Below are 72,089 nucleotides of genomic sequence, written 5' to 3' on the forward strand. Positions count from 1 at the left end.
TAATTTGATGGCCTTTTTAAAATTCTATTTTAAGCTAATTAAGTATGATTATTTAATGAAGTTCGTCATTACTTATTCTATAAATGGAAATTACTTCAGCACACATGTAGATCTTAATTGATAAGTATAAAGTGTCGATTTTTTTAAAAAATTTTAATATATCTTATGCATATAAATTGTTAAAGTTTTTATATTTATTCCGTTTCTTTGTTAAACGGAAATAAAATAAATATTTTCCTTAATATACCCATGTTTTAGTAATCTTGGAAAATTATAGTTTCTCATTTCAGATGAGTATGTGCAAGAATAGGAAAAAAATAGAGTAGTAGTACTATAATTTTAAGATGAAAATGTGTACTAATATACTAGAATATTTTTGTGCCGTTAATTACGAAACAAAGTAACATATCCTCTCTGTTCAAACTATTCGGCGGAGTTTTTTTCTTGTTTTTTATTTTTATTTCTAAAAAATCAATAGTAATTTCTGAGTTTAACTTTCAACCTGTTGAATTTGCATCTTATCAATTATATTTCACTTAATCATCCTTTATATTACTACTCCATATTTAGTGATGAGATGTCATCAGCAAATGGTAATGCGCTTTATCATGAATGATCCAGCTTTTATGACCGATCTCTCCATACAAATGTCTGCCTACTTTATTGACAGGTGGCACCATGGATCTTTGATTTTGTACGGCCTCCTCCTAAATCAACCTACTTCGTTTTCCCTTTCCTTTTACTGCCATTGGACAATAATTGAGAGAGACATTTTCTATCTCATAACAAATTAAAGATTCCAATTATGTAACGTGTGTACATTGTAACTTAAAATAAAATAACTTCCTATTTAATCTTACATTGATTTGTCTATAATATACATTCATTTTTGTAGATGTAGTTTTTTGTCGGGAGCGGATGCAGGAAAAAAAATTAGTACTAATAGTTAAGCTTTTTACACTTTATTCGAAAACATATATTTTAGGGTAGTTCAACCACTAATACGGACTTTTACGTAACAATTTATATAAAATTTGGTATATTAAAAAGTTATATAAAGGAAAAAAATTGAAAATATGAACTTTGGTACGGGTTTAAGCCCCCGAACCCACCGCATGTGCCTGCCCATGCACGTCAAATTTAAAAATGGATTCGGTATGGGCTTAAGAGCACCCACAACCGTGCTCTTGTCAACGATCACGGTTGTGGGCCCGACCCTATTTTTTCTGCATGCTCTTAGCCAAGAGCACAACACCCACAGTCGTGCTCTTCCGCAAGGACGAGCACAAGGGTCCCACCATTCTATTATTCAATTTAAATAAAAACATTTCCATAATATTAAAATTCATTAAAAAAACTGAAATAATATTACAAATTATAAATAAAATAAAAATTACATAATTAAAATTCTAAAAATTAAAAATTACATAATTAAATTCATAAGTGACCGAATTTCGTCCAAATGGATGATGAATGTGTGTATTTATAGATGGTTTTGGGATTAATTTTTTTTAAAAAAAATTCAAAAAAATGGTAATAAAATGGCTATATTTTTGGAAATCCGAAAATATATTTTTTTAATTTTTGGTATTATTTTCAATTTTATTTTTTTTTAAAAAAAAATACCAACGGCCAATAGAAACACGCCACGTCGCCCTGCTCGCTGGCACGGACGTGCTCTATGCATAGAGCACGTCCGTGCCAGCAGCAAGGCGTAGCGGAGGACAAGCGTGTCCTTGCCAGCGGCAAAGACGGACGGTGTGCTCACCGTTGTGGGTGCTCTAAGCCCCTTTCAAACAGGTTGAACCCAACTTTGTTCTTGAAATTATGGTACTCCGTCACCAGAGCTTTCCTGACTCAAAATAAAGTCATAAAGGTGCAACCATCAACCTTACTTAATCATAAAACCTAAGCCTAATCATATTAATCTAAAAGTTAAAATCGAACTTAGTCATTTTCGTGTAATTAGAATTTCATAATTTATACTAATAATAATTAACTAGATCAGTTATATCAAGTTCAATTTGGATGGGATTGGCGCCTAGCACAAACTTAGAAATTATTAAAAGCAATCTCCATCATGACATCTTGTCTATTTATTACACTACAAAAAAAGGCATATATCCTAGCAAAACTCAAATTTTTCCGAGCACTTAACTTGGTCAACTCCTCTATGAGATGTCCGAGCACCAGAAGTGCTAGGAATTTCCAAGCACGATACCTGACAGCTCTTCCTAGCACTTGCGTGTGCTCGGAAATAATGCGATTCGATTATCCTAGCACAACCAAGTTGTGCTAGGAAGGGACATTTCAGCCATGTAATATTCCAAGCACTTATGTGCTCAGAGTTCTTCGATTTTTTCATATTTTATTATTATTATTATTATTATTATTATTTCAGCTTCATTTTAAATTGTTAATTCAATGAAATTAAAATGGCATTAAACTAAAAGTAGGAATAAAATATACAAATTAAAATACCCAATGGATTGCTAGAATAAAATTGTTTCACAAAGTCATTTCAAAATGCTAGTCTATATCTATATCTAAATTGTTCACTCAAATTTTTCACTAAATAGGTTCTTAACTTGTTCCTATTGCAGGTTTTGAGTGGCAACACAATGCAAGCGTGCAATGCGCACACATGGTGTGCCCGCATTCTTGAACTTGGATGGTGCACGCTTCCTCAAAGCATATGCCACATACCTCCGTTTCGTTTGCCTCTGATAAACTTTCGGTCGCACAATCTGACGCGCTTTCCTTCTCCCTGTTTGCCTTTGCCTCACTGGTCAGCTCGCTCATGAATTTCAAGTACGACGGCCACACCAGAGGCTCCGCGGATGATGGATTTAGCAGAGCTGCACACCCTCCATGCTGTTTCCTTAATGCTACTACATATGGAATTTTCCTATATCACAGTAATCATATTAGACCTTCCAACCAATAAATGATACTCCACTGTTAGACCTCCCTTTCATATTCTTCTACTTAAGTCTTATAGTTCATTCATATTTAATTAACTTCCAATGGCCTATTTAGCAAAATCAAAGAATGAAGAGGAGGCACCCTGAGGCGTCTCTTTGAAGGCGATCAGCGCCCCAAGCGAGCAACTCTCGTATGCAATCAAGAGAACCACTTCGTGCAGCCAAATGAAGAGTACTTCCAGGGAAGCTGTGCAACAACAAATGCTAGAAATCAGAGAAAGTAGTCATATCATCAAAGGGAAGACCGAGAAAAGATATATTACCCGTATCCAAAAGTTGAAGCGCAAACAAGAGCTTCATTTTGCAACAGTACGTGAACACATTCAGAGCTAAGTGCAGCGGTGTCGCTCCTTTGTGGTCTCTAACATTCACAAAACGAGAGTATCCCCTGCAGTAGTACTTGCGTTCAATTTCAAGACTAATCCAATAAGTTTACTAGTATCAAACATCACAAAATTAATCTAGACGGTTGCCTACCATGAAGCCGCCACCTGAGAGCTACGGGCTGCAGACAGAATAACTTCAACACAATCTGAGTGACCATAGTATGCAGCATGGTTCAAACAGGTTCTTCCGTTCACTGAATCAAACATCAGAATCTGACCCCAAATATTCAATATTAGCCATATTTTCATAAATATATAACTACTACTATAAGATATGTAGATTGGACGTACATAAGCTCCTGCTTCAATAAGCTTGGTCACGCATGAGATCTTGCCATGCATTGCAGGCTTTGCAGCCAACATCAAAGGAGTCTACATACATCATAATCATCAAAACAGATTCAATAATGGAGAACTAATTAAGATTGAACATTTCTACTAAAGAATTCCTTCTACAAACACAAAACATAAGGTTAATCAGAGGAAATGATATCAGAAAATGAAAATCCAACACATGTTCAATTGGCATATAAACATAATAAACAGATTGAATTAAACTAAAATCAGATCATGTTCACTAACCCTAGATAAACCAAACAGAGAACTGGGACATTCACTAACCTGCAGGTGTGAGAAATGGAAGTGTGCGCCGATGATTGGAGGTATCTCGGAGAGAGATCGGCAGCGAATTGGAGAGAGAGCGGCGGCGAATCGGAGAGAGAGCGGCGGCGAATCAGAGATAGAGCGGCGGCGAAGCGGAGAGATCGACAGCGAATCGGAGATAGATCGGCGGCGGAGGGGGGGGGGGGAGAGCAGAATAGCGACGATGCTGAAGTGTGTTGGTTTAGTAGCCCTAATCAAGGTAATTAATGAGAAATAATTATCACATAATAATTGGAATGGAAATATTTCTGAGCACCTTGCAAGTGCTCAGAAAGATTTCCGAGCAAAGTCAATTTGTGCTAGGAATTTTTCTGAGCACAGTCATTGTACTATGAATTTTTCCGAGCACAGTCAATTTGTGCTAGCAAAATTCTCGAAATTTTTCGAGCACTTATATTGTGCTCGGAAACACTGGTGGAACATATTCATCATATAAATTTATTTAGAAATATATTGTCTGATTTCGAGCACGTAGTAGGTGCTCGGAAAATTCCTTGCACATTCCTACGGTGCTTGAAAACTTGATCGCAATTGCCAAGAGTCATTCCTAGCCCGTTCACTGTGCTCGGAAAGTGTATAATTTCTTTTAAATTCCGACTACTTGGCTCATGTGCTCGGAAGGTGCTCGGAATTTTCCGAGCACATATTGGTGCTAGGTAAATAGTGTTGTTTTTTATAGCGTTGTTTGTTCATTCCGCATGATGTTACCTAAGCACCAATTGCTGATAAATGTATCAAAAGTCACATATTTATATGATTGTAACATTTGGGAATCAATGCCACCGTGCCTTCTGTCGTTCAACAAAGCTATGCTCAAGAAGGTAGGCACAAAGTTGTATGTATGATAAGTACTTAATTAGAGGATAAGATGTCCTTTGAGTGTAATCTCTAATCACTTATTAATCTCATCATATCTAATCACTAAATCATCTTTATTCTCTAGTTAATAGTAAGTGCATGTTAATTAAAGTATACAAATTGTTTGAGATCGGCATGCCAATTGCAATGGCTTATGTGAAAAAAAAGTGCCATTTTATAAATATAGATAAATGTTTTAATTAATGTGACATGGTACACGGTAGATTAGTTTTCTTTTTTGAGTAAATACAAGGTAGGTTTGATAGTGAATGTTGTTTTTATTATTTTCATGATTGCTGGTCTTCAGATATTTTTTAGTGGTCTTCTTATAAATTTAATGAATTGAAAAGTGACTATCTTAATTTCTCCTTTTTTAGTGTCGTGAACTATTTTTCAAATATTTTCCTTTGTGCAGATTCAATTACTCCCTCCGTCCCGGATAATTTGTCCCATTTTTCCATTTCGGTCCGTCCCATATAATTAATCATGTTTCACTTTTTATCAATTTTGGTAGTAACCCACTAACTCATTTCTACTCACATTTTATTATAAAACTAATATATAAAAGTAGGACTCACATTTCATTAATTTTTTCAACTCATTTTTTATTACATTTCTTAAAACCCGTGCCCGGTCAAAGCGAGACGAATTACGGAGGGAGGGAGTAATATGTTAAGCTCTAGCCCTCTCATGAATTGGAGTTGGGATCTTTCTAGCTTTGTTATTTTTTTGGTCAGATTTATTTGTGTTCATTTATTATATCTTTGGCAGATTCAATTAATAATGTTGTCTTGATTCTTCATAAGTATTAAGAGTTTGTTGCTATTTTTTTGGTACAAAGTTTGTTGCTATTTTAATGATACTGTTTTATCGAGGTCTCTTTTAGAGTGAGCATTTCTGCTTATATAAAAGAATCAGTAGTAAATGGCATTAGTTACAATCAAATCCCCTCTTTACGGTGACCTACTATTTGGTGGCGAAATTGTGTGATTACAAATTTAAAAATCCAAGTTTGATGGATATTATCTAAAGTGCATGCATATAGTAGTATAGACTGGTACTAAATCATGATATGCTAGTTATCATTTTTGTGTCATAAAATATATCGGAATTTGTTTTTATATGCCTGACAATTTTAAATGCATCAGAAGCTGAAGGATCAAAGTTTATCCACTTATATTTTAACAAAGAGTATAAATTTTAAGCTTGTGAAAAATATCAAATTTTGATAAAGATTTGTGAGTTATGGACCATTTTACCCCTTTAAATAAAAAGTGAACTACGTGAATAATTCCTGATCTTGAAGAGTTAGACCTTTCTAGTTACTGAACTTTAAAAATATCACGAGAAATCTATGAATTTAGAGGTTAATCACATATTTGATCTTTTTTTCCACTTTTTTGACATATTTTAAGACCGAAATGCCTCTCAAGACATGGAAGGCATTTGTATACTCCACTAATTTTTTCTCTCACACTTTCTTCTCTATTTTATTATCTCTTCACTTTAACTTTATAATAGTAATATTAATTTTGTAAAACATATGCGAAAAAAAGAACTAACACAACTAACTTGGGACGGATGTAATAGTAATTATTCTTATGAATAAAAAATAAATATTTTAATGAAATTTATACTATAATAAATAAAATATACTTAGCATAATCTAATTTATTTTGATCATATCATAAATGAATCAAACTCAAATTCGGACCCTACTTGAATAAACAACTCAGACTACCAAGCTCAAAACACTTCATCTCATAAATTGGATCCGAGTCCGACCCATTACATTATTCCAGATTAAAAATATACTTCAGCCCATAAAATAATCTAGCCCAATAAATTGTTCTAATTGGGAGTAACTTTGATTATTAACAATTAAATGCAATTTCTTATCAATAGTAGTACTCCCTCCGTCCGCCATTAGGAGTCCCATTTAAGGACGGCACGAGTTTTAAGAAATGTTAAGAAAAGTGCGTGGAAAAAAGTGAGTGAAATAGATGTCTCAGTTGTATATATTAATTTTAAATGAAATGTGAGTGGAATGAGTTAGTGGAAGGTGAGACCATATTACCATTTATTGTAAAAAGTGAACCGGGACTTCTATTTGCGGACGAACTAAAATGGAAAAACGGGACTCCTATTCGTGGAAAGAGAGAATATGAGTTAATTATACACCTATTTGGGGACATCTCTCCCACGATTCCGCCTCTCTCTCTCTCTCTCTCTCTCTCTCTTCTCCACTCCTCTCTGCCCTACCGACCGCCACCTAAGGTCGAGTTCGACGCAACGACCGGACCCGAACAACAGTCTCCTATCTCCCTCAACCCCACAGTGAGTCATATTTTACTCGCTATTGATTCCTCTTAGCAATATCATTGTTAGTTTTAGTTTTTAGATATTTAGCAGATGATTTTAGCTTGAGTTGAAAACTTGGAATTGAAATTGGGTTTTGATATAGTAGTATTATGATTATATCAGAAGTATAACAAAACTACAAGCTGTATTAATCGAGTTGAAAACTTGGAATTTAAATTGTGGTTTGATATAACATAGTATTATGAGACTGTGGGAATTGAAATTAGGTTTTTAAATGAGCTTTATCATGGTTGGATACCCGATTGGGTAATTTTTCACCCAATTTGACACCCCTAATCGTTTGTTAGAAACGCTGCCTCTGTGCGAGCTACTTTTTGAATAAAACTAGGGAAAAGGGTTTAATTTAAGTATCGTTGCTTATACCTAATTTAATTGTTAGTTGCTTGATTGGTGTTGTAAATTTTTCCAGAGGCTACCAAATTTTACTAGAAGATGGATGAGTATCAGGAGAGGGAAAGGTTCGGCATGGATAATGATTATGATGATGGCCAGTGGATTGGTGGCGAGTTTTATGGCAAGCGCAGACAGAAACGTGTGCAGACCAAAGACGATGTTCTTTACGGTGTGTTTGCTTCTGGTGATAGTGACTCTGACGAGGGGTTTGGGTCGAAGAACAAGCGCAGGAAGGATTCGTCGAAGAAGACTGACTACTCTAAGCCAGTCAGTTTTGTTTCGACTGGCACAGTTATGCCCAGTCAGGAGATTGAACATAATTCCAAGGAGGATAATGATGTAATGGAGGAGGAGGATGTCAAACCTGCTGGTTTAGGCCTCGGATTTGGTTCTGCTGATTCGAAAAGGGCAAATGAAGACAAGGAAGAAGATGATGACTTCTTGCCTACTGCCTTTGGGAAGATTATCAGGGAAGGTGCGAAGTTGCGGGAAGAGAAGGAAAAGGAGAAGGCTAGGGCAGCCAAAAAATCATCTCAAGCTAGCAAAAGGGACTTGGACCCAAATGGTGTTGGTGAATTTGAGAAGCATACCAAGGGTATTGGAATGAAGTTGCTTGAGAAGATGGGCTACAAGGGTGGCGGTCTTGGTAAAAATGAGCAGGGAATCACAGCTCCTATTGAGGCCAAGCTTCGGCCTAAGAATATGGGAATGGGTTTTAATGACTACAAAGAAGCCGTTCGTCCAGCAATACAGGAAGTAGATGAAAAATCTGTTCCACGTCCAAGCCATTCTCTAGACGGTCGCAATAATGAAAATCTTTGGTCGAAGAAAGTTTCAAAGAAGAAGGCTTATATAACAGCTGCAGAACTGTTGGCCCAGAAGGAAGAGAAAGGTTTTGAAGTTGTTCAGAAGGTTTTTGACATGAGAGGGCCACAAGTTCGGGTTTTGACAAATTTGGAAAACTTGAATGCAGAAGAAATGGCCAGGGAAAATGATGTCCCGATGCCAGAACTTCAGCATAATATCAAATTGATAGTTGATATAATTGAGCATGACATTCAGAGACTTGATGGTAATCTGAGAAACGAAAGGGAGACTGTGGTTGCTTTACAGAAGGAAAAGGAGAAGCTGCAAAAGGAGGCTGATGACCAGAAACAACGGCTTGGAAACATGGAGGAGATAATAGCTGTATTGGACCAATTGGGCGAGAAGAGCTCTTCAGGATTGTTAACTTTAGAATCACTTGCTAAATCATTTGTAGATTTACAGACAAGATTTCCGGATGAGTACACATTATGCAACTTATCTTGCATTGCGTGTTCGCATGCTCTGCCTCTATTTATTAGAATATTTCAGGGATGGGACCCACTACAGAATCCAACTCATGGAACTGAGGTTGTATCATTGTGGAAGACACTGTTGCAAGGAAAAGATTCTTTGAATTTCTCAAGTACAGCTTCTCCATACGTGCAGCTGCTTATGGAAGTCGTATTTCCTGCTGTAAGAATATCTGGGACCAACTCTTGGCAGGCAAGGGACGCAGAGCCCATGCTTAGGTATTTGGATTCTTGGGAAGAGCTTTTGCCTCCTCCTATCCTACAGGCCATACTCGACAGCGTTGTTATGCCAAAAATATCAGCTGCTGTAGACTCTTGGGATCCGCATAGAGAAACTATTCCCATCCATGAGTGGATCCACCCTTGGTTACCATTGTTGGGTCACAAGTTTGAGAATTGCTATCACACGATTCGCAATAGATTGGCCAGTGTTCTTCATGCTTGGCACCCAAGTGATGGATCAGCTTTTGCCATATTGTCTCCTTGGAAGACTGTCTTTGATCCTGCCAGTTGGGAGCACTTAATGGTTCGGTACATCATTCCAAAACTATTGACTGTCATGCATGAATTCCAGATAAATCCAGCCAATCAGAGTCTCGAACAATTTAATTGTGTCGTGAAATGGGTGTCTGCTATTCCTACTCATCACATGCTGCAGTTAATGGATGTTTTCTTTAATAAGTGGCAAGAAGTGCTTTATCATTGGTTGTGTTCGAAACCAAATTTTGATGAAGTGACCCAGTGGTATCTCAACTGGAAAGAGCTCCTTCCTCAAGAACTTCAGGCAAATGAGCATATCCGGTATAGGCTTAATCTTGGTTTGGCCATGATGAACCAGGCGGTTGAAGGCATGGAGGTGGCTACACCTGGATTGAAAGAGAATATTAGCTATCTCAGGGTGCGCGAGCAAAGGCAGTTTGAAACTCAGAAAAAAGCTGCTGCACAAGCTCAACATAGGACCATGCCAAGTTCGGATAATGAAATTCCAGCAGAGGGCATTAGTGGTGGAAACGAGATGAGCTTGAAAGAAGTTATCGAAATCCATGCTCAGCAAAATGGTTTGCTGTTCAAGCCCAAACCTGGTAGATTGCAAGATGGGCATCAAATATATGCATTTGGTAATATAAGCATAATTATAGACTCCCTCAACCAAAAGGTGTTTACCCAGACCGAGGGCAGATGGTCCCTCGTATCACTTGAGCAGCTGCTGGAATTGCAAAGTCGTTCGAAGATGAGGCGATAATGAGCTTCAGAAACTCCTTAAAAGTACATCCGTGAGAAACATAGCCATAATTGCATGTGACATTTTATATCCACTTTATTTCCTGATTCAGAAATCTAATTTTGCCTCAGTTTTTACTCTGCAGATACGTACCTTATTATTAAGATACATACAATGATGAATTGTTCCCGTGACTTCTTTTTAACTTGTGAAATTAGTAGATAGTTTTAGTTCCTAGTTGGCTAGTTTCATAGGGTTTTACTTTTACTGTCCTTATAAGAGTTGGCTACTGTGAAAAAAGAATATTATTGCTCATGTTTGAATGTTAGCAAATGGTCTTTATTTAGGCCTTATCCTCATGGCTAAGTCTTCTCTATAAGTTTGGTGCTTGATCTATTTACGTTCGTGTGGAAATGCTAACTCGTAGTCACTGCTTAGGCGTTAAACTGCACAATTCTCTTTGCAATTCTGTTGTTCTGTCTGGTGAAGCTTGGCCTCTAGATCTTACTATTACCATTTGCGTAAAACACTAAAACGGTAATCATCAGGTGAAGTTGCAAGATGCTACTACTCTTTAGTTTGCTAATTAAGATAGATTTTGTGGAAACTGAATGTTGAAGATAATAGTCGTATGCTCTCTTATCGCTGTACGCATCCGTGTTAATTTGGTTATCTGGAAGACATGTGAGATGTGTAGCTCTTTCTTTAGCTTACTTTCAGAGAAATTATGACACAGGTGGTTAATTTGAACAAACCTGTGGCGTAGCTATTATGTGTTTCTCTCAAGGTGTACCTAGGTATATTGATTTGAGTATAATCGAACCAGTTTATATTTATTTACTGCTGTGAGCGGATGATAGTTAACTAGTACTATTTGATTATATGCTTTATCGTTATTCATGTACATTATCAATGATTTTTATCTAGGAGTAAGTAGGTGCAATTTTATTGTTTATAGATGAGAGTTGTTTGCTGATTTTTTGGAGTTCTTGCTGAAAAATGTCTGCTCTTTTAGTCATTGATAAGAAAGAGGACTATTTAGTTATTTGATGCATTCTGTTTTCTTAGTTTGTACTGGAGATATTAATTTCCTTTTTAAGGAATTGATTTGAAGAATTAATTTTCTTCTGCCGTGAGTTTCGAGCTTGGGCAGTTTCATGACTTTTTTTTGATGAAATTCATATTTACCCTGCTTTTGTGCATTGAGATTATGGGCATTGTTTTAGATTTGTTTAGCTGTCATATGCAGCTTCCTTCTTGACAACGGTTTTTCAAATAATGTCTGTATTATTCTTACCCCATGATTTTAGGGTGTTTCCTGAAGTATTAAAAATTATACTCTCATTTGGTGCTTTATTACTTCCGACACTAATATTTTTTCTTAGTACTATAACTTATGACAATAAACACACAACTAGGTTATGCAGTGAGCCAGTGACTGTTTGGATGTGAAATTAATTGAAGAAGATTTCATTTTTATTCTGCCCCTTGATTTGAAGTTAAATATGAAAACGATAAATGAAGTTGAGTGAGCTACATTGTTAGGCTCTATACTTTCAACGACGAACATTTGTGGTCCCTATAATTGTAAAGTATCATTTGCGGTCTCCAGATTATTCCACTTGCTCGTTTCAGGTGTTTTTTTTCACTTTTTGACTAAATTTTCAAACAAAAACTCCCCCAAAAGCCTAATGGGCATTCTTGTACACTAACTCCTCTTCAAAAGTAGGCACCCATTTTCAGAATTAAATTATGTGTGTGTCATTTACATTGCTTCAACTTGATTTGTGAAACAAAGGTAAAATTTGGTGTGGAAGGCAATGGATGTGGTGGTGGAAACTGAAACTAGGGTTTGCACAAATGAGAATTATTGTGATTATCTCTATGTTAGAAGAAGAATAAACCTGACGAAAACATAATTTAATACTTCTCCACTCTTTCACGTCAAATAACATACACAATATACACGTGACGAAAACATAATGCAATATCTTAGGAAATCAAGAGTCGGAAAAGGCGCCCACTTTTGGAGAGTGAGTGTATAAAAATTCCATTTAGGCTTTTGGGAGTGTTTTTGTCTGAAAATTTGGTCAAAAAGTGAAAAAGCACCAGAGACGAGCAATTGGTTTAATCTGAGGACAACAAATGATATTTTGAGTGATTCATAGAGTTATTATTAATTTTTATGTTATGGCAAAGCAAGAGGTTCTATGGTATAGTGGTTAGCAATCTGAGCTTTGAATACAGCGACCTGGGTTCGACTCCCTGTAGGACCTATTTTTTACAGTATTAAGTTTCTTTTTTGGGTGGGCCTCAATTTGGAGACAAGCCCAAAACAATGTTCAAAGTGCAATGCATTTTTTTGTCATACCACCGACATAAACTTGATATAAGTTTGGCACTACTTTATTAGTTTGCTAGCCTCAATTCATACACCTCTTAACTTTTTCATCATATTGATTCAAGTACCGTTTGCTAGGTTTGTTTATTGAAAGTATATTATATTATAAAAAACTTTATTTTTTGTTGAACGAGAATGAAATTATATTTGTTAGATAATCTTTCATTTTGTCAATAGTATATTTAAACCCATATCTTGCAAAAGTTTATATTTTTCAGAGACAGAATGAAGTACTACAATTGCAGTATTGGAAGATGATATGTTGCATACTTTATCTGAGCACCATCCCCGTTCGATGCACTTTTAGCGTTTGTTTTATTTTGAATATTTAGTTTGATTATAATATAATAAAAAATGTTATTAAAATTTTAAATTTTATAAAATTCATTAAAATCAAAGCTCGATTTTTAGTTTATTAGGTCCTTATACCAATGCATTCTGTTTCATTAGGTCCTTTTACAATTTTATTTTACTTAAGTCCTTATATTTTATTAGGTGATTTAGTTCATTAAGTCCTTATACAAATGCATTTTGATTTAAAAGGTTCTTATACTTTTATTTTTAATTAAGTTGGATCTTTATTTATTGGACTTCATAATTTAGTTAACTTTTTTTGTTAATTAAATTAATTTATTTTTCTTATTTTATTGTACATTTGTTCAGTTGCAATATCGACTCATGAATCATCGGGAAAATGAAAAATTATTGATATTGCTCGTTATCAACTTATAAATTTACCATATTTGTAACTGAAATTAATTTTAAAATATTTAAGAGAAAAATTTTTAATTAACAAAATAAAATTTAATTAAATTATAAAATTTGTTAAATAACAACTAAAAAACTTCTAAAATCAAAATGTTATAGTATAAGAATCTAATAATTTTTTTAAAAAAAGATTTGATAAAATAAAATGCATTATAAATAAAAAATTTATAGAAGAAAGTACAAAGTCCAGCTGTTTTTCCTATCATCATTTGTTAGATTAAAATTTGAAAACTGTATTTACTCACGTCAAAAAGAAATACACGTTTCGTTTGGGTGGGAAAACGAATAACTTTTTTATTCCTTATTTTGAGGCTTATTATCCGGCAATTTCTAAACGGATTCTCTTATCAAATTTTTCATACCTGAAAACGAAATAAAATGTCTCAAAGAAGTTTCTATAATCTTGAATGTGATTTATTCATCTAATGGATCTCATTTGGTCACACAATGGAAGCCTGTAGGGGTGGCGAAACGGGTTACCCGTGGGTACCTGCACCCTACAAGTCGGGTACTCGTACCCGATTTTAGCCAAATTTGTTGTCCCAATACCCGCCCCACGACATACCGGGATTACCCGATATCCGTATCGGGTATCCCGTACCCGATATTGCGGATACCCGTACCCGACTCGAAATCCTAATAAAATTTTTGAAACCCATAATAGCCGTAATATTTCCTAATTTACTTTATTAATATCGATGGTAAGCTTTGAATATATTTAGGATAAAAGTAAGGGGACACTCTATAGCTAGTTCCAGTGAGTTTTCAATTGTATGTTCGTTGGAATATAAAAATATTTCAAAAGAACTCTTAGATTATATAAAGTACTACTCCCACTATTCTGCCTTAATAGAGGTATTTCATTTTCTACACTCATTTTGAAAAAATAATACTCCCTCCGTCCCAGTTTAAGAGTCACATTTTGCCATTTAAATTCATCTCAGTTTAAGAGTCACATTTAGAATTTACCATATTTAGACATAAAATTTAACCTCATTATTTTCTTCTATTTACACTCAAATGCCATTAAATCAATAAAAATAAACCAAAAAAAAACTTAACCACCCCCCATACGCCGACCCCTCATTTGACTTTCTCACTCCCTCTTCACTCCTGTCTCTCCTCACTCTGGTCTCATCCCTTCCGATCGAAACCCTAATCTGCGCCGCCTATTATCTCGTCTCTATCTCCGCCTACATCCATCACTGTTCGATTCTCATGAACAACAAATGGGATGCAAAGCCGGATTTTGAATCATTGCCATCTTTGGATATCGTCGTCCCTGATACACCACCGGAGGTCATTGACAGTTGGGAAATCGAACGAGCGGTCGATTGGTACCACCGATCGGAAAATCCACGAACGTTTGGGGGCGATGACGGGTCTGAAACTCTTCCACCGTCTGAGGTCTTCGACGGATCTGAAACTCTTCCACCGTCTGAGGTCTTTGACGGATCTGAAACTCAACCACCGTCTGAGGGCTTTGACGGATCTGAATGTGTTCCACCATGTGAGGGCTTTGACGGATCTGAAAGTCAGCCACCGTTCCGGCCCTATGACGACTCTGAAACGCAGGCACCGTCCCAGCCCTATGACGACTCTGAAACGCATGCACCGTCCTTGCCCTTTCCCGACTCTGAAACTTAGCCACCGTCCCACCCCTTTGATGACTCTGAAACTCAACCACCGTCTTCATCAAAGGTGGAGTACACCGAGAATGAAAAAAAATGTTGTTGATCTTGTTGCCTAGTCTCAAGGATCTCATCTAATCTGTGAGTATTTTTTCAATTCTAAGCCACCCCTGTGTAGGGTTTGGAGGCTGTTTTTAGTGAATTGATTGAGTATGATTGCTGCCTTGGCTATGTTGGCTTGTATTCTCCTTTATGATAAAGTTTTTCTAAGAGTAAAGCATGCTAATCTATATATTCTCTACATTGGTTGGATTATTGTGAATTTAGCCACCCAGGTGGTGGTTTGGAGGCTCTGATTTGCAATTTTTGTGGCCTTTGAATGATTTATTGGCTCCGATTTTGTGTTATTGCTCCTCTATGATGAAGTTTTTCTGAGAGTAAAACATGTTAATTGATGCGATATTTTAGAGTTCTTAATCAATGTATAAAGATTATCAAGTTCAATTATTTTAACTCTAATAATACTACACTACTGCAAGAATACAGTATCGTAGTAGTATTTCAAGTGTCGATCCACAGGGAGGCGAGATTGCTTACGCTTAAAAAGACTACACAAAGCATATAAAGATATTGTTTTGATTTTTGAATGGTTAACTAACTTAAACTACTGAAATGAGATTTTTAACAAGAAAGACAAGTCACTTCAAGTTGCTCACTAGGCTTGCGTTATTTTACACCATTTACAACGAAACATACGACGGGATTAAAATTATCAACCTAATCGCGTGCACTGAACATGTCTACGACGTATAGTTCACAGTCAGCTGAACACTTGTTCCATGAACCAACTTTCAACGACATTTAATTCCTGCGGATGCGCGGGAACGAACGTTGTCTACTATAATTACTTACCTAATCCACTATCAATTTATCCCCTGAACAGTTCTAATTCGATAGCACACCAACAATCAATCAATCCTAAACTATGTTAAAGAGACAATAGTTAAGGAATTAACAACACTACATCTTTAGCAAGAAAACGTAGAGTTTAATCATAGCAATTATTGTTGGTATCAAAACACATGATTCGATGGTGTGAAAACATCCATACAAGCCTAGATTACAACTTGGAGCAACATAGAGAGCTTAGCCTAAAAACATGGTGAAATATGCAATAAAAACCGTAGGAAGCTTGCTCTCGTTGAGTGGAATTGGGATTCTGAAACGGAGCGGCGGAATGATGGCCTTTCTTCAATATTTGTTGAATAATCAATCCCTCTCTCCTGACACCTTTTTCTTTTCCTTTTCCCAAGCCGTCAACTCCCCGTCACATCACCCTTTTCCTTCTTTTTCTTTTTCTACCAAACTCCCCAGCCGTCCACCACCTTCCTCAATTTCTTTTTATGAATCAATAAATGCACCCCTCACGTCACACATCCATTCCCAAAACTGCAATATTGCAGTTAAAAAAAAACTACCCGGCCGGGTTGTATTTTTGGGCTGAAAAATAACCCGGCCGGGTGACATAAAATCGACCCCTCCTGGACTTTCCATGCCTCGCGAAAATCACCCGGCCGGGTTGTATTTTTGGGCATGAAATTAACCCGGCCGGGTGGCCACTTTTGAGAGCTTTCTGCACAGCTTTTCACCCTCCGAGCTTCCTTCTTTGTTTCACCATTTACTCCTCTTCCTACACCATAAAACACACTTTTGCAAGCATCAAACTATAAAAATCATGTAAAGTTATGGGAATAAAAATGTAAATTTGATTCACATCAAATACCCCCAAACTTATTTACTTGCTCGTCCTCGGGCAAGATCATATAAAACACAACACTTTGAAGCTCAACTCACAAAAGTTTTTTCCAAGAGTTTTCAAAAGAATGAATCACGTAGAGACATGAATGACAAAGTCTAAACCCCCAACAATTTCAATCAAGATCTCCCACTCTCATGAACCATCACTTATCAACTTAGAACTTCAAGTCAAGGTGCTTTTCAAAATAAGTCCAAGCATGTGATCATACAACTCAAACCGTCATCATTGACTCGTCAAGCATTACTTACCACATAGACTCGCGGATTTCAAATCAAACTTCATTAACTCTACCAAGTTATTTACAAAGCATCCACAAGCATCAACAATAAGGTCCAAGGTCTTAATTCAAGGTTGTAATGGGGCTAGGGATGAGGTAGGATAAATATGGATAGTGAGCTCAAAGGCTACACATTTGAGTGCCAAATTCTTCCCTCCTACAACTTCCTTCCAAATATCAAACAACAAAATATTACAACCATATTCTCACTCCCCCAAACTTGAGATCAAATCTAGACAAGATTACATATTACACAAATAGAAGCTCTTACTTTATTTCACAACTTTTTTTCTTCTTTTTTTCATTTTTTTTGATAAAGACCTCGACTTTTGCAAATTTGGAGGTCGTCTTTTTCTTCTTCTTTTTTTTTCTCTTCTCTAAGAACTTCATTCTTTTCACTTATACATTACATCAAGTCTAAAAATGTCTACACTTTTCCAATACACCACCCTACACTCAACATTCAACCACCAAGCTCAAACTAGTATTTAGCACCCAAATAGTAGCAAGGTCTTTCGATGAGACTAAAATGAGGCTTATTTAATTGGCTAAGTGATAGGCTAAGTGTTTACACAATAAATAGGAAATTAAGCTCAAAGTGGCTTCTAGGGGATCATGTGTAGGACTAGACATGTGATCATTTGGCCATGGAGTTCATCCTAGTGCCTTATCCTCCCAAATCGTTGACACAAATGAATACAAGCACGCAACTCGATAAAACAAATCAATCCAAAATAATTTCCACAAGACAAGCGATTTTCATACTCACCTCAACTCAAGAAATCGGATGTAATCACAACATGCTCTTTCAAATAAATCATGCACAAATTCCATTCATCCTAGGCTTCAAAGATCAAGTAAGATCAAACAAGATTTCCCAACCAGAAAGCCGAAGATCTAGCATGCACCCGTCAATTACATGATTCACAACACTTTAGCATGCAATACACCCAAAAAACATGCCTAATGCATAAAAATCATTCACAATCCCCCCACACTTGAATGCTACATTCTCCTCAATGTAAGCAAAGAAGAACATATAAAGTAAAGGGAAAGAACACTCCCCCAAACTTGGCGTGATATCTATAGTGCATTCGGGTGGGTGGGTGGGTGTAAGATCCTTTGTGGGTGTGGTTCCTCCTAAGCTCCAATGCAAGCCCTTTCTCCATGTTGCTCCTACACAAACAACAAACCAAAACAAAACACACAAAAAGAACACTCAATTCAAAATAAATGTTGGAGGAAAGAATTGAGCAAACAAAACCTCCAACATATGAAACCAAAAGATAAAAGAAAGATAAAAACTTGGGTTGCCTCCCAATCAGCGCCTTTGTTTATAGTCGTTGGCTCGACCTTCTTCATCCTTGGTCTACACTTTCGGATTCTCTAGTGTGACCACCTCTTCTGTCTCCGTGCCACTTTCAACTCCAACATAGACCTTCAAGCATTGGCCATTCACCTTCCAAATGCTACCATTCTTCTGATCCCGAACATCCACAGCACCATAGGGGTATACCTTGTGCACCACATAGGGACCCCACCATCTTGACTTGAGCTTGCCCGGAAACAGTCTAAGCCGAGAGTTGTACAAAAGGACCAGTTGTCCCTCATGGAATTGACGAGGCTTAATGGCTGCATCATGTACCCTCTTAGCACGCTCTTTGTAGAGATCAACGCTCTCATATGCATGAAGCCTAAACTCATCCATCTCATTCATATCGCACATCCTCTTCTCGGCTGCAGCATCATAATCCAAATTAAGCTTTTGCAAAGCCCAAAAAGCTTTATGCTCAAGCTCTACCGGAAAATGGCAAGCCTTCCCAAATACCAATTTGTATGGTGAAGTTCCAATCGGGGTCTTATACGCCGTTCGATAGGCCCACAAAGCATCATCTAGCTTTTGAGCCCAATCCTTCCGAGACGGCCTTACAACTTTCTCAAGCACCCGCTTTATCTCACGATTGGAGACTTCAACTTGACCACTTGTTTGGGGATGATAAGGGGTAGCAACCTTGTGTTGGACACCATACTTTCCTAGGAGGTTTTCAAACAATTTGTTGCAAAAATGAGTTCCTCCATCACTGATAATGGCTCGTGGTGTCCCAAAGCGGTTAAAGATGTGATTCTTGATAAATTTCAACACCACTTTGGCATCATTGGTTGCCGAGGCCACTGCCTCTACCCACTTAGATACGTAGTCGACAGCAACGAGAATGTATTGCTGCCCATTAGACTTGGGAAACGGTCCCATGAAGTCTATTCCCCAAACATCGAAAAGTTCTACCTCGTGAATATTATTCATCGGCATTTCATTCCTCCACGAGATATTGCCGGCTCTTTGGCAACTGTCACATCGTTCTACATAGGCTTTTGCATCCTTGAAGATCGATGGCCAAAAGAATCCGGACTGAAGCACTTTAAAAGCAGTTCGTCGTGCTCCAAAGTGGCCGCCATACAACGAATCATGGCATGCAGACAAAATCTGAAGGTGCTCATGCTCTCCAACGCACCTTCGAATCACTCCATCACTACAAATCCGGAAGAGAAACGGATCTTCCCAAACATATGTGCGGGTGTCACTCAAAAACTTCTTCTTTTGGTTAGATGACAACCCTTCTGGTATAATGCCCGTGACAAGGTAGTTTGCCAAATTGGCAAACCACGGCACATATGTTTCCCGAGCCTCCACTTGCAACACTTGCTCGTCGGGAAATTTCTCATTTATCCTTTTCTTTCTTTCATCTTCCGTCTCTTCCAATCCCTCTAATCTAGACAGATGATCGGCTACCAAATTCTCGGTCCCCTTTTTGTCTTTGATTTCCACATCAAACTCTTGTAGTAAAAGGATCCACCTCACCAACCGAGGCTTTGCATCTTTCTTGTTCATCAAGTACTTGATAGCCGAATGATCCGTAAACACTACCACCTTCGTGCCAAGTAAGTAAGCACGAAACTTCTCAAAAGCATACACTACTGCTAGCATTTCCTTCTCTGTCGTGGTGTAATTCAGTTGAGCTTCGTTGAGTACTTTGCTAGCATAGTAGACAACGTGTAGAACCTTGTCTCTCCTTTGGCCTAGAACGGCCCCCACAGCATAGTCCGAAGCATCACACATCAGCTCAAACGGCTTTGACCAGTCGGGTGTGATAATAATAGGAGCTTCGACTAGCTTTTTCTTCAGCAATTCAAATGCCTCAAGACATTTCCCATCAAAGACGAACTTGGCATCCTTTTCAAGCAAGTTGCAAAGTGGCTTTGCAATCTTTGAAAAATCCTTTATAAAACGTCGGTAGAATCCCGCATGTCCAAGGAAACTACGGATGCCCTTCACATTCGTTGGGGGAGGTAACTTTGAGATCACATCAATCTTCGCCTTATCCATCTCCAACCCCAACTCTGACACCTTGTGTCCCAACACTATGCCTTCCTTGACCATGAACTGACACTTTTCCCAATTGAGCACGAGATTTGATTCTTCACATCTTTGTAGGACCCGTCTCAAGTTTTCTAAGCAAAAGTCAAATGAGGATCCAAAGACGGAGAAATCATCCATGAAGATCTCCATGATGTCTTCATTCATATCGGAAAAAATTGCCATCATGCAACGTTGGAATGTAGCCGGTGCATTACACAAACCAAAAGGCATCCGGCGGAAGGCATAAGTTCCAATAGGACATGTGAATGTCGTCTTTTCTTGATCTTCCGGGGCAATTGCAATCTGATTGTACCCCGAATATCCATCTAGAAAGCAATAATGGGAATAACCCGCAATCCTATCGAGCAACTGATCCAGAAATGGCAACGGGAAGTGATCTTTTCTCGTCGCCGTATTCAACTTTCTATAATCCATGCAAACTCTCCATGAGTTCACCAATCGAGTTGCCAAAACCTCATTCTTCTCATTGACGGTCACGGTTATTCCCCCTTTCTTTGGTACACATTGTACTGGGGTAACCCACTCACTATCGGAAATGGGATAGATCATCCCATATTTCAGCAATTTCTTCACTTCTTTTTCAACCACTTCCTGCATAAGTGGGTTCAACCTCCTTTGTCTCTCTCTTACCGGCTTAGCTCCATCTTCCATCAAGATTTTATGCATGCATATTGCGGGGCTAATTCCTTTGATGTCGGCAATGGACCAACCTAGAGCTTTCTTGTGTGACTTCAGTAGCTCTATCAACTTCAATTCCTCTTCATCATTCAACATCGCCGATATCACAACCGGTAAAGATTCATCCTCACCAAGGAATGCGTATTTCAGATTTGTCGGGAGTGGCTTCAATTCTAGCTTTGGTGGTACTTCAATTGAGGGCTGCACATCCGCCACGAAAGTATCCACCACACATTCATTCTCTAGACTTGGTTGATCAATTTGAGCATCCTCACTTTCATCAAAATCAAAATCAACTTTAATTGTCGAACCAAAGTCTCTTTCCAAGCTCCCCTTATCATAAACGCTTCCTTCTATACTTGCCGAGCAACGCATCTTGTCAAAGATACACTTGTCGAGGACATCAACTCTAAAGCACGCTTTTGCATCACTAGGATGCTTCATCGCTTTCTCCACATTAATGGTCACTTGCTCACCATTAATTCTAAACGTGACCGAGTTGTCCTTTGCTCCTAGCAACACGTCCCCTGTGGCAAGAAACGGTCTGCCAAACAGAATTGACACCTCTTTGTCCTCGGGCATATCCAATACTATGAAATCAACGGGGATGACGAACTTGTCTACCTTGACCAAGACATCCTCTACTATTCCAGTGGGCTTCACAATGGAATGATCAGCCAGTTGTAGAGCAATGTCGATGGGCTCCATTCTGTTCTCCAGTCCAATGGCACGTGCTGTTTTCAATGCCATCAGTGAGATCCCCGATCCTTGATCCAATAGACATTTGGTGAAAATTGTGTTGCCTATCTCACAAGGAATCACACAACTTCCCGGATCCCTCTTCTTCATGGGCATCATTCCCGAAATCAATTGTGAGCAATTCATGCTCAATGCCACTATTCCCTCGTCTTGAAGTTTCTCCTTGTTTGCCATCATGTCCTTAAAGAACTTGGAGAACTTGGGGAAATTAGTGAAGAGGTCCACCAACGATACATCCACATTCACTTTTCGAATCACGTTCATCATCCACTCGAAGCTTTTATCCTTTGGAGCTCTCTTCTTCCTCTTCGGTGGATATGGTGGAGGAGGAATGTGATCAGGGAAGTTGAACTTGCTTTTCGGGTCTAATGCCGGACTTGTCATCAGCTGTCCATTTGATCCCATCTCTACTTTCTGCTTTCCCTTCTTTTCTGCCAAAAACTTCTCGCTTAACTCGGATTCTACACCATTTTCCTTGCTGCCGGATGCAGCCTGTTCTTGACCATGTTGGGCACCCTGCACCAACGCGGGACTTCCCTTACATGCCTCGTCCGCCCCTGCGTGCGAGGAATGCAAGCCTAACATCTCATCCGCCCCTGCGTGTGAGATGCCGGTAGTACCTTGGCCGTCCATTGATGGTGTCAAATCCAACTCACGACCACTTCTCAAGACCACTGCCTTACACTGTTCATTGCCTCTCGGATTAGGTACGGTATTGCTCGGGATGGTGTTAGGAATCCTCGTGTGTGATGCCGTGGCAAGCTGCCCTATCTGCGTCTCAAGATTCCTCATTGTCGCATCCATCTGCCCAAACTTTTCCACCGTCCTTTCCTTGAAATTTTCGTTCTCCTTTTGACTCTTAGTCATGAAAGAGAGAATCTGCCCCAACTGATCCTCGACGGTTGGCTTCTTCTCATAACCCGGCGGTTGAGTGTTGTTCCTCCATTGATTTCCCGAGTTGTTGCTAGGACCAGCCTGATTCCATCCCGTTTGTTGAGGCCTCCAATTTTGCTGATTGTTGTATTGGTTGCCTTGATTGAACCCTTGGCGATTGTTGCCAATATAGTTCACATCTTCCACAGGTGGTCCTTGAAGACTTGGGCACTGATCAGTATGATGCCCGCCTTGGCACAACCCACATCTCATCACCGTCACAGCTTGGGGTTGAGGAGTCAGTTGAAGAGATTTAACTGCCTTTGTCATCGACGACATTTGAGTGCTAATGTCCGCCAGTTGAGCCTCAATTGCGGTCACTCTTTCCGCATCCTTGGTAGCACCAAATGTATCTCCCGCTCTATCAGCCCCTCGCCTTGGATTGTGCCAATTCCGTTGATTGTTGGCCAGCCTTTGAAACAAAGCCCTCACCTCATCGTGAGTTAGATCATCTAGGTTCCCATTCGAACCTGCAGTCACCAATCCCGTGCCTTCACTGTTGAGTCCCTTGTAGAATTTCAAAAGGTCATGCCCCGGAGCTAGTCCGTGACTTGGGCATTTCCTTATCAATTCCGTGAATCTCTTCCATGCTTCCGCGAAGGACTCGTCATACTTTTGTCGGAAAGAGGTGATCTCCTCTCTCAACTTCTCAATCTTCATAGGAGAATTGTATTCCAAGAGGAACAACGTCTTCAACTCTTGGAACGTTGCTATGTTGTAGCCCGGGATAGAGTCATACCAAGCTCTTGCTTTCTCCCTCAGAGAGAATGGGAATAAGACCCTCTTGATCAGATTGTGTTCCACATTCGGGGGTCTGTGAGAGTTCGTCAACTCGTAGAAGGCATTGAGGTGGCTCACCGGGTCCTCATCATCCCGTCCATGGAAAAGATTCCCCCCATTCACCAAACTAATATAGTGAGGTGGAATGTTGATGTTGTTGTTCGCATAAGCAAACTCTCCGGGGTACTCAATTCCCGATCTCAGTGTATCGCCAAACCTCACAACAGGTGGTGGTATCCCATTGTTATCTGTCATCTCACTTTCTGATTCTGAATCTCTTTCCGTAGTCGGCTCGCTGAACAAGTTGCCTCTGATTAGACTCGGATAGTCCGGGAAGATTTCAGTAGGCGATCCTCTAACTCTTCTTCTTTGATAACAGAGCAACCCAAACGGTGGTGTACCCTGTGATCGCGTGTGCATTCACTTTTTTATTTTTATTTTTTTATTTTTACCTACACAACAGAAAATACACCAAGCACAAACACAAAATAATTCCTATAACCAAAAGCGAGACCTCTCGACAACTTCGGGGTAAGTCCTATAAATCGTGTGTGCTAGAGTGCAAACAAAACTACCTAAAACTAAACTAAGAGTTAGCTAAATATTACCTAAAATAATACACTCCTTCGTCTTCAAGTCCGGACGTGGTAGATGGCTATCACACCGTAGAACACGAACAAAGTACCTATAAAACTCAAAAAGAAAAATCAAACAAAATAAAATATAAACTAAAACAATTAAGCATAGACAAGCTATTGCCTCCCCGGCAACGGCGCCAAAACTTGATGCGATATTTTAGAGTTCTTAATCAATGTATAAAGATTATCAAGTTCAATTATTTTAACTCTAATAATACTACACTACTGCAAGAATACAGTATCGTAGTAGTATTTCAAGTGTCGATCCACAGGGAGGCGAGATTGCTTACGCTTAAAAAGACTACACAAAGCATATAAAGATATTGTTTTGATTTTTGAATGGTTAACTAACTTAAACTACTGAAATGAGATTTTTAACAAGAAAGACAAGTCACTTCAAGTTGCTCACTAGGCTTGCGTTATTTTACACCATTTACAACGAAACATACGACGGGATTAAAATTATCAACCTAATCGCGTGCACTGAACATGTCTACGACGTATAGTTCACAGTCAGCTGAACACTTGTTCCATGAACCAACTTTCAACGACATTTAATTCCTGCGGATGCGCGGGAACAAACGTCGTCTACTATAATTACTTACCTAATCCACTATCAATTTATCCCCTGAACAGTTCTAACTCGATAGCACACCAACAATCAATCAATCCTAAACTATGTTAAAGAGACAATAGTTAAGGAATTAACAACACTACATCTTTAGCAAGAAAACGTAGAGTTTAATCATAGCAATTATTGTTGGTATCAAAACACATGATTCGATGGTGTGAAAACATCCATACAAGCCTAGATTACAACTTGGAGCAACATAGAGAGCTTAGCCTAAAAACATGGTGAAATATGCAATAAAAACCGTAGGAAGCTTGCTCTCGTTGAGTGGAATTGGGATTCTGAAACGGAGCGGCGGAATGATGGCCTTTCTTCAATATTTGTTGAATAATCAATCCCTCTCTCCTGACACCTTTTTCTTTTCCTTTTCCCAAGCCGTCAACTCCCCGTCACATCACCCTTTTCCTTCTTTTTCTTTTTCTACCAAACTCCCCAGCCGTCCACCACCTTCCTCAATTTCTTTTTGTGAATCAATAAATGCACCCCTCACGTCACACATCCATTCCCAAAACTGCAATATTGCAGTTAAAAAAAAACTACCCGGCCGGGTTGTATTTTTGGGCTGAAAAATAACCCGGCCGGGTGACATAAAATCGACCCCTCCTGGACTTTCCATGCCTCGCGAAAATCACCCGGCCGGGTTGTATTTTTGGGCATGAAATTAACCCGGCCGGGTGGCCACTTTTGAGAGCTTTCTGCACAGCTTTTCACCCTCCGAGCTTCCTTCTTTGTTTCACCATTTACTCCTCTTCCTACACCATAAAACACACTTTTGCAAGCATCAAACTATAAAAATCATGTAAAGTTATGGGAATAAAAATGTAAATTTGATTCACATCATTAATCTATGTATTCTTTGCATTGGTTGAATTATTGTGAATTTAGCCACCCCTGTGATGGTTTGGAGACTCTGATTTGCAATTTTTGTGGCCTTTGAATGATTTGTTGGCTCTGATTTTGTGTTATTGCTCCTCTGTGACGAAGTTTTTTTGAGAGTAAAGCATGTTAATCTATGTATTCTCTGCCTTGGTTGGATTATTGTGAATTTAGCCACCCATGTGATGGTTTGGAGGCTCTGATTTGCAATTTTTGTGGCTGTTGAATGGTTTGTTGGCTCTGATGTTGTGTTATTACTCCTATGTGATGAAGTTTTTCTGATGATAAGCCACCCATGTTATAGGTTTGGAGGCTTAAGCCATATGATGAAGCTTTTCTGATGGTTTTTAAACAAAAACACACACCTACATCACTTACATCAGGTGTTTATACAAAATGTAGTTTATAGAGCTGTAATGCAGCCTTGTTACCCTAACCCAAAATGTAGGCTATAACCCCAAAAAAAGTTTACATCCTAAACACCAACCTAGTTTGATGCTTATACTGTAAACCCCACGACCCAAGTGGCCTATCTAGAAACCTAAAACATTGCTTAGATGCCCTATGTCATATGAGGCACCCACATCATTCTCATGGAGTAGTAGATACCCGAAGCTTTCCCTTACCAGATTCTCTTCAACTTCAAGTGAGGTAGGAAGCCCCACTGTCCTATTCAACCTATCTTTGTTCAAGTGGGGGATTTTGTAGTTGTTGCTCCATGGACTTCTAGGATCTTGCTGAAACAACTTTGCAATGTTAAAAAAACATTGTTCAGAGTTTGTAGTGTGAGTTCCTCAAAAGAACTCCAAACATTACCCAACAGTTTATCTATATTGGTGGCTAGTTTGTCATCTTGTAGTGATTGTATAGCCCTAAAAAAGCCAAGGTCTTATACATTGGTGTCTAAGGAGTTGGCTGGTTTGCTAATTAGATGGAATTGAAAACCATCTGAACTTGCAAGTGCCTCAAATTGTAAGTCAGAGGATTTCATGTGGGGTTTGGCATTATCTTGTTGGATATATATCTCATTGCTTGCATTGGCAGGCCAGTTAGCCTTGATTGTTGGAATAATCTGTGCATGATGTATGAATGAATGAATGAATGACTAAGTGTTGACATTACCAATGTTTGATAGTAATGTGAAACAAAAAAAATGTACATACCTGATTCAAGAGACATTATCTCATGGCTTCCTTGTTAACTATTAGAATAGGCTTTGTCTCAAGTGTCCCTCTTGGCCTATTCTTTGACTTCCTTTTGGCTGGAACTTGTTCTATGAATGGAAATATGTCTATTTTACCATCAAAGATGGTCTGCCCATCACTGCCAAATTGTGGCCTACTTACAACACACATGAACATCACTTTAGTGATGAATCTTTTTGACTTACAAGACCTGTGAGGCTCATCCTCATCAGACAACAAGTAGTATCTGTCTGAAGCCTTTGTCATGTAGAACCATTTCTCATCGATATGAATTGTGTTGTGCATTGCATGATAAAGAAGCTTACCTTCAGCTATAGTTGGCTGAATATGAGTAAGACACCATCTCATTCTAGCAATTTTATTTGCTTCAGTGAGTGCTGGATTTATGGCATTTGTATGTGGTCTTATCTGGTTATCCTTCACCCATCTACCAATTTTGGACTTGCTGACTTTCATCTTAATAACAAGTTTTCTTATTGATGATCTCTCAAGCACATACAAGTTTCTAAACTTATCTTCATCAAGAATTAATTTAACTTTTTTCTTACTATATCCTGATGTTTTGCCTGTCATGACAACAGGTTCCCCATTTTCAATTTGCTGCTTGGCTATCCTCTATAAGCGGCTGGCTGTCTTTGCATGCACTTTGAATTTTTTGGATGCCTCTTCAAATGAACCATGTGGAAGTGCTCCAGCAAGGCATTGCTGTTGAAGGAACTACACAATAAGGTTCTTATCTTGGCTGCTCAAACTCAGAGAGGTCGGCCCTTGCTCTTGCTCTGGCTCTTGATTATGCTCATGCTCCATCTCTTGCTCCATCTCCATTGCCCTATGATGAGAATTTTCTGAGGGTTTTCCAGCTATAAATATGTTTGCTTTGTTTTTGGTAGGTGGAATTGAAGTGTTTGATAGTAATGGTGGAGTGAATGTATTTATAGGTGTAGTTTAGGTTTTGAATGGTTTTGGATTTTTCTCTCTATGGGATTGTAATGTTTCCCTCCTTATTTTGGAGTTTGAGTTAGTGCAAAAGTTGTTGGTTTTCCTCTTTAAATTTGTTTGAGATGTGATGGCCAGTTATACTCACTTTACATATGTTAATCAATTTTTAAGGTTGGCAGCAAGTTTAATAATTTTAGGGAAGAAAGATTAATCAAATTAATATATTAAAAACCATAAGTTTAAATAATTTAATGAATTTGACTTACAGTTAAAAAAGAAACATTTTTTAAATCCAAAAAGTCAAAAGGGACCACTTTCAACCAACACACTCCATTGATTACACACTCCACCAACTCCATTTATTACACACTCCACCAAATTCTTAAAACTCGTGCCATAACTAAATCTAACTCCTAAACTGAGATGGATGGAGTAATATAAATATTATTCTCTACATTATTATCTTTCTTACTTTACTTTTCTCCATTATAACTATTTATTTTTAATTTTTCAAAATGAGTGTGTATATTGCTATTATTATTTAACTACTTTCTTTTTTTTCTCCACTTTAACTATTTGAAACGCCTCAATTAATATGGAACGAAGGAAGTATTAAAAGTTGGTATATGGCTAATACTAATAATAACGGGTATTATCGGGATTAACGGGTATACCCGCAAAACTCTAAAACACACTGCCCGATCCCGCCCCGTTTCCCGTTATCGTCGGGTAGTGGGTACCCGATACCCGGTGGGTAACGGGTCGAAATGAGAATTTCCCATTACCCGCTACCTATTTTTCCACCCTAGGAAACGAAAAGTTGCATCCTAAATTTTTAAAACACTGTAACAAAAAATGAATAAAAAATTGAATTCCTAAAATGTCGAAACATTTTCATTACAAATGTCGAAACATTTTCATTACAAATGAATAAAAAATTGAATTCCTAAAATTGAACTCCTATATGTGAACTAGGATGTAGAGAGCTAGAGAAGAGAGAATGCTTGTTGTGATGTTGGTGTGTCCTCATCTTCCAAAACTCCACCTATTTATAGGATAGGAGTGCCTACATGAAGAGTCTTGGCATTAAGGCACCTCATAATGCATTTGGAGGTTACCTTAAGATGAAAGGCCAAAGGACTTAGGAAAAGGAAAAGTTCCCCATATTTTACACGTTTTCCTACAATCCCCCACATTGGTTAGAGCGCTGCAAGCTCAAACCAACACCAAACATGTATGCATGTATGCAGACTCTTTTGTTCAATTCTCGAGAAACAATATTGCATTTGGAATAGTAGCTTGAGGCTTTGAACTTTCCATAGTCAACACTATCAGGCATACCGGCGGCCTGGTGGACGTGATGCCTTGAACCATTCCTCCTTGGTGTATACCGAGACAATAATATTGACACAATATTATTTACAAACCCATCAGTTCTCACGTTTGTGTCCTTTACTGGCCATGGAACACCACTTTGGATTCATAAGTGATTCACATGTTGAAGCGGCCCACACTTCTTCACTTACATAGGTGATTCTTTTCTAGGTATCCTGCAATACCCCACCTCCTCGAGGTTTCTAAGAATCATTAAAAGTCAAAACTTAGCCTCTTACCACAAGCATGTTACAACACTCAATGCTTTCTAAAGAATGGACGAAGATAAAAAATCTTCCGAGTGTTACAACTAGATTCATATAGCTTCGTTTTCCCATTGAACCAAGCCCATGGGATCTCCAATCGTATGGTTGGGTTACCACTATAATCATCTTTTAAGATGTGGTTTTCAGTCCCATTCCTTTTAGCAATTTATGCAATTGATCACGGTTTAAACCTTTCGTTAACGGATCCGCTAAGTTATCAACTGACCTTACATAGTCAACTGTGATAACACCACTTGTGATCAATTGTCTGACGGTATTATGTCGCCGACGAATATGTCGAGACTTACCGTTGTATAAGCCACTATGTGCTCTCCCTATAGCTGCTTGGCTATCACAGTATATCACTACTGTCGGCACTGGCTTCTTCCAACATGGAATACATTCTAGGAAATTTCTGAGCCACTCGGCTTCTTCCCCTGCTTTATCCAATGCGATAAACTCAGATTCCATGGTGGATCGAGCTATACACGTTTGTTTCGTCGACTTCCACGAAACAGCACCACCCCCCACAGTGAACACATAACCACTCGTCGAGAACGAGTCTTTTGAATCAGAGATCCAATTTGCATCACAGTACCCTTCAAGTACTTGGGGATATCTTGTGTACTACAGCTCAAAGTTAAGAGTATACTTCAAGTATCTCAAAACCCTACGCAGAGCTTTCCAATGTTCCTTGCTTGGGTTGCTCGTAAATCGGCTCAGCTTATTCACCGTACACGCAAGATCTGGTCTGGTGCAGTTTGTGATAAACATCAAACTCCCTATGATCTTTGCATATTCTTCTTGAGCTATAGGCTCACCCGTGTGCTTACTCAAATGCACGTTGGGTTCCAATGGAGTCTTAGCTGGCTCACAATCGAACGAGTGAAATTTCTTTAGCACTTTCTCAATATAATGAGATTGTGTCAGAGCAATTCCCTCATGATTCCTTTTAATTTTGATTCCGAGAATCACATCAGCTAAACCCATATCTTTCATGTCGAAATTTCTCTTCAACATATTTTTGGTTTCGTTGATAATGGCACTATTGCTGCCCGTAATCAACATATCATCTACATAAAGACACACAATAACAAAACCGTTATCTGTGTTCTTAATGTAAACACACTTATCGCACTCATTGGTAGTGAATCCATTTGCCAACACCACGTTGTCAAATTTTAAATGCCATTGTAATGGTGCTTGCTTCAACCCATATAATGACTTTACCAGTTTGCATACTTTACGCTCTTGCCCAGGCACAACAAACCCTTCGGGTTGTTCCATATATATTTCTTCTTCCAGATCACCATTCAGAAATGCAGTTTTCACATCCATTTGGTGAATATCGAGATTGTGCAAAGCAGCAATCGCAAGAAGCACCCGAATGGAAGTGATTCTCGTAACAGGTGAATAGGTATCAAATAAGTCATGCCCTTCTTTCTGCTTAAAGCCTTGGACAACTAGACGAGCTTTGTACTTATCTATAGTACCATCGGGCTTATATTTCCTTTTCAGAATCCACTTGCACCCTAAAGCCTTACAGCCTTCAGGCAAGTCTACTAACACCCAAGTGTTATTTCTCATGATGGATTCAATTTCACTATTGATAGCTTCTTGCCACCACGCTGCGTCTGGGCCAGACAGAGCTTCCGCCAATGACTTTGGTTCGTCATCCAACATAAAAGTTATGAAGTCGGGACCAAATGTTTTAGCAACTTTAACTCTTTTACCACGTCTTGGTTCAACATCCTCAAGACTTGACCTCGTCCTTTTTGGAGGATTAGAACTAGTGGATTCATCCATCATTCTTTCACTAGAACGATCCTCTTGCCTCTTGCAAGGGTAAACATTCTCAAAGAATATAGCATTCCTTGACTCAATCGTTGTTCCTTCAGCCACGCCAGGCACAGCTGATCTATGGACTAGGAAACGATATGCACTATTATTAAGTGCATGGCCAATAAAGATGCAATCGACTGTTTTAGGGCCTATTGCAACTTGTTTCGGAGGTGGTACTTCTACCTTCGCTAAACACCCCCACACTTTGAGGTATGAATACGAAGGTTTCTTCCCTTTCCACAACTCATAAGGAGTCACATCCCTATTTTTTAGTGGAATTTTGTTCATGATATGATTCGCTGTTAACACAGCCTCCCCCCACATGTTCTGAGATAAACCAGAATTAATCAGCAGAGCATTCATCATCTCTTTAAGTGTTCGATTTTTTCGTTCAGCAACTCCATTTGACTGGGGAGAATATGGAGCCGTTGTTTGGTGAATTATACCACTTGCATGACATAATTCTGCAAACGGGGCTATATACTCACCACCTCTATCACTTCGAACACACTTAATTCGACAATTAAGTTGATTTTCGGCTTCATTTTTGAAGTCTTTACACGCTTCAATTGCCTCATCTTTACTTCTTAATAAGTAAATGTAACAATACCTTGTGCAATCATCTATAAATGTGATGAAGTACTTTTTACCACCTCTAGTTTGCACAAATTTTAAATCACATACGTCTGTATGGATTAACTCTAGAGGTTTTGTGCTCCGCTCTATCGAGCGAAACGGTAGCTTGGTCATTTTTGCTTCAACACAGACTTCACATTTTTCTTGTGAGTTAAACTTATCTATTTTTAGTAAATTAAGATTTACTAATCTTTTTATAGCATTTAGATTTACTTGTCCTAATCTACAATGCCATAAATCGGAGCACTCAAGCAAATAAGAGGATGTGTCATCTTCCTTATTTCTTAATCCTTTTCCACGGTGAATGACCGTAACATTCAGCTCAAAAAGCCCATTCACTAGGTGACCTTCACCTATGAACTTTTCATACTTGGTCAATATAACCTTTTCACACTCAAATTCTAGTGAAAATCCATGATTTACTAGAAGTGAGCCTGACACCAAATTATTTCGGATGTTTGGGACATGCAGCACATCCTTGAGGGTAAGAACCTTTCCGGATCCTAATTTTAGGAACACATTACCCACACCAACCACCTTAGAAGAGGCTTGGTTTCCCATACATACTTTTCTACCTCCAACAGATTTGTAGGTAGAAAAAACGCTTCTCTTAGAGCACACATGACATGTGGCATCCGTATCAACAAACCATTCATTTGGATTATTACCATGGTCCACGTCGGAGACCATTGCGATCACCTCGTGATCTTTGTTGTTTATAACAACACGTTCAAATAATTTGCACAATATTGTCTCCAACAATAAGTACACAATTATATCGAACCATATGTGCATTCGTATATTTAACACCACAAGCATCCCAATTATTATTACCAAGTCTAAATTGGTCTTGCTTGTCAACTGACAAACGATAAACACAATTCTCAACAGAATTGATCTCAGGGAATTAACCATTTCGTAGCCCATGAACATTGCGACTGTTCGTTTCTTCATTCCAGCTTTGGAGCTCATATTTTCTCCAACTTCAATTGGTATAATCCTGTCTTAGAAGAGTACACTAATTTGTCTTGCGACTGTTAGAAATAATGGAAAGAAATTTCCAAGCCGTGTACAAGCGGTACTCTAACTATTACAATCGAAAGGAAACTTTGCAACAAAAAGAGGAATGAAAATTACAATGGAAATAAAGCAAACCAAATTTATAAGTCGAGTCGAGGAAAGCCCTCTTTCCGCAAGACAAATTACGCCCCGGCTAGTGCTCACGGAATGGCGTATTGCCCCCAAAGATAAAACGACTTCCTCCTAGCGTGTAGAAGCACCTCAAACCCGCTAGGCACCGGCGAACTTGATGGAGTTCCGAGAATCGAGCTATGCAATGCTCCTATATGTGAACTAGGATGTAGAGAGCTAGAGAAGAGAGAATGCTTGTTGGAGACAATTCTATTTTTGTTATAGAGAATTAATGGGATTCCATTTTAATGAAGAAGATTAGATTTATTCCGAATGGGGGAGTGACGCACAAGGGTTATGTGTCGTTATTATTGAACGACGCACAAGGATTATGCGTCGTTCAAAGACGCATAAGCATTATGCGTCTTACCCTAATGACGCATAACCCTTATGCGTCACACTGGTAAGCATTCCCGCCTGTCACCCGGGTGACCCGGGTTCGATCCCTGGCAATGGCGCATATTTACTATTATTATTACTATTATTTATTAGAGTATAGTCACCGCTATTATAATAAGCATTATTTTATTTTCTTATAATAGTGGGTAGAACATTCATTAATCAATATTGCAGCAAGGACTTTTGGAAATTATTTTATTTTATTTTCTTATAACATAAAGACTTGGATTATTTAATTAATAGTATATAATATTATGCCATGTATTTTATATAAGCGTAATCTATAAGTGAATAAAGTTTTGATTTTTATGTTATTATACAATTAACGGCATAAACAATAGTAATTTTTAAGATATTCGAAAAAAAACTTAATATATAAAATAAAATAAACAGTGGTCATAGATAATAATAGTATAAATTAATTTGTCAATGTACATGTATTCGTTTTGGGGGACCAATTAGATTGGTCATTTATTCTTAACTTCTTTAATTAATTTTTTTATAAGAGTAATATCTATTTGCCAAAAACAAATGTTTAGAATAACTCATTTTTATCAAATACTAATCACTTAAAAAAATGCACCGTTGCCAGGGATTGAACCCGGGTCACCCGGGTGATAGGCTGGAATGCTTACCAGTGTGACACATAAGGGTTATGTGTCATTAGGGTAAGACGCATAATGCTTATGCGTATTTGAACGACGCATAACCCTTGTGCGTCACTCCCCCATTCGGAATAAATCTAATCTCCTTCATTAAAATGGAATTCCATTAGTTCTCTAGAACAAAAATAGAATTGTTCCATGCTTGTTGTGATGTTGGTGTGTCCTCATCTCCCAAAACTCCACCTATTTATAGGATAAGAGTGCCTACATGAAGAGTCTTGGCATTAAGGCACCTCATAATGCTTTGAAGGTTACCTTAAGATGAAAGGCCAAAGGACTTAGGAAAAGGAAAAGTTCCCCATATTTTACATGTTTTCCTACAGTTGTTACCTGTTCTATATGGATATGAATTTCACTTGTGCAATGGTCTTTTAATCATCACCTACCTATACAGTAAACCGCAATCATAATAGAAGTGTTGTCAACCCTACCAAATTTTAAAAAAAAAAAAAAACCTACCAAATTTGAAATTTTTATTGATCATTTTATGTCCTCTACGTTGAAAACTTGATCATCCATAGGTTTTTAAATTTAGGTCTAAGGTTTCGAGTATATCCAATCTCAACCCAATACCTAGTGAATTTTGGATACTCAATACCTAAGGATTCATGTGATTGATATAAGGATTTTTTTAAAGTTTCAGATACCTAAATAGCACTGCCCGATTATAGATTAGTACATTTGTGTTTATAGTTATAAATATTTCTTTTATCTAAGATAGGGTCGTAGTCACATAGGATAAATTTATTTAATGACTCTTGATTTTTGACAATGTTTTCATGCTTCACTCTTTCAACTTAAAGTTTTTTTCGCCCATCGATTCACCACTATTACACCCGAAAAGTTCCTTATTTTAAAATTAAGTAAAGTCTATTGTTTAAAACTAGTGTATATGTATAGTCGTAGTATCATTGAGAAAACTAAAGTAGTATTGAAATTAAACTCTGAACTTGTGTTTGTTAGTTGGCTAAACGGTAGAGTGGTAATACCCCCAAGGTCAAAGGTCTAGGATTCGAATTTACTGTGATGCGGTCTTTAAATTCTTTTATTTTCCTATAAAAAATAATAATTAAATTTTAAATTTTTGAAAAAAGTCAATAAATATTATGTCAATTTTAATAACTTACTATACTTACCACAATATAATTTACATAAACAGAATAAATATGAAACATAATAATTTTAGGTTTAGCGTGTCAAATATTACATAGAAAAATTTAGAAATTTCAAATTTGAATACCCGATTTTTTATATACGGGTACCAGCGAGTACCCGAATTCATATGCCTGACCATCCAACGACCATCTTTAAATTAAGAGATAAGAAACCTCAATAAGAAAAAGAGGATTTATGAGTCTCATTAATCCTAAATCAGTATTTTAATTTAATTGAACCGGATTCACTACAAAATAATCTAATATCGCATTCAATTTCTTGCATCCTATCTATATTTAGTGATAGTATTACTTTAAAGGGCAAACTGCCTTAAAAGTCACAAACTTTTTCCATTTTCCGGTTTTTCTCATGAACTAAAAAATTGGCGTATAATGTCATGAACTTTATTGGGTTGTTGGAATTTCTCATTTGACCCGACCCTAGAGTTTTCCGATCGAAATCTTGCGCACGTGGTAAGCCTAAAATCTGACATGGAAAACTCCGGAAATTCATTAGCCCTGAAAGTCACAACCTTTTCCTATTTTCTGGTTTTTCCCACGAACTTTTCCTATACCCCGTCGCGATTTCTTCTCACGGGAATTCAGTCGTAATCCAATTTCAATTTTTTCAATTTCAAACAATCGATTTTTGTTCGAAATTAGTCAATTTTCTAGTTTGAATGTATGGTTTCAATCTCAATTTTTTTTTTTAGAATAATCACTCTAGCTCCCAAATCTCGACAAATTCAACGTATCTTTCAACAAATTAAACGACTCCATTCCAAAAGGCATTGTAGGAAAATCAAAGGAATAACTTCTCGACACTTCTCTTTGTGGGAAGCCTCTTGACACCGTGTGCCCCAAAAATCTGGCTATTGCCACGAGTGGCGGCGACGAAGGGAAGAAGAAGCTCTCTAGCGGCGCCATAGCGGGAAAATTCTCACTATAAGTGAGTCATTTCTCTAGGGCGGTTTCTCTTGCTGTTACTACTCCCTCCGTCCCAAGATAAGCGACTCGTATTCCTTTTGGGATGTCCCACTATAAGTGAGTCATTTCTCTTTTTAGCAAAATATTCTCTCTATTACTTTATTCTCCACCTACTTTATTCTCTATTCACTCGTCTATTTTTCTCTCTCTCATACTTTACTATCCCCACTTTAACTATTTAAATATGAATTCCTTAAATCTCGTGCCAAAAAGATGTGCTTCACTTATCTTAGGATGAAGGGAGTATTATTTATCCTGTGTAGGAAGCAGAGCAGGAAGAAGTCGCGGTCAGTCAACGTAGCCGCTTTAAAAAAATAGGAAAGTGACTCCTCCGTCGGCGCGCAGAAGCCCCTCGCCGCCATCGTGCTCATTGTCGTCGGCACCGATTTGAGAGTGAAGTGAAAGGAATTTGGGTATGAATTTAGGGTAAAAAATGGCGGTGAATTAGGCTAAATTTGGGGATTTTGTTGGCTAAAATACTAGTAAGCTTAATTTTACCACGTCAGTACACACTCATCACGCTCTCAGCAACCACGTTAGCTTAAAAGGACATGTCAGTAGGACAATTTTTTAGTTCGTGGGAAAAATCGGAAAATGGGAATAGTTTGTGACTTTTTGGGCAGTTTGACACGTCAGCAGCCACGTCAACTTATACACTCAACAGCCACGCCAGCTTAAAAAGACACGTCAGCTTGCTTTATGGCCGGAAAACCAGTTACAGGAAAACGGCTACCGAATGTAAAATTTATGACATTATACGTCAATTTTTTAGTTCGTAGGAAAAACCGGAAAATGGAAAAAATTTGTGACTTTTAAGGTAGTTTGCCCTTAGTTTAAATTATAAGAGTAAAGAAAGATAGTCTATGAATATTTTCTGTTGGGAATATAAAAGTGGGCCGGAATTCGTCGTCATTTCCCGGCGAGTGACGTCAGTGGTCGTGATCAAACGAACTTCTTCAACTCGCTGTTCATCGAAGACTTTCCAAGCCGTCTTCGACTATTCTATTCATAAAATTCGCGGTTCCCATTCATTTTCCCCCTGCTGACTTTTTCACACCTCAATTCAATATTCGCAACCATCATTTTGCACTCCGTTTTTCTCTTGTTCGGGGAAGAAGATAGGCTCTAGTTTGTTACAACTGAAAAGCAAGATTCTTTCGCGGAAAAGAGAGAGAGAGAGATGAATACAGTGGGCGGCGCCGCCGATGGCGCGGTGGAGATGGTCAGGAAATACAAGGCGTGGGAGGGCAGTAATGTAAATTCAATCGCTTGATGCCTTTTCTCTATCTGCCCTTTTCATTGAATCAGGGGTTTATCTGCTTATTGACTGTTTTTGGCAGAGCAATTGATCTTGAATTTGGATTAGTTTGAAATAATTTGATTAGGTTTGAGTTTTGTTAGGGGTAACTTTGATTTGATATGCCTTTTCTTCCTTATATTGTTTTGGAGCATCTCTCAATCTTGTTTGAGGAATAGGGAAGGGGAAATTTGTTTATCACTTTATTTTAGCCTCAAATTAAATGTGTTTTTCTTTAGCCATTGGAGTTGCTTGAATGTTGTGATGACTTGTATTTCTTCTTATGCATTGTCAAACACCTTAAACTCTAGTTTAAATAGATAGTTTTAATCAAGCTTATGGATTAGACTTACCTTCAAGTGGTTACTACAGAATTGTTGTTGGTTCCACCTTCAACATGTCTTAGGTCTATCTCTCTCGATAAGAACAACCCTGTAGAAAAGTGTTGTCAATCTTTCTGAAGATTTTGTTTTTCTTGCAGAAATTCTGTCTTAGGGGAAGGTTTATTTTCGGGCCTGATGTAAGATCGATATTTCTAACGGTGTTTCTTATAGTTGCTCCTGCTGCTGTCTTCTGCGTTTTTGTTGCAAGGAAACTGCTGGATGATTTTTCTGGTGATTGGGGAATTGCAGTTTTAGTTGTATTTATCGTCGAGACTGTATTTGTAAGTTCTATTCCAACCCTGAAATCTTACAGTTGTCTGGAATTTTTCTATTAGTCCAGCCACTAACAAGTTATGGATGAATCTTCACACAGTTGTCTAGCTCCGCTGTAGTGATAATTGGGAACTCGCTATAGTGTCTATCCTTCTAAACTTTTACTCTTTCCTGCAACAGTGTTAGTACACCATTTTTTTATTAGGCCTCAATCGATTCTATATTAAGAGCTATGCTTAGCTTCATTTTATGTATGGATTCGAATACAAGAAAGTTCATAAGTTTCATCCAAGAGAGCACTGGGAAATAGTCATTAATATCGTAAAACTGTTGAAACTCATTTTTTTATTGAACTAGCATGTGTTTCTGTTGGATGAATTTTAGTATAAAGTAGTTGAAGAATCTTCACATGTGACTAAAGAACTGAATTTGCATAAAGAAGGATGGAAATTATGGTTCTTTGGGACAGCCTATTAGATTAGTATATAGGAGTGATGGATTTGCTAGATAAATCTTGATACTTTGTTCTAGAACTATTGTTGTTACGACTATAAAAAGTAAGGTTTATGGAAATGGACCTTCATTCAGACTTGCGACAAGTTGTGTCATATAGAAAGTAGAAGTGCATTTCGCCTGTGAAACTATGGAAAATAATGGGAAATATGGAGAACAACTGTGTGCTCTTAGAATACTATTTTTTAAAAATTAAGTTCTGGGAATAAAGTGAGAGCTTGATTGCAATATTGAAGTGTGTTTTGTAAGATACTCCCTCCGTCCCATAATAGGAGTCCTATTTGGTTTTGGCACGGGTTTTAAAAAATGTAAAGAAAAGTGTGTTGAATAAGTTAGTGGAATGTGTGTCCCACTTATATATATTAGTTATATAATAAAATGTGGGTGAAATAAGTTAGTGGGATGTGGGGTCCACTTACCATTTATTGTAAAAGTGAAATAGCCCTCTTATTAATTTTTTACTCCCGGCTCTTTGGCAACGGACCCACATTTATTAATTTTTTACTCCCGGCTCTTCCCCAAGAGCACAACACCCACATTCATGCTCTTCCGCAAGGATATGCTCAAGGGTCCCACCATTCCATTATTTAATTTAAATACTTCAATTACTAAAAACATTTCCACAATATTAAAATGCATTAAAAATATCTGATACCATTATAAATTACTAAAAAATTAAAAATTACATAATTAAAATCCTAAAAATTAAAAATTACATAATTAAATTCATAAATTAAAAAAACCCACTACTCGTGGCCGAATTTCGTCCAAATGTGTTTGATTAGGTCTTGTAGCTCAGTGTGGATTCTGGTATCGCGCATTGTGTGTCTTGTTTTGATCCTCTCGCATACCGTCGTATGCACATCTCGGCGTGGGGGAGACCTCGCGGTTGAGCTTCCGGCTTCATCCTCGTCGTAAAAGTTAGCCGCTCTCGGTCCTTCGTCAGCTATAATCATGTTGTGCAAGATAATACACGTGCACATGATGTCGGCGATATTCTTAACGTACCACAGCCGAGACGGGACCTTCACAATGTTGAATCGGGCTTGAAGGACCTTAAAAGCTCTTTCGACGTCTTTCCGAGGAGACTCTTGACGCTGCGCAAAAAGAACCCGTCTCGGGTCTTGTGGATTGCTGAACGTCTTCACAAAAGTAGACCACCTTGGGTAGATACCATCGGCGAGATAGTAACCCATGTGGTATGCATTTTCGTTGACGGTGAAGCCGATCGCCGGTGCTACACCATTCAAAACATCATTGAAGAGTGGTGAAGAATAGAGCACGTTTAAGTCGTCGTTGGATACGGCAACACGGAAATATGCATGTCAAATCCATAGGAGGTAGTCGGCGACCGCTTGAAGGATAAGCGTTGGGCCTCCGCTTTTGTGGCCGCTTAAGTATTGCCCCCTCCAAGCAGTCAGACAATTCATCCACTTCCAATGCATGCAGTCAATGCTGCCAAGCATACTGGGAAAACCGTGGACTGTTTTGTGAAGATGAAGTAGCCGTTGACAATCTTCGGTGGTGGGTGCCCGAAGGAATTCCTCACCGAAAGCAGAACGAATGCCGTTGCAGAAATTTTTGAGGCATATGATTCCAGTTGACTCACCCACATGCAAATACTCGTCGAAGAGGTCAGCTGTTTGCCTAGTAGCAAGTTGTCGGATGACACAAGTACACTTCTGCAACGTCGAGAGACTTTGCCGACCGATTGTGTCTCTACTTAATTAAAAGTATTCAACACGAGCGGACAATGTGTTGACAATACGCATAAACAACCGTTTTGACATGCGAAAACGGCGCCGGAAGTAATCTTCTGGAAACCGTGGCTGGTCGGAAAAATAGTCGGCAACGAGGCTTTTTCTTGGCTCCCTCCCGGTCACGAGGTATGTAGCGGCGGATTGATCTAGTTGGTCGAGGAGGAGGGGCGGGGGTGGTGGCGGCGACATAGGCTTCATAGGCGGCGCGATATTGTTCATAGTATTCTTGTTCTTCGCGCTCCGCTTCAGCCATGATATCGGTGAAATCCATTTTTAGAGAGGGTTTGAATGAGAGAGGAAGATGTAGAGTAAGATGTAGATGAGTTGTATGAAAAAGGATGAATGAGAGATAATTTGATTTGAAAAATGGATGATGAATGTGTGTATTTATAGATGATTTTGGGGTTTTAAAAAATAAAAAATAAATAAATAAATTCCAAAAAAGGTAATAAAACGGCTATATTTTTGGAAATCTGAAAATATTTTTTATTAAATTTTTGGTATTATTTTCGGTATTATTTCGATTTTTTAAAAAAATTCCAACTGATAATCCGTTGGCCAATAGAAACGCACCACGTCGCCTGCTTAGCGGCACGGACGCCGTCCGTCCCAGCGAGCACCGCTGCGGATGCTCTTATTGTGGGATGGACGGAAATGACAAAATAGGACTCTTATTGGACGGAGGGAGTAATAAAGTAGTGTTCGCATCCGGAGAAACTAATTGATGTGGCAATCTTTTGTGCTATTCCAGGTTTTGGTGCTGCTTCTTTTGACTTCTGGAAGGGACCCCGGTATTATTCCTCGCAATGCTCAACCTCCCGAACCGGAAATGTATGATAATAGTATGGAATTGGGGTCTGGCCAAACTCCTCGCTTGCCTCGTACAAAAGATGTTATAGTTAATGGAGCTACTGTGAAAGTCAAATACTGCGACACTTGTATGCTGTACAGGCCTCCACGCTGCTCACATTGTTCGATATGTGACAACTGTGTGGAACGATTCGATCATCACTGTCCCTGGGTTGGACAATGTATTGGACTGGTAAGTTGTATTTTTGAATTTTCAGGCACTTTTGTTCTATACCTCAGTTAAAGCCCCTCAATCAAGCTTTCACTAAATTTATACTTCGAAATAAAGTTATATAGATGTGTTTTCAGGGAGTAATATTCCATTTCGTGAAGATTTCTTGTTATGGTTAATTGTTCTGCACATCAATCTATCTGAATGTTTAAACTAATCTTGATTTTGTATGCAGAGGAATTATCGGTTCTTTTACATGTTTGTCTTTTCCACAATGCTGCTTGCCTTGTACGTTCATGGGTTTTGCTGGGTCTACATTGTAAAGATAAAGAAGAGTGAGAATTCCTCCATATGGAAAGCTATGACTAAAACACCTGCCTCCATCGCACTCATTATTTACACTTTCCTGGGACTCTGGTTCGTTGGAGGGCTCTCTATCTTCCATCTCTACCTCATTGCAACAAACCAGGTGTGATTTGCACGTACCCCTCCCTCCCTGTTTTTGGTATTATATTTATAGGGGCGACCCTTGTAGATTTCATGGTTGATTTTTGAGCATGGTTTTTTTTCTCTACAGACGACATATGAGAACTTTAGATACCAATATAGCAGACGTGGCAACCCCTACAACAGAGGAATGGTTGGAAACTTTATGGATATCTTCTGTGGCAGTATTCCTAAATCAAAGAATGATTTCCGGGCGAAGGTGCAAAGGAAGCAGCCTATGATGCCTTCTCACTCAGTCGGTGCTAGTTTTGACAGTACGACTTTTGCAGTTTCCAAGAGTCTGCAAGGGAAGTCAATATGGGACGAGGCGAATGACAGAGCCCTCGCCATAGGGTCGAACCGGGTAACCCTTTCTAGTAATGGTCATAGTGTAACAGAATATCAGCAATACTTGTAAAGTAATGATATTGGGAATCAAGAACATTGAGCCAAAGAAACTGGCTGCCGGATTGGTGTTTGTGCATATGTAGTTGTTTCAATAGAATTCGGTTTTGCTATTCTCCATCTGTGTGTGTCTGTTTCTTAAATATATTGATATTGGATTTAGAAGAGTAGCAGTGATGCATTTGACCTCAGCCTTGTGCTTTTCTTGCTGTGGAATGTAAATCACTTGTTTTTAGAGGAAAGAGTTGAATAACAAAGGTGAGAGATTTGGAAGTATACAACCTTTATTAGTGCTACACCAACAGCAATGTAATAATAACATGCTTTTTTTTATAAATACCAGAATATTTATTTTTGTAATTAATTACATAGAAAGCAATTGTACAAATGGATTTTTAGTTCATAGAATAAAAAAAAGGTTTAATTTGAAAAAAAATATACATCAATAATATATATGAACAAGAAAAGCAACTTCTTCTACATGAAGGAAAGAACGTATGCAACCCTCTTTCAAGTCAATTTCCTCCTCCAACTCAATCTTTTGAAGTATTTTCACTTTTTTTAAAAAAGTACTGTATAACCTTTTCCATTCTTTGATTTTTGCTTTCAACCTCAATTCATATATTCCAAATATACCAATAAAATGCCCCCTTTGAACTACTAGTGGAAGTGGAAAAGTTTATAACAAAAATCACTTGCAATAAAATTCTATATTAAATCCTTGTCTAATGAATTTATTTTATTTCTCCTACGTGATTAATTGTAAATTGTTTATAAAATCGAAATTATAACTGTAAGTAACACACTGATCTGATCATCACCAGTATTAGAAAAAAAAGATTATATACCTACTAAGCAAAAGAAGGAATCAGATTTCAATCTTTATGACATGAATCTTATATTATATTGGAGAAGTGAACTTTAGATGTCAGAAATCCATAATTTAAAGTAACTAGTAATTAGATGCAGGGTTTGAATTTGTGGCAAAAGCAGTTCCTTCAACAAAAAGAAATTGTTATGCAAACAAGTATACATCACTATCTCTCACTAAACGTTAATCAATGAATAACATCTCCATATATAAAAGCTCCAAAGAGCATACCTTCCGTGCAAGCTCGCAGGCTATCTCCTCTCTCTCTCATCTCATTGTTGACATGGAGAAGTTGAGTTTAGTGAGAGAAGGAGAGAGCAAACTGCCTCCTGGATTCCGATTTCAACCCACGGATGAAGAGATCGTCTTCCAATATTTGTCGCATAAAACATTTAATCATCCCATGCCTGCTCTACTGATCCCTGAACTCGACGTCTTCACTTATGATCCAAGGGAGCTTCCAGGTAATATATATATATATATAAATATATATATATATATATATATATATAGGGTTGTGATCAATTGAGATTTTTTAGCCTAATTGAGAATTGAGATGCATTATAAGCCACTCATTTTTATTAAATGAGTGGTCCAGAATTTGCCACATGGAAAATATTTTTACATTAATTAATTATGAAAGGGCAGATTTGTAATTTCATCATACATTTTATTTAATAAATATTTTTTTATTTTTTTTAAATTTTTTTTTATTTTTTTCGATTTTTTATTTATTTTTTATTTTATTTATTTTTTTATTTTTTTATTTTTTTATTTTTATTTTTTTTGTCAACTACATATACAATTCATGTCAACTACACACATATAATGTCAACTACATATACAATTCATGTCAACTACACATATATAATGTCAACTACATATACAATTCATGTCAACTACACATATATAATGTCAACTATAAGCTGTTGACATTTGATGTGCAGGCTATTGACATTTGATGTGCAGGGCTATTGACATTTGATGTGCAGGCTACACATCGTAGTTGACATAATGTCTCACTAGTTGACATCGCGCGAAAATTAAAAATAATTAAAAAAATAATTAAAAAAAATTTAAAAAATTTTTAAAAAATTTAAAAAAAAAATTAAAAAAATAAAAAAAAATTACATTTTTTTTAGTTGTTGAAATTTTAATACGAGTTGTTGACATTTGATATTTTGGCTATTGAAATGAAATGACGATAATACCCCTTAGTTGACATAATCTACTTGCAGTTGACATTTCAAAATGAGTGGCTGAAAATGCATCTCAATTCTCAATTAAGCTAAAAAATCTCAATCTAACAGGACCCTATATATATATATATATATAGGGTAGTGATCTATGGTAAACACTCCTTAAGCAAATAACTAGAGAACAAATCATAGCCACAAGATCAAAAAAATCAAGGGCTAATATTAATTTTCGAATTTAATGAGATATTAGCTCCCTCAATCACAAATTTACTCCATAATAACAAGTCAGGGGTATTTTGGTCATTGCACAGCGAATTAAATCCAATTTTGAAAATTGAATTCAAACCGTGTCGCGTCTTCTTCTCTTCTTCTCTCTTCTCCTCTTCTCGTCGCAGTTGGCGGTGTCGCAGAAGAGAGTTTTGGTGGCGACAATGGCTTCCGTCGCTCGCCGTCGCCGTAGTTGTAGCTTCGTTCGTCGTCGGCGCGGCGCTCAGGACCTGAGTTTTTATTTTCCTTTCTAGGCTATGGCGGAGTGTGTATGTAATATATATTGATTTGCGGTGTTTGGGGGTTTGGATCAGTTGAATTGCTGTGTTTGGGGTTTTTGAAATTCTTTTTCGGTTTGTAATATTCATTCGACATTTTTATGTGTGACTTCTAACAGTGTGTATCACACTATTAGATATTCATACTGTGCATTTGATGTTAATTAGGATAAGTAGTATAAAATTGTCATTTTCTCCAAATCATATTGCCCGTAAGTTCTTACCAATTTTGATGTTATTATTATATTGATTTCATTACTTATTTTGTTGTTGTTGTTTATACTATAAGAGTGATGTGTTTTGTAAACAAGAGTGAAGTAAAATCACAATAAGAGTGATGTGTTTTGTAAACAAGAGTGAAGTAAAGTCATGCTACGAGTGATGTGTTTTGTGAACAAGAGTGAAGTAAAATCTGAGTAAGAGTGATGTGTTTTGTGAATAAGAGTGAAGTAAAATCTGAGTAAGAGTGATGTGTTTTGTGAATAAGAGTGAAGTAAAATCTGAGTAAGAGTGATGTGTTTTGTAAACAAGAGTGAAGTAAAATCTGAGTAAGAGTGATGTGTTTTGTGAATAAGAGTGAAGTAAAATCTGAGTAAGAGTGATGTGTTTTGTAAACAAGAGTGAAGTAAAATATGAGTAAGAGTGATGTGTTTTGTGAACAAGAGTGAAGTAAAATCTGAGTAAGAGTGATGTGTTTTGTGAACAAGAGTGAAGTAAAACCTGAGTAAGAGTGATGTGTTTTGTGAACAAGAGTGAAGTAAAACCTGAGTAAGAGTGATGTGTTTTATGAACAAGAGTGAAGTAAAACCTGAGTAAGAGTGATGTGTTTTGTGAACAAGAGTGAAGTAAAATCTGAGTAAGAGTGATGTGTTTTGTGAACAAGAGTGAAGTACAATCATGCTAAGAGTGATGTGTTTTGTAAACAAGAGTGAAGTAAAATCATGCTAAGAGTGATGTATTTTGTTACCGGGTTAAAGACATTGAAAAATGTCGTTCAAGGATGTAATTGAACGCACATCGTGCATCACAAATTCAATTTGACAATCACTCCAACAGTTCACCTCTGTTTCTTGAAACACAATTTTTTATTTAAAATTTTCTGAAATCATACCATATACATATCACACTACCATATTTCCATTCTTTGGAGAAAATTCATATGCTTTTTTTAATGTAAGAAACTACTACTATGAATCAACATCCAGCTGCACCGAATCCCAGCTTCCCTCCGGCGACATCATACACCACTTCAAATGTCAATTGCTGCGTGTTTCCGAAGATTCCGGTGTCTGTGGCGTCTCCGTTTCCGGCGAAAGCAAGGCACGCCACCGTGGAGCAAACCGATATCAGTATCCCCGACGTGATGAGGTCGATCTTCACTCCGCCGCCGAATGCGAACGACACGGTGGGGATTGTGACGGTCGTGTAGTTGGAGAAGTCGAAGCTCGTGTCCAAGATGGAGTACGCCGGCGCCGCCGGGTAATTCTTCATCCCGTCGCCGGAGAGGAAGTGGAGTCGTGCTCCGTCACCTCCTTTGAGAGAGAGCATAGTGTGTCTACGAGAATGGTGTGTGTATATGTAGGAATGGTGTGTGTGTTTGATTTCCCAAAATGTCCCTATGCAATTTGTATGAGTTAAAAATGTATGCTTATTTTAGTCATTGGATTAAGATAATGTGTGGCTGAGATTTGTTCTCTAGTTATACACTTAAGATTAGTTATACCTTGATCACTACCCTATATATATATATATATATATATATAGGGTAGTGTTAAACTCATATTTTCCCCTTAGATTTAAGTTTCTACCCAATCTCGGTCGTTGGATTAGGAGGATGGACGTTCTAGATTATAATCTAATTTAACATCTCGCGTTTCATTATTTACCCAGTTTGATGCATCATGAGGGTGATTTAGTCTTTTTGTGTACTAAAAAACGTTGAAAACCTATTGACCAAAATTTAAGCGGGCTACTCCACTACTTTCCATCGACTAAATACATCCTTCATCACCAATCGCATTTACGCAAAAATCTCGCTCCAGATTCTCTCTCACGAACGACGCCACAAATTCCTTCCAGTGCCAAAAACCCTAGCCGCCGCTGTTCAAAAGCGCGGCGTTTTCTCGGAGATTCACCGCTGGGTGCCTTGCTTTCCATAATCCCCTACGGTTTGAACTAGATTTCGTTGGACTACAACAGCAGGTAGGGTTTCGTCGTATATTGTTCGATTTTCAACAATCGTTTTCCAAATAACCGACCGAAATAAAACAACCACACCAAGATTCAATAGATTACCATCAAATCCGTGATTATTTGTTGCTAAATTCTGTAATTTTGTGATTGTTTACTGTTGCGCGCAGATTTCATCATGACTAAAAGAGGTAGACCTACAAAATCGCAACAAACACAAGAAGGGGGTGAGTTTCTGTTTGCACGCTGCTCTGGTTTTCTGCATCTCATATTTGTCAATTTGATCCTACATGATTTAGTCCTTTTTTACATTATTTTCTTGATTCTGTGCATTAATTTATCTGATGTTTCATTTGTTTGTATGTCAGTGGTCATTAGTGTCAGCATATATGCTATATTAGTGTTTCATTACTCTTATAGATCAAAATATCATGAACTGAACCTTTTAAAAGTACAGGTAATATGTGTGGGTGTGCATTGTTTGTTAAAAGATAAGCATTGTGTAAAGTGGATACTGATGTGTATTTGTCATTAATGAAATTAGTTTGTTGGTTAAGAGTATATTGTATGATTCATCATGGTTAGGTTATAATTGCATTATTTGCTTTAGCAATTTCATTATTTGGAATGTTAATTTGTTACCTATATTGATATCGTGTATGATTCATCATGGTTGTGTTACTGGGTGAGCATTCTGATTTTTTGGTTCGTCTCCCAGATTTATCATGACGAAAAGAGGACGTCCTTCAACTTCACAACCATCCCAGTCTGAAGGTGAGCATTCTATTTCATTTGCATGTCCAATTCCTGGAATAATTGCCAGCTTCTGTACATGAAGTACTGGGTGAATGCAATATTCATGGCCGCATTATTTAACTGAATCTGTACATTATTTACCTATTTGTATGCATTAATTATCATGTTTTAGGCATTATAGACCTGCTGTTGTACATGGGTCAATGAGTGAATGCAGTAGTTGTATGTTCATTAATTGATTGAATCTGTACATTATGTAGCTATTTCTATGCATTATTTATCATGATTTAGCCATTATGTGACTTGTGTTGTACATGGGTCAAAGAGTGAATGCAATATTTGTATGTTCATTACTTGATCGAATCTGTATATTATGTAGCTATTTCTATGCATTATTTATCATGTTTTATGCATCATTTGACTGCTGTTGTACATGAGTCTAAGAGTGAATGCAATATTTATATGTTCATTATTTGAGTGATTCTGTACATTATTTGGCTATTTGAATGCATTATTTATCCTGTTTTATGCATCATGTGACTGCTGTTGTACATGAGTCAAAGAGTGAATGGAATATTTGAATGTTCATTACTTGACCGGATCTGTACATTATTTAGTTATTTTAGTTCATTATTTATCATGGTTTATGCTTTATGTGACTGCTGTTAGACATGGGACAATGGGTGATTGCAATATTCTTGGTGCATTTTTTGATTTATTCTGAACATTATTTGATTATTAAAATGCATTATGTATCAGTTTTTAGGCATTATTTTGATGCTTCTGTACAAGGGTGTATAAGTGAATGCAGTATAACTGTCCACATTATTTTATTCTGTCTGTACATTATGTAACTAATTGTATGTTATTATTTTGTATGTTGTACAACATCAAAGCAGCTAAGATTGGACATCGACGAGGCGGTCGATGATATACTACCAGTAGGAATTGCCCAAAAATTTCAGGAGCGATTATCAGAGGCCGGGACTAGTATAGCTTCGGAAGAGACGGAGGATATGAAACCAAGGGGTAGGAACGTCGACCATCTGTATTGTCGACGAACCCCAACAGAGTTTCTGAATTGTATTAAGAGTTTAACTCCACCACAGAAGGAAGCCGTCACAGAACTTGTACATGAGTCTAAGAGTGAATGCAATATTTGTACATTATTTAGCTATTTCTATGCATTATATATCCTGTTTTATGCATCATTAGACTGCTGCTGTACATGAGTCCAAGAATGAATGCAATATTTGTATGTTCATTACTTGAGTTATTCTGTACATTATTTGGCTATTTGAATGCATTATTTATCCTGTTTTATGCATCACGTGGTTGCTGTTGTACATGGGTCAAAGAGTGAATGGAATATTTGTATGTTCATTACTTGGCCGTATCTGTACATTATTTAGATAATTTAGTGCATTCATTATCATGGTTTATGTTTTATGTGACTGCTGTTGGACATGGGACAATGGGTGATTGCAATATTCATGTGTGCATTTTTTGGATTTATTCTGCACCTTCCTCATCCCTTGTTTGCGCGTATCAAAATCAACAGCGCGAGCATATACATCGTATAACTCGAATGCGAAATCTAATGATTGGAACTTCTGACCAACGACGGGCTTCGATTCCGGAGAACATTCAGGCACAACCATAACTGTATACAAACACAAATAAAAAAAATGTTTTGGATACTAAGACATTATAAGATATAAAACGTTCATTACAGAGGCATAAAATAACCATTACAATGCCAAATGTGTACATTACGTGAATTAGGTATTTGGCTATTGTTTTGTTACTTAATACATAATACACACTATACCCTAGGATAGCTAAACCCTAAAGGAATGACTCATAGTCGCGGTCTTTCGTAGAGGTTGTGTTTCTCAAACTATACTACACCCCTAGCCCCCAGAATTGGGCAACCCGAGGGGAATGAATGAACCCTAAGCCCCACATAATCACAATCTGGCAAACATGTTTAAACCATACTACACCCTAGCCCCAAGGATTTCTAAACCCTTGGGAATGATTGAAACTAAACCCAAAAAATCAAACCGTCCCAATCCTGACATATTCATGAAATTGTATAACACAAACAAACAAACCGGCTCAGAAAACCTTTACATTGCAGTTCACATATCGTTCATTATATAGTCAATATCATCCATTATCTATTAACATTTGGTGCATTATTTGTATCGGTTTAAACTACTATCCTAGCCCCTGGGCTTGTTAAACCCTTAGGGAAAACAGGAAATGTGCGTCAAACATCGAAACACGGCACAACTTAAATTAAACGGGGCAGGATAAATGTTCATTATATATCACAAATAATGCATTACAGAAACTAAAACTACGCATTATACTACACAATATGTACATTATGTATATCTGTTTTAAAAAATGCCTACTCGCTATGCATGTGCAACCCCAGACGAATTACTGTAGCTCGTGTATTTGGACAACGTTTGTTAGACTTAGAACATACTACACCCTAGCCCATAGGCTTGTTAAACCCTTAGGGAAACAAGAAACGTGAACCAAACATCGAAACACGGCACAACTTAAATTAAACGGGGCAGGATAAATGTTCATTACATATCACAAATAATGCATTACAGAAACTAAAACTACGCATTATACTACACAATATGTACATTATGTATATCTATTTTAAAAAATGCCTACTCGCTATGCATGTGCAACCCCAGACGAATTACTGTAGCTCGTGTATTTGGACAACGTTTGTTAGACTTAGAACATACTACACCCTAGCCCCTAGGCTTGTTAAACCCTTAGGGAAAACAAGAAACGTGAACCAAACATCGAAACACGGAACAACTTAAATTAAACGGGTTAGTATAAATGTTCATTACATATCACAAATAATGCATTACAGAAACTAAACTGCGCACTATACTATATAATATGTACATTATGTAAATCAGTAAAAAAAAACCTACGTACATTATATGAATATTTACATGCATAAGCATATCCTGGTGTATGCATCATGTAACTGGTGGTTTTTATTGTTGAAGAGTACATGGAATATGTTGATGTGCATTACTTGGTTTAATCTATTCATTATTTGTTTGTACATGTTCAGGTAATGATGAATTATATGCAATATACTATACATTATATAACATAAACGAGTGCATTACATAAGCGTACTTATACATTACATGTATAATTATTTATACATAGTCATTCAACATTAAATCAAACACTAAACGGATGGCACCAATTCGTGGAAATACGTAAATGTTTGGAATCGCATATTATACCACAAACCTGGGCCCAAAAATCTGCAACCCTACGGGAATGATTGAAAACCAATTTAACATGAAATAACAACACCTATAAGCTTGAATGAACCGTATCAACAACAAAACCATTAAACAACTAAACTGATTCAATAAATCAATACCCAAGCACACAAACATGAAACACGAATTCGCTGATTTAAACATATTGGGTCGTACGGCGGAATTACAAGTAAAAATTTTGACAGCAACCAAATCAATACACATGGGCGAAAATTGCAATATTACCTTCTTCCATTGGTACTCGAAACACCGGGGATGAACCGTATTCGTTAGATTTAGATACAAAACATTTGTTCACCAATGACAGAAACTTCGATCTGCAAAAGGAACTCGGCTAAACGCGGGATTATGGACGCAATGAACTAAATCTGGAAAAGATTTGCTGATAAACTGCAATCAGCGTGGAGGGAGGAATTCACGCCTCATACCATAACTAACTAGAAGAGAGAATTTCAATTTTACCCTTCACACGTAAAAAACGCATGCAATCTGATAAATGGATCAACTTATTTTGTCCGTTAGATCGGCTGAAATAAAGGGTGGAGATTAAGAAGGAAATTGAATTTAATAGGTAAAAAGGATTTGAATACAATCCTATATATATATACATCTCGTTTTCGTACTTTTTTCATTGTACAAGTTAAATATTTGCGAATTCGAACAATAAATTGTAGGTGATGGAGAGTAGGAGATGTATTTTTTTTGTAACAAGGAAGGTAGGAAAATGGGGAGAGGGAGTGAATGTGGTGTCTGGAAGAGTAGCGGTTCGGCCAAACAAATAATTTGTTCCAAAAAGATGTGGGATCAGAAAATCGTACGTATTTCATAGACGTACTCATGCATGATTGGATCATGCATGAGTACTGCCTTGCTCTATCACAAAGTCAGCAAACACATGCGAGTGACCAGGTATTCCTTCCAGATGTGATACCAATTTAACGTAATTCATAAGAGAGTACTAATTTATTTGTTGGTATAATATAATTATGTTTGCAGGGTTGCTTGGTTCGAATAGGAAACTGGACGCTGTGTCGTGTAATTTTAAGAAATCGAGAGTTAGTGGATGATTTCTCGAGTGATTCTTCTTCTTGTTCTTCATCCGATTCTAGCATTTTTTCGGATGTTTCTTCGGGTTAGAACATTAATCTACTGATAATGTATGGTATTCCTCAAAAGGTTCATGGATTATTGAGTGCGTCAGTGAGTAAGTGAAAAGTGAGCCGAAAATACCAAGGAAATTCTCTAACTAAAAAAATTCTCTCCCTCTCTTCGTAAGCTTCCTGGTATTTATAGGCGTGGCTCAAATCCCTAGGGCAACGGTATTCCTGATTTGACGATTGTGCCCTTGAGGATTTCACTATTTTTCTTCACTTTTCTCCTTTATTCCTTCTGCCCTGGTAATTGTCTTTCATTCCTGGGTCTGGCAGATTTTTCACGCACCTGGACTTATAAATGCATGTTAGCACCGTAGAAATCACAGAATTTATATATAAAATAGATGCACGAAACGAGCCTTATCACAGGCTATTAGCTAAATAATCGGAGGTTCATGTCTCCACACATGGACCGCGTTCTTTTGCTTCCGCTGTGTCGGTTAAGAGGCAATGCCTATTTTACTTTTGACTCTGATAATCAGAACTTGTATGAACAGTCGCTCGAGTTTGCAGGATCGAGTGTATTTTGTTATGAGTATTACCCTATCGACTTTATTTTGTGTGTCTCGTTCTGCCTTGGCTCTAATTCCCCCAAATTCTATCCCCGCTTCTTATAATCCCTCCTTAGTCACAATTTTCCCGAGTTATGCTATCCTTAGCTAACTGCGGTCGTGACAATTATTTACAAATCCGCGCACATTATTAGATACTATTGGTACATTATTTACTGTACCAAATCTTAAACGCATTAAAAAATAAAATTTAAATCATGTGGTAGTGCTATAACCTAGCCCCATGGGTTGTTAAACCCAAGGGGAATGATTCAAACTATCTGCCCTTTGTAATGGTTCCGCTTGTGAGTGGGTACTACAACCTAGCCCCATGGATTGCTAAACCCAAAGGGAAAGAATTCAATTTCCATTCAACATTATTCTCTTCAATCTGTACATTATTTACTGATCTGTGCACATTATTAGATACTATTGGTACATTATTTACTGTACCAAATCTTAAACGTATTAAAAAATGAAATTTAATTCATGTGATGGTGCTATAACCTAGCCCCATGGGTTGCTAAACCCAATGGGAATGATTCAAACTATCTACCCTTTGTAATGGTTCCATTTGTGAGTGGGTACTATAACCTATCCCCATGGATTGCTGAACCCAAAGGTAATGAATTCAAATTCCTTTCAACATTATTCTTTTTAATCTGTACATTATTCACTGATCAATGCACATTATTAGATACTATTGATACATTATTTACTGTACCAAATCTTAAACGGATTAAAAAATAAAATTTAATTCATGTGGTGGTGCTATAACCTAGCCCAATGGGTTGCTAAACCCAAGGGGAATGATTCAAACTCTCTGCCCTTTGTAATGGTTCCGTTTGTGAGTGGGTACTACAACTTATCCCCATGGATTGTTGAACCCAAATGACATGAATTCAAGTTCCTTTCAACATTATGTTCTTCAATTTGTACATTATTCACTGATCAATGCACATTATTAGATACTATTGGTACATTATTTACTGTACCAAAACTGTAAATGTCGAAAATTTACAAGATGTAACTCAGGAACAGAAAACACGAAACACTGTAAATGTTAGATGATTTCATGAAAATAAAAACGACAATCGATGAAAAATAAATCTGAATACAAAGATGAACTCATCACAAACAAATACAGAAAACCATAGATGTCAATTACACGACTAATACAATAACTTTCTACCAAAATTGGTGAATATCAATTAAGTAACTGAATGTATAACCTTCTTCCATTGTTGACATGAATGAAACGAGAATGAGTGAAATCTCGAAAAATGAAGACGCTAATGAAAAAACAGCAGACGTGTTGAATGGAAAAGAGGATTCGCGACGACAATCAAACACTGCAGATGTCTTCAATGGAAAAGAGGTTTTGCAATGATAATTCAGAGATATAATCTCTCAACAAATTGTTATGGGACGAGAAAATAAAAATTGCAGACGTATTCAATGTAGAAGACGATGATAATTCTGGTAGAGAGTGATTAACATTGGCGTGTAATAGGGATGTAATCTTCCAATGTATTTTGGCTGATGATTGAGGGAGGAAATCATGGAAACTACCATAACTGAATCTTAATCCTATACCAAAAATGACCCTTTCCTATTAATTTAATAATTTTAATAATCAAAATCAGCTTGATTTTTGGCCATCGGATTTTCAAATCGTAGGGCTAGGATTAAAAAGGAAGAATGAACCATATTTACAAAAAGAATATGATTATATATATATATATATATATATATATATATATATATATATATATATATATATATATATATATATATATATATATATATATATATATATATATAGGGTCTTGTTAGTTTGAGATTTTTTAGCTTAATTGAGAATTGAGATGCATTTTCAGCCACTCATTTTGAAATGTCAACTGCAAGTAGATTATGTCAACTAAGGGGTATTATCGTCATTTCATTTCAATAGCCAGAATATCAAATGTCAACAACTCGTATTAAAATGTCAACAACTAAAAAAAATTAATTTTTTTAATTTTTTTAATTTTTTTTTATTTTTTTTAATTTTTTTTAATTTTTTTTTAAATTTTCGCGCGATATCAACTACTGAGACATTATGTCAACTACGATGTGTAGTCTGCACATCAAATGTCAATAGCTCTGCACATCAAATGTCAACAGCTTATAATTGACATTATATATGTGTAGTTGACATGAATTGTATATGTAGTTGACATTATATGTGTGTAGTTGACATGAATTGTATATGTAGTTGACAAAAAAAAATAAATAAATAAAATAAATAAAAAAATAAAAAATCGAAAAAAAAATAATTTTTTTTAAAAAAATAAAAAATATATTTATTAAATAAAATATATGATGAAATTACAAATATGCCCTTTCACAATTAATTAATGTAAAAATATTTTCCATGTGGCAAATTCTGGACCACTCATTTAATAAAAATGAGTGGCTTATAATGCATCTCAATTCTCAATTAGGCTAAAAAATCTCAATTGATCACAACCCTATATATATATATATAATATTTAATTCCGCTCCCTCCATACTCGGGTTCTGGAACCACCACTGCTTCCAACTCATACCCATTATCCGATGTGAGATATAATTTGCTCTCTCACAAAACTTTACCTCTTATTTACAAACATGAGTTATTAATTATATGTATCTAACCCTTTTCAAGCATAAGAGCATCTCCAACCATTTACAATAAACTCAAACTCATTTAATTCATTTTGATATAAATGTTACATTAAATATGATTTACTTCAATCATTTACACTAAACTCAAACTTTAAAAAATATTCTTTATATTATGCCCTTTTACACTCAAAATTTGAAAAAGTTTTGGATTTAGTTTAGTGTAAACCTAAAGATAGATAATTTTTACTTAAAAATTAAAAATGAAATTGGTTTTGTAGTACTATTGGAGCTAATTACTTATCTCATTTTATATTTTAGTGTAACATTGAAGTTTTGAAGATGTTCTAAAAGGATAGGAATTACGTTTGTCTCAATTATGGCCCACATTCTGAATTCAAACGATGGGATTTGGGATTCTGATTATGTTTTTGGGTTACTATTTGAACACTACCGTTCTGAATTGAAAATGAAACAACCGTTTGTGATTATAAAGAAAAAAAAATAGTAATACTACCACTACTACTACTCCCATTCAGTCTTCCTTTATAAATAATAGAAAAAGCATGTACTGTATAAATGCGATTAACTGCATCCAAGTGTCCATCTTCCATTGTAAATAACCAAAACATATTTACGCAATTAACTGCAAGTTAATATCATTAAATAATACTCCGTATTATTGTGATTAACTAATTAACTGCATCCAAGTGTCCCTTGAGTAAGATATAATTAGTGGATCATGGGCTTTTGAAATCATATAGCCCACAATTCGGAATTCAGATGTTTGGATTCTAGAGGCGGCCCATAATTGAAATGATCTGCAAAGATGGTCTTTTCAACGCTAAATTGAAATTTATGTACTTACGTTCAAACCTCAATCTTCAATCTTCAATCTTCAAACTTCAACCATGTATTCAAGTCGCCGATACATGTAGCCTTTCCGAGAAGTCCTCAAACCTCATACTTCAAACTTCAACCAACTCGCACAATTTCCCATTTTATAATACAGTACTTCCTAGAAAAGTTCATACTTTTGCTAAGTAAAGTTGGACTGAATCGGAATAAAGTATATATAAGGATTTATTAAAAACAAAAATGTATTGAAACAAAAAATAAAAATAACAAAATTTAATGATGCATGCAACATCAATTATCTGTTAAAACTGTAATTTCATTCAACTACTTTTTTGTAAATGAACAAATAATTTAATTACTTTGAAGAATATATGCAGGCAACAAAAGGTGGTTGCTAGTATTTAGTAAGGGTGGGGCCGTGGGGCCTTGGCGATTTGGCGGGGCTTTGACGAAGACAAATGCATGCACATGAAATAAAACATATGCGAGGGACAAAATAAGCAATATTAAGCTTATATTTCAAAGCAAATAAGTTGACAGTTGCATGTACCCGTGAAATCTAAATTAAATACTCGGAATTTACTTTATGAATCATAATTCATAAATAAACTTGGTATATTCAAACTTCTCGTATTAATATCTAGCAAACCGCGTGCTCAAACTTCCAACCACTTCCTTTCAAACCTAATCTTTGAGCTCATTCATATTTTCATGTTCATACACCACTATTACCAATCACCCCAACGCTACACCTAAACAACACAATTGTTTCCATCTTAATTTACTTCATGTCTTCCTCTCCAAGTTTTACAATATTATTATTAACCATTTTGAAAAATAAATAGAGTAATTAAATAACAATCTGAATCCTTAATATTATAAATAGGACCCCTCAGACAACATATTCTATATCAATTAAACTATCCTAGTTGATATAATGGCAAAAAAGGTATATGCAGGTGGTAATCCCATTCCTTCAAGCCCTAGTGACGAGTCTAATTCCAAGAAAAAAAAAGGTGATGCACTTCTAGCTCAGCCCATGCGCCACCAAAGTGGTAGCCAAAGCAACACGTCTGATAATCGTGTTGCTGCGGAGAAGCTCTATCAGAAAAGTCCAGCTCCATCATCATCAACAACAACAATACACTCCGCCAAGAACAAACATGGTCGGCTCCATGGAAGCAGCACCACCAACACCAACAAGAAGTAATCACACCCACTTCGTCTTCGTATTATTTTCTATCTTATGAATAATTGGTTTCTATTTTCTGTATCACTTCTTTTTTCTACCTCTGTTCTTCCAACTAAAGGGAAATTTTACTTTTTTTATTTCCGATTTTTATGAATAATTTTTATGTTCTTCCAACTATGGTCTCCTCCTCTTCCTTCTCTGCCCGCATCTCCGATTACTCGGAGTTTCCAACCAGCAACCTGCTCTCCAACTAAATTTCCAGGCTTTTTTGACTAAAAGAGCATAATCAATACAAACATTAATGAAGGGATAATAATGGTCGTTAGTTGAAAAAATTCTAATTGAAGACCAACACTTAACAGTCACCGTTACATAGCTAATTATAGTTAATCATGGCCATAAATAAAATTATATCGAACTCTAATTAGGATATATAATCTTTAAGATTATAGTTAATCTTTGATACATCTTTAAGATATATTAGGGTATTAAATGGTTAACGACTAATCTCACCAAACTTATATATAAGGTTAATACATGACATACGATTAATCTTGTCCGTTAGATTGTAGTAGAAAATTAAAGGGCCGCGTTAAAACTTAGTTCTCATTAAAATTGGTCAAATAGAACCGACATAGATTATTAGACTGACATAGAGATCGACTTCCAGAAAAAAAAATTAAGATGATTATATTGATCTAAATTGAAAAGGAGTTTCCATTATTGTTTAACTTAAATGAATGTATGTGGCTTTTGGCAAAAAAAACATGTCTCACAATTCAAGGAAAATGATGAATCAATTAACTTAGGGAAAAGTAAATGAAGATATCCCATGGAAGGATGCCCTAATCGGCGGTGCCAAAGCCAAGCTTATTTTTCAGTTAGTATGTGAGATAGCAACGCAGTACTCTGTTGGGCCACCTCATCCACATAGTACAATTTGTGTCGTTCAGTGCCACACCCAACTATCGCCCCCGTCCGGGTATCCTGTAATAAGCGGACATGAGGTTGCATTAGTAACTTGCAGTTAAATTCCTTCGTTGCATGACTCACATATAATAATTTGTGTGATAAAGAGGAAATAAAGAGGCAATTTGAGAGTAGCAAGGTTGGGGATATATTAATGGTGCCCGCCCCCTGAACTGGTGTCAAGTTCCCACTAGCCGTTTGGACAAATGATTTCCTAGACTTTGAAATTTCCAGAAAATATGAGGCGTCGAAGGACATTGTTGTTAGGGTCGTCGACTGCAACATTAGTTTGATATTGTCCGCTTTGGGTCAAGCCCGCACGGATTTATATTTGGGTCACTCCCAAAAGGTCTCAAACTAATTGGGGTTGGACAGGAATTATATACACCTTCCAACTTCCCCCACTCATCCGATGTGGGATAGGTTTGTAACCCAACAAACCTCCCCTCAAACCGAGACCACATCGGGAACGCAGTCGACACAAACATGGGTCGTTCCAACCCTGGCCCCTAGGTCATCCTGGGCCCGACTCTAACCCGAGTTCTTCAGGGCCCGACCTAACCGGGGCTCATCCAGGCACAACCCATAGCCACCTGAGCTCTAATACCACTTGTTAGGATCGTCGACTGCAATATTAGTTTGATATTATCCGCTTTGGGTCAAGCCCGCACGGATTTGTTTTTGGGTCACTCCCAAAAGGCCTCAAACTAATTGGGGTTGGACAGGAATTATATACACCTTCCTACTTCCCTCACACATCCGATGTGGGATAGGTTTGTAACCCAACAAACCTCCCCTCAAACCGAGACCACATCGGGAACGCAATCGACACAAACATGGGTCGTTCCAACCCTGGCCCATGGGTCAACCTGGGCCCGACTCTAACCCGAGTCCTTCAGGGCCCGACCCTAACCGGGGCTCATCCAGGCACAACCTATAGCCACCTGGGCTCTGATACCACTTGTTAGGATCATCGACTGCAACATTAGTTTGATATTGCCCGCTTTGGGTCAAGCCCGCACGGATTTGTTTTTGGGTCACTCCCAAAAGGCCTCAAACTAATTGGGGTTGGACAAGAATTATATACACCTTCCAACTTCCCTCACTCATCCGATGTGGGATAGGTTTGTAACCCAACAAACCTCTCCTCAAACCGAGACCACATCGGGAACGCAGTCGACACAAACATGGGTCGTTCCAACCCTGGCCCCTGGGTCATCCTGGGCCCGACTCTAACCCGAGTCCTTCAGGGCCTGACCCTAACCGGGGCTCATCCAGGCACAACCCATAGCCACCTGAGCTCTAATACCACTTGTTAGGATCGTCGACTGCAACATTAGTTTGATATTGTCCGCTTTGGGTCAAGCCCGCACGGATTTGTTTTTGGGTCACTCCCAAAAGGCCTCAAACTAATTGGGGTTGGACAGGAATTATATACACCTTCCAACTTCCCTCACTCATCCGATGTGGGATAGGTTTGTAACCCAACAATTGTAAGGCATGGAAGGAATTACTACAAGTCACATTGGGGTGTATTTCAGTAATTACACATTCCGGGGTCAGGAGGTAATTTATCCAGAGTTTTGGGAGTGCAAGTGGTAATATTTGTGGGATGGGGTATGAAATAGAATAAAGGAGAAAACGAGGGGTTCAAAAAACGAGAACCCCCATTTACCTTCACTCCAAACCCTAGCCGCCTCCTTTCCTCCACTGCAAACCCTAGCCGCCGTGACTGTGGCGACGGCCTTGTCATCCTCCCTACTTCTCTCGGCACCATTATTTCCGGCGACTGGAGCACCGAAGCTGCCCGCTGAATTCTCGGTGTAGGTGGCTCGGTTTCCGACCGCCGCTGCCACTGATGCTAAGGTTTTCCCTCCACCGCAATTTTCTCTAGCTTGTCGCGTTTCTTCATCTCCTCCCACCATTCCGGATAGCCATGGATTAGGAAGCATGTCTCTGGGGTATGCTTCTTCCTACCACAGTGACTACACTGGAGCTTGCTTTTATCTTCTTCTCCCCTTCGGTTGGTTGGAAAGCGAGGTGGTGGATTCGACGCTGGGCGACCTCGGTCGAAAGCTCCGAGGCCGATTCCGACTTCGGATTCCTTAGGGTCGTGGGTTGTCTTCATAACTTTCGAATTGGATGACTCTCGCCTAACTACTCCATAGGCTTCCCTCACAGTCGGTAATGGTTCTTTATTCAGTAGTTCTCTTTTGACTGTATCGTATTTTTCGTCTAAAGCCCACAAGAATTGATACATCCTATGTATCTGTGTGTTTTTGTTGTATTTCTCTATTGTGCTAGGGGTGTCCATGGGATTCGGATCCCTTGCATCAATTGAGATCCAGAGGTCCTGGAATTTGACCCAGAGAGCCTCCAGCGACAGGTTGCCTTGCTTCATACTATACGCCTGCCTATGTAGATCACTGACTTGGAACGGGTCGGCACCACTCCTGTATGTGATCGCCAGACCCTCCCATAGATCTCGGGCTGTAGCATATTGGGATACCTCGCTTACCAAGTTGATTTCAATGTTGTTGATGATCACATTCAAACAGCAGTGGTCTCGCTGCTTCCATTTGGGGTAGTCTGGGATGTCGATCGGGGAAGGGCCGTGAACTCCATCAATGTGAGATGCTAGGCCTTTTTCTCCGATAGCCCGCTCCATCAGGTTTGACCAAAAAGAGTAATTATCTCCATTTAGCTTGGTTTGAAGGTGGATTTCCCCAAACGATTCTGGTTGGGCGGAGATTTGGCTTGGTGGTTGGTTTATTGACTTTGTTTGTTGGCTGTTTTGCCATTTCAGGAATTCTGCAAATTTTGCAGCAAGATCTGTAGAGGAATTCATATTGGTTATTTGGAGGTGTTCTGTGGCTTCGTCAAATTTTGACATTTTGGTGATTTTGCAGGTATTTTAGAAAAAGGTATGCCCCCTTTCCCGGGACAGTGATGAATCTGTTCTAAGTCCCAAACCTGGTTCTGTACCATCTTAAAGATGGTAATCGAGAGAGGTGGGGCAAGATTGATTGCTAGACATTGTATAAAGAAGGTGTATAGAGAAAGGTACTTTATTTTCTAATTTTCGGTTGATATATTGTGTACAGTTCCTCCCTCTTATATAGGAGAGGAGGATCACTAATTACAGGAGGAAATCACTCACTTCTTATATAAGAGAGGATGATCACTAATTAGAGGAGGAAATCACTCACTAATCATTGTATTCTATAGAGTATATTACACAAAATATTTTATTCTAGACCTGCATCAATAAGTATTAATTATGCCTCAATCACTGATCTTCTTTCTATATTCGACAATATATAGTTCAAAGATTGATGTTTCAGTCCTACACTCCTACTACAATCAATTGGATTTATCTACAGTTATTTACATTAATTTTTATTCTTTTCCAGTATTCACGTATCGATTAGAAAACGTGTTTAGTTACATATCGATTGGAAATCATGGTAGCCCTTTACCGTTCAATTATTACATAAAGATTTAAGAAGCTCAAATGTTAATTTTATCAATTTGTGGCCCTGTCCACCTAACACTAAACTAAAAATATGTGAATTAATATTATCTTAAACACGATTGCCGGTACATGAGCCATGGATATAGAACTCACAAATTTGAATCATAAATAGGGGTTCACAAATGTAAATAAAAGATATTAGACACTATTCTCTATTTCTTCTTACACAAAAGAGCTCTTGTCTCTCATTAGTCATTACTCTAATTCAAATTCAACATTCTTCAATTATCTTTTTTGTTCTTCTCTTCTACTCAAATTCATATTCGTCAATCACTAATTACTTGATCTCTCCACAATTACGTATCTAGTGTAAAATCAAATTCGTCGCATAATAAAAAACAAAATGATGCTGAATTTTAAATGTTTATTTTTCCTAAATGGTGTACTTTTATTTTAGCTCTTATATAAATACTACTCTTTTAGACTGCACATCATGGCATACCATAATTCGAATGATAGATACATCTATTATATTATTTTTTGTTAATTGATATCAGTTTTTTGAAAAAGATCAACAATGGGGCAGCTGCTGGGTTTTAAATGGATGGGCCACATTATAATAAATGGCCTTCAAATTAATTTTCTTTTCGCAAGAGCTGGGCAGCGATTAAGGATAAGATATTATTATTTGGATAGCAAATGTTACTTAGTCATACCTTATACTATCTCCAACAACAAATAATCATACTCTTATCTTACTCCTTATTTTTTATCATATGCATATTGCATATTTGGTATTAGTATACATTTCTGTATTTCTTCAGTCCCTCCTTTCTATGTTGTCTACCTTCATATAAACGTCATTGTATCTGAACTCTTTGTGTTCTTCCTCGAGGAATGCCTGCAAAGATGTTCTCAGTCGTGTCTTATTGTACACTTTAGGAATTATCTGTCAGTTGTCGATGATCGGGTCCTCGAAAACATTGACAAAGCACATGATCACAGCCATCTTCACCTTCTCCTTGTCATTGCCCCTCGCTCACGAACTACATTCCCTTCGGAAATCGGAGGGGATAGTTGGACCACACAACTCGGTTCCATGTCCTAAATCTCATATAGGCATGTATATATCTACATAATTCTAGATCCACGTTTATCTAGGCTACTAGTACCAGGAGCGGCTCTATTAAAGATGTTGTTTATCTCATACAAGATGGCTTAGATGTTTGAAATCCAGTTACACTTTTTTTGTCACGCCCGCATTTCCTAAGGATAGGAAGTACGGTGGACCGCGACTAGGGGAGGAATAAAGAAGCGGGGAAGAAAGGGGAGAACAGGAATATTTGACCCAAAAACATTTATTAAAAAGAAGTTCACTTCAAACATTGTACTAAGAAGACATTACTAAAGTTAATGTAAACAGAGTTAAATAAAAACAATGTATCGGATTACAAAGCAGCGGAAAAGACCAAAAGACAGATGATGCCGGGTATGACGACACGACACCATCCAAAAGACCAAGTAAAACACTCATTTGGCTTTCACTGCTCAACATCCGTCATCCCCATCGCCGCTCAACCTGCACATTAAGAAAACAACATGCAGGGCTGAGTACTTATTGCACTCAGTGGACACACGCCAAAATCATAGTTTGTCATGCCACATCAGTGTAACCTTGGGGTTTTAAGTGTAAGAAAAATAACCCAAGTACACAAAATATATTTCATAAATTCGACTGCGCAGTCATTTTCAGATATTGCCACCCTTATTCCCACCATCATACACTATCTGATCCAACGGTGACAAGGGGCGTGGCCACACCCCAGGTCACTAGACCGGCCAACTTGCTCTCAGATGGCTCCCGATCTCGTGTACACTAGCCTGAGGGTTCGCAGCCCAACAGACCCGAATTCGATTAAACATATGTGGTAAACCACTTCAGATAGGTTTCAAAACAAAACAGTTGGCAAGACAAACAGTTCATCTCCATAAACATTTCCGGAACAACGTCCGTATTAAAGATAACCCACAAAATAGTAGGGTAGAAAAGCCCACCTCGATTGCTTAGCCTTTAAAATAGTTCCCTTCAACCACACTTTCCTCGTAAAAGATCACCCTTTTGAAAGATAAATAAATATCATAATTAGAGTCAGGGTAGACGATGTTTAACGACAATGCATGATTCCTACTTGGATGACTTCAACATCTAGCACGTTACACGTATACACACTTAACAACATGTTATAACAAACACACAAAAAAACACGTCCGAAACACACCACGCACGCACCCGACACGCATACCACGTACCCAAGACGCGCACACGACACAAACACAACACTCAAACTCCCGGAACACCCACACTGCACAAACGGCTCACCTGGCTCGGAACAGGTTCGGGAAAAAGGCTCGGCGTCTCGGCCTGGCTCGGTACCTCGGCCGGCTGTCTCGGCCGCCTGTGTCTCGGCACCTCGGCCGACCATCTCGGCCGCCTGCTCGGCACCTCGGCCGACCATCTCGGCCGTCTGCTCGGCACCTAGTTTACACCCCTTTTCCTCTGACCCCCGATTCTCAAACCCTATACGACAAACACACCACGCATTCTACATCCCAAAACACACCCAAACACCTGGGATCATCCCTTCCAGACTCTCCACAAAACTGCCCTAGGCTGAACCCTAAAACTCTCGACCAACACACACGAAAACTCTCGAACCAAACACTGATTTTCCCGAGCCATCTCTTGGCCAAACACACCCACATACTTCACAAAACACAACACTCAGAAACACACCCAAAGCACATGAAAACATCTCCCAAAAACATACAACTCGCGAATCTGCGCAGTCTACTTGCAAAAATCATAATAAAATCATACGACATCCAATGAAGCTGAAATTTACACACCACACCGAAGACGCATCCAAGTTTATACGGTTAAAATTTCGTACCAAAAGGAGATCGTTTGCTCAGTCAAAACGGGGTCGGAACCCACTGTCAGTTACTATCAAAACATGCTTGACAACAACACATAATCACAAAACCTATTCAGCATCTAAACCTTCCTAAAAACGTCCTACATGCATGTTTTTTCGAATTTAACAAGGGTTAGGGTTTGGGTTACCTTTCCCGGATAGTTCAAACGTAATTCGAGCGGTTTACTTCTTCCTCCGACTCCGATTCACAACGAGCGAGCGTAACACCTTGAAGAATTCAAGATGATGATGAGGGGGAATGAATGGGGAAAGGTAAACCGAGAGGGAGGAGGAGAGAGGGAGCTTACCGGTGAGAGAACACTTCGAGAGAGAGATGAGAGATTGAGAGAGACCGAAGAGAGAAAAAGATTGGAAAAAGGGGAATGAATCGGTTAAGAGGGAGTGGGGGAGGTTGAGAAATTAGTGGGGAGAGAGGGGGGTTTTCGAAAAAGAGAGAGGGAGAGGGAGAGAAAAACCGAGAGAGAGGGGGGGTTTAATTTATTAATTAAGATATGAATTTGCTTTTCAAATGACCATAAAACTAAATATTCACACCCATAAATAATATAAAACAAATAAAACATACCACACCATATCTTAAACAAGATATTCACAAAAAGCAAACACCCCTTAAATAAAAAAAACGGACATTACATTCCTCCCACCTTAAAAAAAAATTTCGTCCCGAAATTTGTTAGATTACTCAAACAGTTCTGGAAACTTCTCTCTCATCTTATCTTCTGATTCCCATGTTGCTTCTTCGACTCCATGATTCCTCCACCGTACTTTCACCGAAGCAAATGACTTATTCCTCAATTCTTGCACTCTTCGATCCAAAATGGCCTCGGGCTTCTCCTCATAGCTTAGATCGGGGTTTAGGATCATCATCTCTTCCTGGTGAACTATGTGTGTGGGGTCAAACACGTACTTCCTCAATTGTGACACATGGAAGACGTTGTGCACATTCCCAAAGCTTGGTGGTAAGGCCAATCTGTATGCCACCACGCCGACTCTATCCAAAATCTCGTATGGGCCGATAAATCGAGGTCTCAGCTTTCCTTTCACTCCAAAACGGGTTATTCCCTTAGAAGGGGAAACTTTCAGAAAGACCTTTTCCCCGACCTCGAACTGTAAATCGGTCCTTCGAACATCCGCATAAGATTTCTGTCGATCCTGTGCCTCCTTGATCCTCCCACGGATTTGTCGGACAATCTCTATCATCTCTTCTACAGAGTCTGGTCCGAGAATTCTTCTCTCACCCACTTCATCCCAATAAAGTGGCGACCTACACTTCTTCCCATACAATGCCTCATATGGAGCCATCTTGATAGTCGCCTGGTAACTATTATTGTACGCGAACTCTACCAATGGCAGCACTTCTTCCCAACCCCAGCCTCGATCAAGCACCACGGCTCGTAGCATGTCCTCCAAGGCTTGTATCGTTCTCTCCGACTGCCCGTCGGTTTGCGGGTGGAACGCTGTACTGAAACTCAACTTAGTCCCCAACTCGCGCTGCAGGCTTGTCCAAAATCTAGAAGTGAATTTAGCATCACGATCAGATGTGATTGTCGCTGGAACTCCATGCAAGCGTATAATTTCCCGTACATATACCTTAGCCAACTGATCGGATCCATAAGTGGCACGAACCGGCACAAAATGGGCAGATTTGGTGAGGCGATCTATAATCACCCAAATCACCGTGTTCCCTCGCTGGGATTTTGGCAGTCCTACCACAAAGTCCATTGCAATATATTCCCACTTCCATTCCGGAATCTCGAGGGGTTGCAATTTCCCATAGGGCCGTTGGTGTAGCGCCTTTACTTGTTGACATGCCAGGCATCTCTCCACAAATGCCGCAACATGCTTTTTCATACCGTTCCACCAAAACTGTCTTTTCAAGTCTTGATACATTTTGGTGCTCCCTGGATGAGCAGCGTATGGGGTTTCATGTGCTTCTCTCATGATTTCCATCCTCAGGCCTTCATCCTTAGGCACACACAACCTTCCCTTGTAGGTGAGACCGTTATCCGCTGCCTCACGGAAACTTCCGGGTTCACCCGTCCTCACTTCTGAGCGAATCTTTTCTAGTAACGTATCTCGCCGTTGAGCTTCTACAATTCTGGCTCTTAAGTCGGGTTCCATTACCAACGTGGCTACTATTCCTTCCACAGTCTCGGGTATTCTCACTACTTCCAACCGCATCTTACTGAACTCTTGGATTAAACTCTCCTCGATAGTAAGAAAGGTGGCCAGCTGAGATTGAGACTTCCTACTAAGAGCATCGGCCACTACGTTTGCTTTTCCCGGATGGTAATTTATACCACAATCGTAGTCCTTTACCAACTCGAGCCACCTACGTTGGCGCATGTTCAACTCCTTTTGCTCAAAGAAGTACTTTAGGCTCTTATGGTCCGTGTATATCTCACAACGGACTCCATAGAGATGGTGTCTCCAGATCTTCAATGCATGTACCACGGCTGCCAGTTCCAAGTCATGCGTCGGATAATTCAGCTCATGGGGCTTCAATTGTCTCGATGCATATGCAATCACTTTCCCCTTCTGCATAAGCACACATCCAAGTCCCACCTTCGACGCATCCGTATACACCGCATAGTCAGTCTCTGGCTCTGGCACGGCTAGGATTGGTGCGGTGGTCAATTTCTCCTTCAACAACTGAAAGCTCGCCTCACATTCTGGTGTCCAAATCATCTTGACTCCCTTTTTCAGTTGTTGCGTCATTGGCCTTGCTATCTTCGAGAATCCCTCGATGAATCTTCGATAATAGCCCGCCAGTCCTAAAAAGCTTCGGATTTCGTTTTGTGTAGAAGGTGACTTCCACTCCTGCACCGCTTCCACCTTGGCCGGGTCCACACGAATTCCATCTGAGGTTACTACATGTCCCAGAAAATTCACCTCCTTGAGCCAAAACTCGCATTTACTGAACTTGGCATATAGTTTCTCGTCCCTTAGAGTTGCTAGGACGGTTCTCAAGTGCTCTTTGTGCTCCTCCTCGTTCTTTGAGTAAACAAGCACATCATCGATGAAAACTAGGACAAACCGATCCAGAAATGGATGGAACACGCGGTTCATAAGGTCCATGAACACTGCCGGGGCGTTCGTCAGTCCAAAAGGCATCACGACGAACTCATAATGACCATATCTTGTTCGAAAAGCTGTCTTGGGTACATCTTCTCGCCGAACCCTCAGCTGATGGTACCCAGACCTCAAATCCATCTTAGAGAAGACTCCTGCCCCTCGAAGTTGGTCAAACAAGTCGTCTATCCTTGGTAGCGGATACTTGTTCTTCAGCGTCAGTTTGTTTAGCTCTCGATAGTCGATGCACATCCTCATCGTTCCATCCTTTTTCTTTACAAACAACACTGGTGCTCCCCATGGCGACACGCTAGGTCTAATGAATCCCAATTCCAGTAGCTCTTGTAGTTGCACCTTAAGCTCCTCCAACTCTTTTGGCGCCATCCTATAAGGTGCTTTGGATATTGGTGCCGATCCGGGCTCCAGATCGATCGTGAATTCTACCTGCCTGTCGGGTGGGGGTCCCGGCAATGCATCGGGGAAGACATCGGGATATTCACTCACTATCGCCACATCTTCTATCTTCCTGTCTTTCTTCTCCTCCCCATTCAAATAAACAAGGTACGCTGGACATCCCTTCCTCATCATTGTAGTGGCTTGCAGCGCGGAGACAATGGACTTGCGTCGGTTCATTGAGATTCCGTAAAACTTCGTCGGCTCTTTTCCCGGGGTTTCAAACGAAATTTCCCTTTCTCTACAATGAAGGGTAACGTGGTTCTCCGCTAACCAATCCATACCCAAGATTATGTCTACGCTACCCATCGTCATTACTTGTAAATTATGAGCCAACAAATTGAGTTCACCTATTCCAAAGTTCACACATGCACAAGATCGGGATATATCTATAGTCCCGCCTACCGGTGAGGTCACACTCATAGTGGGTTCGGTCTTAACAGTAGGTAATTCCAAAGTATCCACACAAGACGTTGATATAAAAGAATGCGACGCACCCGTATCAAACAAGACAACTATAGGCATATTGAGAAGTGTGCCCATACCTGCCAAGTTTCCTTGCCCAAAGGTTTCTTTCCCGTTTGCCGGCTGCTTCCCCTTCAAGGCGTAGGCCCTTGCTTGCGATGGTAATCCTTGGCGGCGTTGTTGCGGTGGAGGTGCAGGTAGTGCCTGAGATTGTGGACGGAAGCCTAGCTGGTTCTGTCTCGTTCCCGTTCCCATGTTCTTATTTGGGCAATTTCGGAGGTAATGCCCACTTCCACCACAGTTGAAGCACCTAGGGTCTCGACACTCTCCGGTGTGGTACTTGAAGCACCTTCCACATTGAGGGTTCCTCGGCGGAAAGTTTGCCCTCGGTTGAAAAGTATTCTGTCTCCCGCCATTGTAGGGTGGGTTCCTCATGTGTTGTGGCCTCTTACCACCATACTGAGCCTGGTCACCATCCCACCTCCTCTTCTCTTGGTGGCCTGACTGAGCTTGTAGGGGTGTCGCGTTTGTTGTTGCCACAACTCTTGGCTTAGGGAGTGCATCTTCCACGTCCAGTGCACAAGTCAAGATCTCCGAGTAGGAGAGTTCTCCTCGGCAAGCTAATGCGGCCTTTATCTCATCTCTGAGCCCGGCCCGGAACTTCACCGCCCATTTCTCATCGGTGTCCATCAACTCGGGCGCATATCGTGCCATCTGCGCGAGGGCTCGGTCATACTCAGTTACAGTCATTCGGCCTTGGCTCAACGTGTGGAATTCTACCACCTTGGCCCGTCTGTACGTCTTTGGGACATACTTGTTGTCAATCTCCACCTTAAACTCTTCCCATGTTAGCGCTTCCAGGCGTGCAGGATTCATAGTCCTTTGCCGAGTCTCCCACCAGTAATCGGCAGCACCTGATAGTTGAAAGGTGGCGCAAGCAATGCGCTCCCTATCTGTGCACTCCATGACCCTGAAAATACGCTCGAGGCCGCGTATCCACTCTTCGGCTTTTGAGGGATCTCCCTGTCCATCAAATTTAGGGGGATTCTGCCTGGAGAACGTAACTATAAATCTTTCTTGTTGAGGCGGGGGTGGAGGTGGTGGTGGCGGTGGTGGTGGAGGTGGTGCCTCCACGTTGGGTCCTTGTCGTGGTTGGCGTGCACGTCTTGGCGGCATTCTGATTCAATATCCAAAAAGTGTTACTACAATTCTCATCCAAAATTACCACTTTCTCAAAATTTTCTTATAAAACCTTCATGTAGTATAAGATGCAACACATAGGATATAAATCAAAATCAAATTCTCATTAAAAGAAAGAAAGGTCAAACGTTGTTCTCAAGAGCAGATCGTACTGAAAACAAAAACTGAAAAGACAACGAACTATTCTAATTCTCGACTACGACTCTATCATCCTCATCCATAGGCCCTTCTTCTGGGTCTTCGTCATCGTCCTCCTCGGGGTTCTCTTGCAGAGCCACCTCGGGATTCCCTTGCGGAGCCTCCTCGGGTTCTTCCCCGTAGTCGCCTTCAAACCCTTGCTCATCCTCGTACATGCTCACATACTTCTCCTGATACACAATCCTCTCTTGCACATCCTGTGGGGGCTGTTCCTCTCGAGAGTCTACCAGTGCACAATACACGGCCTTCCGAAAGCCAGCCATGTCACCCACCATGTCATCGGTAGCGGGCTCATGCCACGTGTACCTCCTCGCCGTTCTTTCGGCCCACTCTTTCCAGCTGTCGGGGAGCAATTCTATTAGCTTCTCAATGCCGTCATGCTCTGTCACTCCGAACTCCTGAGCTGCCCTCCAGAGGGTATCGAAGTGTGCCACGAACTCGATCAACGGTACGTGATCCTTCTTCCGGTACACTCTATAATCTCTGAGCACCCTCTGTGCCCTAAGTCTATCGCGATCACTCCGTCGCGGGGTTCGGAACATACGCGCCATCTATAGAAAAACAGAAACAACCGCCTCGCGTATAAAAACAGAGTGCATAACCGAAGAAGAGAGAGATATGTGTATGCAGACGTATCGATGTTCTAACTCCAAGCCCGCTGGTGTTCGAAGGCCAAAAGTCCTTGTCTACTATAGGTCCAAGAAGCACTAGTGAAATCCTATCACGTCTAAGTTCAAACATTCAAAAGGCCAACACATACTCACATAAAAGCTCACATCAACATTCACGTCACCATATCATCACACATCAACCACATGCTTTCAAGTACATTCGACACTCAATAACAGTTCATAATTCAAATAATTTCCAACTTTCCACATCACTTTGTACCCTTCCACATGTCTCAACATTTACTTAAACTTTACACAAAAACATTTTCGAACCCAAAATCACAATTTCCTCCACCTCCATATACTTTCCAAAAATTCAAAATTTTCATTACCTCATTTCAGGTTGGGTGCGATGCGTCGGATGTTGAGCCAATGACACTTTTGAAAACTTAGTCAAAACAGAAAAAGACTTTTGGGTCCAGAGCAGAAAGAAAACCTAGGCTCTGATACCACTCTGTCACGCCCGCATTTCCTAAGGATAGGAAGTACGGTGGACCGCGACAGGGGAGGAATAAAGAAGCGGGGAAGAAAGGGGAGAACAGGAATATTTGACCCAAAAACATTTATTAAAAAGAAGTTCACTTCAAACATTGTACTAAGAAGACATTACTAAAGTTAATGTAAACAGAGTTAAAT

General features: G+C 38.6%; 3 protein-coding genes, 1 long non-coding RNA gene, 1 other non-coding gene and 1 pseudogene across 6 annotated transcripts; 4 read left to right on the forward strand and 2 right to left on the reverse strand.

Annotated features, from left to right (window-relative positions):
• Positions 1-2,466: 2,466 nt before the first annotated feature.
• LOC121749165 lies at positions 2,467-4,578 on the reverse strand (annotated as a pseudogene).
• Positions 4,579-7,092: 2,514 nt separating this feature from the next.
• LOC121748575 (septin and tuftelin-interacting protein 1 homolog 1-like) lies at positions 7,093-10,604 on the forward strand. Its single transcript, XM_042143025.1, has 2 exons — positions 7,093-7,228; positions 7,683-10,604. The coding sequence occupies exon 2, from the start codon at positions 7,706-7,708 to the stop codon at positions 10,244-10,246; it is 2,541 nt and encodes an 846-aa protein (XP_041998959.1). The 5' UTR covers positions 7,093-7,228; positions 7,683-7,705; the 3' UTR covers positions 10,247-10,604.
• Positions 10,605-18,490: 7,886 nt separating this feature from the next.
• LOC121749166 lies at positions 18,491-23,962 on the reverse strand. Its single transcript, XM_042143759.1, has 2 exons — positions 22,615-23,962; positions 18,491-22,425 (listed from the first exon to the last, which is right to left on the reverse strand). Exons 1-2 carry the CDS (start codon positions 23,960-23,962, stop codon positions 18,491-18,493), a joined length of 5,283 nt encoding a protein of 1,760 aa, XP_041999693.1.
• On the forward strand, positions 23,469-23,575 carry LOC121749928. The gene has a single exon (XR_006039732.1). It is a non-coding gene; the product is annotated as a small nucleolar RNA R71 (small nucleolar RNA).
• A 13,423-nt stretch (positions 23,963-37,385) lies between the features above and the next one.
• LOC121749534 (probable protein S-acyltransferase 7) lies at positions 37,386-42,768 on the forward strand. Of its 2 annotated transcripts, XM_042144100.1 has the most exons (5): positions 37,386-37,765; positions 38,289-38,471; positions 41,488-41,778; positions 41,993-42,226; positions 42,335-42,768. In XM_042144100.1, exons 1-5 carry the CDS (start codon positions 37,691-37,693, stop codon positions 42,659-42,661), a joined length of 1,110 nt encoding a protein of 369 aa, XP_042000034.1. In that variant the 5' UTR covers positions 37,386-37,690; the 3' UTR covers positions 42,662-42,768. The 2 variants fall into 2 exon arrangements, with proteins under 2 accessions (XP_042000034.1, XP_042000035.1); XM_042144101.1 differs by lacking the exon at positions 38,289-38,471.
• Positions 42,769-43,176: 408 nt separating this feature from the next.
• LOC121749535 lies at positions 43,177-45,427 on the forward strand. Its single transcript, XR_006039637.1, has 2 exons — positions 43,177-43,983; positions 45,114-45,427. It is a non-coding gene; the product is annotated as an uncharacterized LOC121749535 (long non-coding RNA).
• The last annotated feature ends 26,662 nt before the right edge of the window (positions 45,428-72,089 follow it).

This window comes from Salvia splendens, chromosome 9, assembly GCF_004379255.2.
Source record: "Salvia splendens isolate huo1 chromosome 9, SspV2, whole genome shotgun sequence".
Classification (NCBI taxonomy): domain Eukaryota; kingdom Viridiplantae; phylum Streptophyta; class Magnoliopsida; order Lamiales; family Lamiaceae; genus Salvia; species Salvia splendens.

Bases quoted from the DNA above. Each gene is read 5' to 3' on its own strand.
- LOC121749534 (XM_042144100.1), top strand. From the start codon at position 37,691: ATGAATACAGTGGGCGGCGCCGCCGATGGCGCGGTGGAGATGGTCAGG. The intron at 38,472-41,487 runs GTAAGTTCTATT...GTGCTATTCCAG, and splicing joins TTATCGTCGAGACTGTATTT to GTTTTGGTGCTGCTTCTTTT. The intron at 41,779-41,992 runs GTAAGTTGTATT...TTTTGTATGCAG, and splicing joins TTGGACAATGTATTGGACTG to AGGAATTATCGGTTCTTTTA.
- LOC121748575 (XM_042143025.1), top strand. From the start codon at position 7,706: ATGGATGAGTATCAGGAGAGGGAAAGGTTCGGCATGGATAATGATTAT.
- LOC121749166 (XM_042143759.1), bottom strand. From the start codon at position 23,962: ATGACAGATAACAATGGGATACCACCACCTGTTGTGAGGTTTGGCGAT. The intron at 22,426-22,614 runs GTACTACCGGCA...AGTTTTTGGCAG, and splicing joins ACCATCAATGGACGGCCAAG to AAAAGAAGGGAAAGCAGAAA.